The sequence below is a fragment of the Chlamydotis macqueenii genome, chromosome 1, assembly GCF_036417535.1.
Source record: "Chlamydotis macqueenii isolate bChlMac1 chromosome 1, bChlMac1.mat, whole genome shotgun sequence".
NCBI classification, from domain to species: Eukaryota; Metazoa; Chordata; class Aves; order Otidiformes; family Otididae; genus Chlamydotis; species Chlamydotis macqueenii.
Window position 1 is genome coordinate 102,943,915 of NC_141556.1, and position 72,089 is coordinate 103,016,003.

At 40.8% G+C, this 72,089-nt stretch overlaps 1 protein-coding gene across 2 annotated transcripts; it reads left to right on the forward strand.

The window, feature by feature from the left end:
* Positions 1-316: 316 nt before the first annotated feature.
* On the forward strand, positions 317-28,273 carry VGLL3 (vestigial like family member 3). Of its 2 annotated transcripts, none has more exons than XM_086763664.1 (4): positions 317-617; positions 9,933-10,188; positions 15,593-16,093; positions 22,328-28,273. In XM_086763664.1, the coding sequence occupies exons 1-4, from the start codon at positions 513-515 to the stop codon at positions 22,369-22,371; spliced, it is 906 nt and encodes a 301-aa protein (XP_086619790.1). In that variant the 5' UTR covers positions 317-512; the 3' UTR covers positions 22,372-28,273. The 2 variants fall into 2 exon arrangements, with proteins under 2 accessions (XP_086619790.1, XP_086619801.1); XM_086763675.1 differs by having other exon boundaries at positions 9,936-10,188.
* The last annotated feature ends 43,816 nt before the right edge of the window (positions 28,274-72,089 follow it).

The following is a 72,089-nucleotide window of genomic DNA, read 5'->3' on the forward strand; positions in this document are numbered from 1 at the left end:
GAGTGACACTTGGCTATGGAGAGTCCTCTCTGCTGAAGGGACCAAGCCCAGCTTCTCGTGGACCAAAACCTGGCACCGAGGGCTGTGACGACCAGATGCGATGGGGATAGAGCGGCTACCTAAATATTCGCGGGGGCTGAACCTGCCTCGAAGCGAAGGAGCAGCCGCGGGGTGAGGGCGTGCGGGGGGCAGGCGCAGGTGCTGCGCGCCCGCGGAGCCCCCATGTCGGGCGGAGGATGGGGGGGGGGGTGCGGGCGGGGCGCGGTCCCGGTCCCCGCCCCCGCGCTGCCGCCGCCGCCGGGTCGCTCCGCGCCGCCGCCGCGCTATAAGTGCGGGCGCGGGGCGCGGCGGGTGCCGAAGATGCGCTGGCAGCCGGGGCTGCGCGGCGCCCCGCCGCGGCCGCCCTGCGCGGAGGAGAGGGAGAAGAAGAAGAAGGAAGAGGAGAAAGAAGAAGACGAAGGAGAAGAAGAAGAAGAAGAGGAGGGAGGTGGTGGTGCGGGGCGGCCGCGGCCATGAGCTGCTCGGACGTGGCCATGCAGCAGCCCGCCCCGGCGGCGTGCGGGGCGCCCCGCTATCTGCCCGGCAGCGGGGCCGCCCCCGCGGCGGGCTGCCCGCAGGTGAGCTGCGGGAAGGGAAGAAGGGTTGCGCGGAAACACCTCGCAAGTGGGGGCGGACTGGGAGGTGGGGGGGGGGATTTTTGGGGAGGACACCCCCCTCCCGCCCCTCCTTAGGGGGCTGCATAGCGCATCGCTGGCTGGCCGGGGCGGAGACCTCCGGCCAGCCAGCGATGCGCTATGCAGCCCTCGGCCTGATTTGGAGATGCGGGGAGCTGGTGAGGGTGCCCTAGAGCAGCGGAGGCTGGTAAGAGCTCTTTTTTAAAAAAAAAAAAAAAAAGAGAAAACAAAACCCCCTCATTTTCCCCCAAATTCCTGTATTTGGAAGGGTGGGTGTTGGATTGCTCGGCTGGAGAAAGTTATTTCTCGCCTTCTTCCCACCCTCGCTCCGCCCGCTTTCCCTGCCTTTGCCGCCTGCCGGTGCGGTGCGGTCCGCGGGCGCGCACAGCGCTGGCGGGAGGGGAGCTGCGCTGTTCCCTGCGGATGGGGCGCGCCGCGCCGCTCACTCCGGCTCATCTCCTAGAAGATCGGCTCCGGCGAGTTTCCAGCTGAATTTGGTGATCAGATGTATTTAAAAAAAAAAAAAAAAAAAAAAAAGAATCAGGAAATTCTTATCAGGCTGACAGCATTTTTAGACTATGCAGTGCGTGGGTGAAGCGGGACTAATATTGACTTGGCCCTAATGTAGTCATCTGAGAATACATTTTTTGGTTGTTGCTGCATTCCATAAGGTTTTATCATTATTATCCATGAAGATTGTTTTCTCCGTACATGGGAAGTGACCCCTAATATCAACTTGCCTGGGAGACACGAATATGGGCTAAAACATTAAAATTCCTATCGCGTGTTACTGGTTTATTTATTTTTTTTTCTTTATTGTTGGGATAAAGAGCCCATTTGCAGAAATGATACCCCAGTGAACTTTTCCAGGTTGCTCGTGTTGTTCGCTGTAAACGCGGACTCTGGAAAACTTGTGAGTTTTTTTTCTGTTGCAGCATGCCTTCGTTATTCTTTTTTCTTTAATCTAGGTCACTGCTTGCAGCACCTTCGATCTATACAGTAATTTTACTTATGAGCTTTGAATTTGAATATCTGGAGCTCCAGTTGTTAGCCTGCATGATTTGGAGGAAAAATAAATAAATAATTTTGAATAACTTGACTTCTTGACTAAGAGACCTAGAAGCAGAAAACTCCAATTGAAACTTTGTTGAACTTTTTGACACTTAACTCCATAGGTGATCGGCTCTATTTGTTTTCCAGACCTGGACTATAAAACGCATAGTACGTGAAAATCTATTGAACGATCACTAGCAGCTGTGTCACGCTCAAGTGCCATTTCTTTTTACTTTTAAACAGAATCATGAAATTTCTCCATCAGCTGTAAGCAGCACCAGATATGAAATGTCCCAGAGGCACCCTAATGAACACCAAAGTTTCTTGAAATTTAATTTTAAATAAAGTGAGTTCTTGTGGGTTGTGCTATTTAAGAAGACAGGAGGTAGATATGCAAGGCAAGAAACATAGAATGCTCTGTTGAGCTACTACAGCTAGCGAGTCGTGGCCAGCACGATATATCCCGTTACTACCAAAAAGCATTCTAAACTTTGCTATCCTACATGTTATTGACGATTTGTTTTGGTTAATCCTGCTTGCACCAATTTTCCTGAAATATTTGGAGCTGGAGGGTCTTCACAAACGAATCAAATGTCAGACTGGAAAACCAAACTGTTGTTGCTGAACTAAGAATGTTGCACCCTCTTAATTCCAGCAGCTGCGAACTTTAGAGCATTTTATGTATTTCCAAAAGCATTTTCCGATGCTTTAAAAAAAACCCAAGCCAACAAAGTAAACATGGAATTAACTCCTCATGCATCTGTAGTCATAGTGGAAAGATTTGTTATTTGGGTAACATATGACATTTTGCAAGTCTCTGTTTCTTCAGAATTGTCCTGTCAGGGACAGTTAATCACCTGGTAAAGAGTGTAAGAAAGAAGGATGAAGAATCTGTTGCCAGCTTTTTGTTTCTTCTCACACATGTGTTCAACATGTAAAACACTCTTGCGCTCTCCGTGAGGATGATGACCAGTTTAAAGAATGTTCTTTGCCAGAATTAAAACTGTGGTTTAAAAATAACAGTGAGGGAAGATGAATTAGTGGGATATCTTAAAATTAAAGCTCTACATTGGAGCTGATAAAGTGGAACTCACCCTTAAAATATCTGAGAACTCAATTTAAGCATTTTTTGTTGGTGTTGTACTACTCTGTTGTCTTCTGGTACCCAGTAAAATGGTTTGTTTTCTGAGAGGGAAAGCTTTTCCATGCTGTGCTCTTGTTGGCTTTCCTTTCCCTGTCAGTGTGAGGAGATGTAGGTGTGTGATTCTAACTAAAGCCTGTGCATCTTCGTAGCCATTTGTCATAATTCTTTCACAAACATGTGATTCGTTATGCCAGCTTTTGGTATCAGTTCTGTATCCTTTAAAAGCAGAGCAAGCTCCTTAGCTGTGGCGCTGCTGTGGCAGATGTATAGGCTAAAGTTCTGGGCCGCAGTGTCTCTCTGGAGAGGTAACCTCATCACATTTCTATAGGTCTCATGCTGCATACGTGGATCAGGAGAAGTGTCTCCAGCAAGCGGCTGGTGTTGTTTCACTGCTCTGCAGTAGAAGGGGTTTGAATGGATGTCTCTTTTCTTTTTCTTTTTCTTTTTTTTTTTTTTTTGAATAACAGATCTTGGATTACTTTCAAATGATGGACTAGTATACCACCAGACTGTGCAGAAGTGACATTATTTTTTTTGGGTGAGGATGGTCCATCATGCCTTTTTAAAGTTGCCCCACTCTGAATTACTCCTACATTTTTGTATCTGTAGTTTTCATTCTCTTAAAAGCAGTGCAGAACCGATTTTTGCCTTGCACAGCAGTGCAGAATTTCTGGAAGTTTAGCTTTCAGTAATCCGTAGCCAAGAAAGGACTTGCTGGCAAATTAATTTAGACGGGATTTTTTTTTTTTTTAAGAGCTCAGTGGACTGAAGCCTGAATTCCTATTTAATTTTAATGACAGTGAAGGCTTAGCACCTTAGATCTTTGAGACTACTGAAGTCCAGGGTGTTTGTTGGAGGGAAGTAAGTGAAGTAGGGACATGTACATGCTCATATGATGCCAGAAGGAACTGATGAAAATGGGGTGTGGCCCTAATTCTACAGATACATCGAGGTTTCCATATTCCTTTGCCAAAAGACAAAGCGACTGTGTGCCGGTGTTACAATAAGAACATGTTCCTGTATGCGCTAAGGAGTGTGGCTGCGCAAGTGTAAAGCCCTGGAGAATGGCGAAAGTAAAACTGTCTTCAGCGTACGTTTTCCTGAGGGGCTGCACAGCTGTAGTCGTAAGTTTTGGCTTTCCTGTGGGTTGGGTGAGGAATGGGTGTAACAGAGCTGCTCATTTGAAGGGACACATAATGTGGAAACACATAATCGGTGAAGAATCCCATTGTGCTCTTGGCACACACAAAACACCATGACGTCTTGCCATGCCCTGTCAGTCTCGGTATAGCACGCTGCGGAGCTGAGGCTGAGGAAGGATTCACCCTGGCTCTCTAACAGCGGAGCCTAAGACCTTTGAAATAGGAAGTTACAGTAAATGGTCATTTTGGAATTTCTGCATTATAGATGTAGACAGCTAAGCCAACACCATCCTTGCTAAATCAAGTCTTGCATAAAGAGTTGTGATATGCTCAAGTCAGACTTTCTGCTGGCAGTGCTGTAGACAGACTTTTTCCAGATAAGGGCTTGTCTTCATCAGCAAATTAGGTCACTAACTCAGCTCTTCCTTCCAAAGTAACAACATCGCAGACAAGGACAAGTCGCGTTTAATGTTCTGTCAGCTGGCTGTAGCTAAACTCTAATTCACGTACTGCAACTTAGTTTTTCAGTGAAGTTCTTTGTATCACATGCTCACAACTTTGAGGATGGGCTTAGTACACCTCTTAAAGGGTGTTGCAGTCCGCAGCGTCTAACACAGCAGGTAACAGCAGAAGACAGCATCATGTTTAGGTTTTGTAGTTCGGATGCTTTCTCAAGGCTTGTTCTGAAGCCTAGTGGTTCCCCTGCTACTGACTTTGCTGGAAACTGAATCAGACCTATATAATTCATCTTTAAGGGCTACTTTCAGTATTATGGGTTGTAAAACCTGAATTAAATCTTGCCCTCTGTGGAAGCTTTTGTTGGTTTGTTTTGTTTAATCCCACGAGACACTGCTGGTTTAAAAAATTTGTCTTGCTTTACTTTGTCATTCTGATTGGGACCAAATTCTGTTTGATCTTCCTCTATCTGCATAAAAATAGAGCTTTAGACTTTAATGGTACACCTCTGTTTAGATGTACAGCAAAAGTTATATAAATTCATTCTTTTCCCTCCCCTTCCCTCCCTCAGCAGAGCACAGCAGGAGCTGCAGGCTGTACTGCTGCAAACCCAGTGGCTCACCTGAAAGCCAGCATGTGGCTTTGCCCTTGGCTTGCTCATTTGCGAGGGTAGAAGTTAGCATTTCATGTTTTCAGGGCATGCTGTAAATACCGCTTTCAGGCCCAGCATTCCATGCTGTGATTGCCTGAAATTGTCTTCTTCCTTGAATACTTTCTGTGTTATCAATAGGAGCCTGCTTGGCAGACAGCTCCACAAATGGAGGACTGTCCGTGATTTGCCTTGAGTTTGTTGCTGAAATTCCTTCTCAGAAGCTTATGTCAATTGACAGCCTTTTTCTCAGGATAGGGTCATATAGTGTTTCCTCAGTGCAGTTATTCTTTATTTTTGGTTCCTGTTCTTTCTCTCATAATGGAAAATCTGTAACAGGTGGCCACAGGCACAGCAGACTTTCATGCTTGGGAGCATAAAGGACCATATGCTGTATGATGGCATGTATGGAGATAATAAGTTGTAGGACTAGGCAACCAGCTTATATGTATTATAAAAGCTGGCCTGAATTTTGCATTCAAGTTTGGCTAAACTAAAACTTTCTCCCCTCTCAACTGTGCTCGATTGCTTTTCTGTTTTGCTGCCTACTAGCTGGGTTCAGCTGCAAGTGAATTTTTTTTCAGTTTGCGAAGAGGAATGTTCTGACATTTTTACCAGACACCCTGGGTGAGGTCTGGGACCCTTGAAGTCAGTTGGACTTTTGCCATTGGCTTTAATGTGGCCAGAATTTCACTGCATGAGAACAGTTTTGCTTGGTTCCGGATAGGGTACGTCAGAAAATAACCGGAATCTTCGAGACAAGGGTTTTGTGTGAGATTTTGGACCACATGTTTTCTTGGTCTACAAGTGATCAGTTTTCCTCCAGAAGACAGGATGATGTTTATGCAGTTATAAACATCTTTAATATTCCTTTATTAGAGGTGATTTGCTATTGACCTTTAGTTTCCTTTTGTTAGACAACTTGCGGTTAAGAATTTAAATTCTCTTTGAAGCACCCTGTTTGTGAATATACAGAATAATAAAAACAATATTGCTTTAAGCCGAATTCAACCCGTACTGTACAGCACTATTTACCCAGAGGTTGTACCGTTCGTCCTTTAGCCACAATCTTGGTCTATTATCTCAGCTGGTATCAGGTGCCATAGACACTGAATTTCCCTATTTCCCAGTACGCTAAGCTGACTTTTAATTCTGTATTCTGGATCTTGGCCAAGATGAGATCTTGCGTGTTTGTTTTGTTTTGTTTTTCAGTGGCTGCTTAATCTCAGTGTCTAGTTTGCAAGGAAGAGAGAGGTGGAATTCATGAATATATGAAAGTATTAGAGATCTGATCATAGGCAGGAAACATATTGTATTTGGTCAGAAAATACTCATTGTAGAGATATTACAGATGCTGTTGCCTGCTTAAATATGTGCCAGAACTGTTTGTATGAATAAAGTACAAATGAAAGTGGGCTAGCCCAGATCAGTTGCCAGAAACCTAACCTCTTTTTCGTTTCATTTCATCCCGTCCCCCCCCTCCACTGCTATGATGGTGGGACAAATTCATTTAGCCGTTGATGATCTTATGTACTTTTCCAGTCACACAAAGGCAGTCAGAAATGCTACGAGAAGATCGCTGTTAAGGTCAGAACAAGTAAGATGGAATTTGTGTGCAGGCAGGGTATTTCAAGGGAGAAAACATTCTTAAAGGATGTATACAATGAAAAGAGTGTATCTACGCTGCATACAAGGAAAACTTCTTGAGTCACTTTATCTTGCTGTAGTCTCTTATTTAAACAGTCTTGTAATTACAGGCTGATAATTTATTTCCGAAGTACAAATTAAGTAAATCTATATCTGATTGCAGGCTTGATGCAGTCTTGAAAAATGTTTTAATTTAGAACTCTCATCCTTTGCAAAAAGCTTAGCACAAAATAAGACTTTTCACTGTGAATAACTGCAGTCCGTACACAAGGCCGTGTCCTTGTCTGTCAATACTACTATCTTTTTTTCACACACACACAAAAAAAAAAAAAAAACCAACAAAAAAAACCCCAAAAAATGAGATCTGGTGTTTTCAAAACCAGCAAGTGCTTAGAATATCTTGTAATGATTGCCATGGACTGGAGGGGAGGGAGGAGAGTTGAAATGGAAAACGAATTAGATTCTTAGGCAGTGGAAGAGGGAACATTCCTGCACAGAGAAGCGACTCTGCAGATAAGTTTTAATTTCCTGAGGTTCAGTTTCTATATAGGAACATTGAAAGACTTCCTTCCTGATAACCAATTCAAGCCAGGGGCTATATTAAATGATGTGTTTCTGTATATAATTGCATGCTTGTATATGTATTTGCATACTCGCAGTATAAATACAAATAGTGATAAATACAAATATAGATCTAAATACCTATAATGATAAACGTCAACTTTTAAAGCATATTGCATGTGTTCGAGGTCTGGCATATACACTGCGGCTGAGATCTCATAATATATCAATATCTATTTAGACTTCTATAAAGGATCTTTTTAATACTGTGTCTCTACATAAAAACCACAACCCAACCAAAAACAAAAATGAAAAAAATACCCTCCCCGAGCACTTGTCTTGCATTTTTGAGAGGGTCTGGCTTATGGAGCACCTTTAAAAATGATCATGTCACTGAGGGAGATGTGTTACAGATTTCTAATGCATATATGCCCTATATCTGCAATATTATAACCATTTCTGTCCTAAGATCTCATTGTTCCATGATTACTTAGGCAAAGCCATGAAGCTCACTGTAAGTGATATCTGAGTAAGCATTTCAGGAACAAATATGAGGAGACTTTTTCTTTGTTTACAGAAGGCCCAAAGCGTTTACAAAAAAGTATATGTCACCTCAAATTCTGCATTTGCAAAAAAATTAGTTTCAGTGCTGGAGACTATGTTTCTTTTTAACAATTATTTTCTAATAAAACAGCTTTAATTTGCTATTTCCATTGTTTTTTCTTTCTTTTTAAAAAGTAAATCCTACAGTTTTTCTTTATATGCTATAAGAAGTTGGGATAAAATCGTAAGTTTAAATAAGTAATTCTGTGCTAGGCAGAGCCATGGTATAACTTGCTTTGTGAAGCACAGATTTACTCAAATTCCAGACCATTACCTAGATATCCCAAACTGTAAAATAACATTACTTATATCCCTGATTGCAGTTCAAGTAACAGCATCGGAATTAAAGGTATTACGGAACTGGTTTATGTTTATCAGTTAACCTACTGTAATGACAGATTCATCACTGAATTGCTATGAGCTTTTAGTATTATAGGTTTTAATTCCACTAGTCAATAGCTCTTTCATACAGTTAAATTTTTTAATAAGTACTCATAATTAAGAATTAGCCCCCAGAGTATCTGTATTGTATTATGATGAGAGAATTTGTATCGTCTTACACAATTTTAGAAAGCACAAAATGTAAATGTTTTGATGGTACAGAAGATCAGAAAATGACTTTAAATTATTTCTAAATTGGACAAGCATATTTATTGTACAAATGGAACTTTATAGACTGTGTAGTTGTTTAACTTTTTCTTTAGAACAACTCTGGAAAAAGGGAAAAAAGTAATAAACTTAAAGAGATTCTGATTGTGCTAAAGTGCTGCCAAGCGAACCACAAAAGATAAATCAAACTGTAATTCCATAGAAAAGCTATGAAATACTTCTACATATGTGTGCTGTAGTTGTTTTGGGGTTCTTGAAGCTGCTTGTGTGTAAAGTCAGCTGTGGAAACAGCTAGCTAACTAAAAGCTATGGCTCCTGCAGCTTGACTGTTGTGGGGAGATATTTTTTCTATGAAAACAGTTGTAAAGTGGAACATCTGAAAGATATGTTCCATGCAGAATGGATCTTCACACACGTTTATTTTGACATTTAGGTTTGATTTGAGAGAGAGAAAAGAGATTCTGAAATAGCCATTCACAGATGGCTTGTACAGTTTTTTTTTTTTGGTTTTTTTTTTTTATATGCTTCTCTATGGTTTCGATTTGGGGTGGATTTTTTTTGCATGTGTTTGCAGACTTGTCAATCCCCCTCCTCAAGTTCACATGTTTAATTTTTTATGACTTGAATTTTTGTAGTTTTTTCCAGAAGCTGGTGTTTAAAAAATAAAAAGAAAAACACCAGCCCCAAAACAACAACAAAAAAACAACCCAACCCAAACCAAGGAACGAAATAAAACCTGCAACCCACCCCCAAAACCCTACTTACCACCCTAAGATATAGCTTCCTATTATAAAATTTTTCTTGGCAGTGAGTGAGAATTTATGTATTTTGTGGACTTCGATAATACAATGGAAGATTTTACAGGAGGCACCAAATTCTTCCATCTTTACACCTTCAGCAAGGAGTAGATGTAGGGAGTCCAGAGGGCCATGTACTCTTAACTAGGGGAGCGTGGCTGGCAAAACCTGCTGCATGTCCAGCTAGATGAGTGAAATGCAATCGTTGTGTATCTGGCCACCCTTCTGTAGGGCTGTACTCAACCTCTGTAGCCTTTACGGACGCGAATATCCTTTCCAGGTGGGAGTCAGAAGTGAATTGTTAGAGTCTGTCTTTTTTCTTTTGAAGGTATTGAGTGAAAGCCAGTGCTGATAAATTGTGGTTGTGAAATTTGCCTGAGAAGCAGGCCCATCTGTGTGCGTGGAATAAAAACTCTAAGTGGCGCTGGTAATCTCTCCTTTGTGAAATGTCGATGCAAAATATCCCTTTATTCCAACTGTAATTATGACATGAATATTCAATGTATTCAGTTATTTTTCTTTACGGAAAGCAGATGTTGAGCTTACACTGAATGCCATCAGTGATACATCTCTTGTTTGTTTTGTTTTTAATCCCAGAAGAAGTTAGCTGTATACAACAAGATGCAGGAGTCTCTGGAAGTGACCCTTCCCAGCAAACAAGAGGAGGATGAGAAAGACCAGCCTGCCGAGATGGAGTACCTTAATTCTCGCTGCGTCCTTTTCACTTACTTCCAGGGAGACATTGGTTCAGTAGTGGACGAACACTTCTCAAGAGCTTTGAGTCAAGCCAGTAGCTTCAATCCAGAAACTGCCCTTACCAAGAGCAAGGCAGGGCTAAGTCCTCTGTGGAGAGGTAAGATGAGCAATAACTTGCTCTCTATGGTGTGGCTTGCTCAGTCTGTGTTGTGGTAACACATATGGCATTGCAGGTGAAATTTTGCTCCTCTGTGGTGGTGGAAAAATACCCCCAAATTTGAAAGAATCAAGGAGCTTCTTGAGATTGAGTGATCTGAAGTGTTAAACGGGGAAAGAGGCACCAAAGGCGTGGAAGAAGCTGGCGTTTCCCTCTTTTGCCATAACCCGCGGCTCTGCTGAGGCCTGGAAGGAACGGGGCAGAGCTCACGTGGCTTCACAAACGTCTGCTGCAAGGTTGGAGGCTTTTTTTTTAAGCTCCAAGTGTGAAACTTGGCCTGTGAGGCAAGAGCAAAGCTGTTTGGGTTGCTGGCCTTGGATGTGACGAGACTCATGCAGCCTTCTTGGGTGACTTTGCCAGGTGATTTAAGATTTGTCTATGGCTGCTTTCCAGGTGGGGAGGAGCCAGCAGATGCTAGAATAGCCCTGGCCCACGTGGCTGCAGCCGTGTGGCACAGTGCGTTGCAGCCTGACCAGGGGCAGAGCTCACAGGAGAGATATGGCCGTCGCTACTGGCTTCCCATGTGTGAAATAGGGGTGACGTTACTATGCTTCTAAGCAGGGAGTAGACATGTGGTAGGTGCTGCGAGGCATTTGCTGTAATGCTGTAATGCTCGTGCCTCATAATGCATACAAGCATCATCAATGTAACAAAGAGCAGATCTTGCCAGATAAACTAGGTAGACTTTCCAGATAAGATTTCAAAATTGGTGACAGAATAAATTGTGCTGGTAAGATGCTATTTCCATTTTGTTGAATGTGGCAGCCTGGGTAGTTTTTCAGATCCACAGCTGTGTTATTTTTGATCGTGTGTTTAGGTGGACTGACAAAGGGACACGAACTAAGTGTAGTGAGCAATGGCCTTGCATCGGGTTGAGTGAGAGAGATACTGTGAGGATCCTTGTAGGAGTGGTGGTGTTCATAATCAGCAATGCTGAGGTGAGAGTGTATTGATGAAAGTCACAGATAACAGAGAGAGACAGGATTTTTGGAAATCACTGTGAAGAGGAAAAATAGCACAGAAAAACTTGCTTTCCAGAAGGATGATGACAAATCCGAGGAAGTTTAAGCAAAGGTCAGCACAAGTGGCTAGGGAGCTAGAGGAATTTATGGCTTGAGCCGGGACCATTAATGTTAATGGGAAATTTTCCGTCGACTCGTCTGAGAGCAGGATTGAACCAATGCTTACTAAAAAGGAGACTGGAGCATTTATAAATGGCCCAGACAGGCTATAAATGTTCTAGAGATGGGATCAAGGCAGTCCCTAGAGACCCCATGCCTACAGCAAGCCCTTTTCATGAGCTTCAAGACATACCATAGGTAGGTTGTGTGTCTTCTCTTTGGCCTCACACATACCCCGCTGAATTTCCCTGGCTCCCCTCATTGTTGCACAGCTGTTCCCAGAGAGCTCTGCAGGGGACAGGGTGGCCTGGCATAAGGGTTATTCAGCCATACTGCCTCCTCACCCGGCATGCCCCATGCCATCAATGGGGAATGGAGGTTTGCGTGTTCTGAAAGCCTTCCTGGAATAAAGTAAGGGGATATGGCCTCGGCCGTCGCTGCACCTGCTGAAGCAGTATGAAAATCCCCGGGGAGGGCACTGGGCAGGGCTGCTTGGTTCTGCGCTGTGGATGCTGAGAAAGCTGAGGATATCTGCTTCTCCAGAGAAGATAAGCTGACGAGATTTATCAGGCCCACATGAATTTCTGAAACATGCTTACTTCAAAAAAGTGGGGAAGGAGTGATGCTACCACCTTGGTCTGGTTCATGTACAGTTGTCAGGTAGATACTCAGTTACAGCAAATGGATGTCAATTTGTAATCTATCACTTATCATTAGCTTGAACATCTTTTTATAAACAACCTTCATGGGTAGTGAGAATTTTTTTCAATAAATTACTGAAAGATAAATTAAAAGAAATTTTTCTTATGCAATAGCTGTTTTGGAAGGTACAGTTTTAAATGGAAAGTGTGTGGGCATGAACTCACTACTCGGCTCGCTGCGTTATTTCTCCTTTACCTGAAAGGAAGGATTAGTAATTTTTTCAGGTTGTTTTTTTTTTTTTTTCATCTTCTTGTGGGGTTCTTTTAGTGTCCTGATGGAAGAGCAAACTGTAATTTCATCATTAAGGTGATACTGTGGATTTTTTTGTTGCGAGGAGGGATTTTGCTTATGTACGGCAAATAGAACCTGTTGTCCTGAAAAGAGCAAGTTTTGGTATTTTGTATGTTGAAAATACTCATCAGCTTAGGCTAAAATTAAGTTCAAAACTGACCTTCAATAAGATATAGTTCCCTACAACAGGCTCCAGAAACATGGACTTTGAATATTCAATTGTGGGTATAGCTACCTGAAATCTTTTGACGGGTTAGGTTTTTTCCTTTCTTGGACTTTGGGTTTTTGTTGGTTTTATTTATTTATTTAGGTTTTTCTTTTTTTGTTACTTCTGCCTTAACTGAGAAGTAGTGTTGTACTACAGAAAATTCCATACTTTGTCTTCTTTACAGCATGTGCGCTTTGGCATGTTTTCAGTGCGTGTTGGCCAGCCACCATGAACATTTACGTTAGTCACCGCTTCGTGGTATCTGAGATGTTGCCATCTCCCTGCCTCCCTCTACTTAGAATAGGATACTTTGGTAACTGTAGTATCTTTCTTGGCAGGCAATTTTTGTTAAATGCCTCCTTCCCCTCTCCTGAAAGCCTGTGGAAGCTACTCAGATTATTATTATTTTTTCTTTCGCAAGTAAAGTACTGAAATGGTTGTTTCCCCTTTGCCACATCCCACAGAGGGCAGGTATCTGACATGATGGCATCTATAAAGATAACTGGTTGTGCTCACTATTTTAAAGGTGGGAAGGAGAGGAGGCCCTTGAAACACCTTGGAAATGTGTGGTGGTTGGGGGTTGTGGCTCAACATAGAGATGGTTCTTGTTGATGGAGTTGCTGCACCCTTAATATTTAGTAGCATCCTCTGTGAGCACTCAGGGTGGATGAAGTTTTCTTATGTGTTCATATAACCTTGCACCTCCAGTGACATGACTCGACTTTGACCAGTGAGGTTGGTCTCTGCAGTTATGCTTAATGGTGTCTTGGTGGTGGCTGATCCATGACAGTTTCTGACAGCGGCAATGGCTTTGTTGTGCGCAGGTTTGAAAAATGGAGATGACTAAACATGTTTTCTGTGGCCTAGACCTTCTATATGGGGTTTGAACTAGATGATCTTTAAGGTCCCTTCCAACCCAACCTATTCTATGACTGGTAAAGCCAAGCTAGTATGCAACCTGGGTTGAATTCATATTGGCAAATCCAGTGGTTTAAAAGTGCTCTCTCATGGTATTAAAATTGTCCTTCAGTCACTTTGTGGTTTTCTGCACTTTTTTGAAGTGAGATGGTTTGGATTTAGGGCTTTTCCATGCAGATAACAGCCAGATAGTTTCCAAAACCTCTTGATTACAGAGATTAATTTTCCAGAATACTGGCAATGGATTGTCAAGCTGTGATCCTCTGTCAAGCAGTGAGGAAAACAACAGACTGGACATGAAGAAGCTTGTTTTTCCTCTTTTTTTTTTTTTTTGTCAGCCCTGCTGCCAACACTGTAAGCCATGTGCACTCTGTATCTTAGCCTAATCCCTTATAACAAGGAACAATTTACAAACAAGGAACAATACCAATTTTGGAGGGGTGTTGAGGCTTCTGTTATATGCTTGAAGCTCTCTCCAGTCTTCTGGGATGAATTACAATAGAAATACATTGTTAAAAAAAAAGAAGCAATCTTTTGAAGAAAGCCGTGTTGGAATACAGTTTGCTAGATAAGCTTGCAGCCTCTGAAGCAGTTTGATACAAAAGGAAGTTCTCTGCATTTTTCCGTAGTGGGTTTGTAATGTTTATTCCTCATATCGGAAGTTAATCAGGCTCAATAAACTGCCTAAATCAAAGCCAATTTATAAGTCTATTATTTTTATGGATTTTTAAAACAGATACATGAGTGTCCTGGTGATGCAGTCAGAAAACACTTCTACAGTTTTTGTTTCCAAAATATTTTTGTGTAAGTGAAGTTTGGAGGCAGGAGTGTTTGAAGAATCTGTTCATTCACAGTGGTGTCTTCACCCAAGTCTCATTCCAGTTGCTTGCTAAACAAAGCAAAACAAAAGGTCATTTAAAAAAAAAATTGTAAATGTTATATGAGGAACAGAGGATTCCTTACCTCGTCAAATATTAAACTTCCCCGGCTTTATTTCTCTGTAGGATATTTTTATGATTGTTCTTTCATCAGAGGTAAAGTCCTGTATTTTTATGTTTCCATCTTTGACCAAAAAAACCCCTATTTGAGCTGAGACATATTGCATGAAGCAGTACTTTCAAACATGAGCTGGCAGGAGGATTGTGAGAATGGAGATGCCAATACTTTCCTACACATAAAAAACCACTAACTGCTCCTTCAAAAAAGGAATTTTTAGAAAGTGATTCAATAATGTAGAGGTATTGGAATCCATTTAAATATAAGTTGAGCCCTAGCAGCAAGTCTTTTACTTCTGACAAAAACTTCTTTCAGTTATGTAGCTGATTCTGCTTGTCTGATCCTAGTGGGTACAGAGCAACATGGTATATTCTGTAAGGGACCAACGTAAGATACATTAGATACAATCTTTATCCCATCAAAGCATGCAATTATTTTGAGAAGATCTGGTATTCTTCCTTTAGACAAATGTGTCGTATTATGCAGCATGACCTGGCTCCATGTCCTCTGAACCATTTACAGCCACAACAGCTGCCTTTCTAAATGATATATTCTGGTCCGGTCAGAAGTTAGCCTCTTCTTATAATTCCTGTACCAAGATCCTGAGAGAGCTGTGACTCTTCAGCCTGGAGAATTCTTCTTGGGAGGACCCTATCAATATGTGCAAATACCTGCTGGGAGGGAATGAAGATGAGGGAGCCAGGCTTTCCTCAGCAATGCGTGCTTATGTGACAAGAGGCAATAGGCATGAATTAGAAAACAGAAAATTCCAACACAACAAAACATTGGTGGTTTTTTTTTTTTTTAATTGTTGAAGGTGGCCAAACACTGGAACAGATTGCCCAGAGAGGTTGTGGAGCTTGGATGTCAGTGAAAATCTGACCGGACACAGTCCTGCACAACCTGCTTCAGGTGACTCCACTTGAGCAGGAGAGTTGGACTACATGATCTCAAGAGGGTCCCCTCCTACCTCAACTGTCCTATGATTCTGTAATTGCTGAGGAAGCTTGAGTTCAGTGTTGAAAGAGCAGAAAAATAATTGTGGGGTTTTTCTCACTGAGTTTGTTGTTCAGCTTCAGTCATACTTCATTTCTCTCCTCTCTACCAGAAAGCTCAACAATTTCAAGCCAAAGGAGCAGTTTCCCAACTTCATTTTGGACCAGCTCTTATCAGCCTCCACCTCCACCATGCTTAAGTGGAGTACACCCTGATTTCCCCGTTACTGCACCAGGCACCTTTCCAACACCAGATCCCAGCAGCTGGCCAGGACATGGCCTTCATCAGACTGCCCCGCCTCCTCCCCCTGCTGCATCTGAATCCTGGCATTATCCTTTAGCATCTCAGGTGAGCCCTTCGTATGCACACATGCATGACATGTACATGCATCGCCATCACCCTCACCCACACATGCACCATCACCACCCCAGCTCACACCGCGACCCCCGGTATGGGTCCCTGCTGATGCCTTCAGTCCGGGCAGCCAGGATTCCTGCTCCCCAGTGTGACATGACAAAGACAGATCCTGCTACTGTCACCAGCGCTACCTCAGCATGGGCTGGAGCCTTTCACGGAACAGTGGACATTGTGCCAAGCTTTGGGTTTGACACAGGTAAGATGGTTCAATTGTGTCTGTGACTTGTTTTAGCGGGAAGAATTTGAACAAAGAAGTGGACTCCCTGCAGCTGAAGCAGGGCTTGTTCTCAGAGCCTTCTCCAAATACATTTCCAGGAGGCAATCCCTCCTGAAATTACTGTCAGGGCAGATGAGCTGTGAAACATCCAGCTCTCGCTGCCTTTTGCTGAGAGACCTTTGTCTGCCTTGATCCCATTCAAGCCAAACAAGTTGTGACATTATAGGTGACTTTTTTTTTTTCTTTAAATCCTGTGGGAAACGGTTAATTAAACCTCCATGTGGAAGCTTCCAGCTTGTTCAGTTAACTCATATGTGCATTCACCAAAATATAGCTCCAATGAGGACTGAACTAATAACTTGTCAGTACATGAGGATTGCATCTTACTCATCTAAATTGGAACAGATCAGCATTTCCTTCCTGTGTAGTATCCAGGAGAGAGTAGAGGTACTGGTTGAGCGGTGCTCACCATCAAACTAAATTTCTTTCTGTAGTGTCCAGGCAGAGGTCTGTGAATCAGATTCATTTTCCTGCAGGGCCTGTAGCCATAGGACAGCATCCATAAACTACATCTGCATCTGTGAGCTTTGACTGGCAGGCTCTCATCAGCTCTCATCCTCATGTTAGGAGCAGTCTAGCAGCCCTCAGTGTTCATAGCTGCTTGTGATCAGGTGATGAGTGACTAACAGTTTCCAGCACATCCATCCTGGAGCCCATATGCACTATTGAGGTCTCCTTTTTCTGCTTGGTATTTATCTGACCAGCAGCAATCCTTGCAGATTAGTACTTCTTAAATACATTATTTGTTAAGGAAATAGTAGGTTCGTTTCTCTCTTCCTTTTTCCTTAAGGTATCTGTTTGTCTGTCTTCTTGATAGCTGTAGCTACCTGATTCAATGTGTGAGAAGCACTTCCTTGCTTTGATCAGTATGCAGGGGAAAAAGAATTGGTAGAGAAAAATATGCTATTTCTTAAATATGAAAGAATATGAACACAAAACCCAATTCTAGCTGAGCTAACCTAACACAAATCTCTCTCTCTTCACTTAATAGCAACTGGGAACCAATAGCAATTGGGAACCAATAATCTCTTCTAAACACCATGCCACTTGCTGCCTCAAGAAATTAAGAAAAAGCATAATAAGATTCTCAACACTGGTCAATTTTATATCTATTAATAACACTTCCAGCTGTGCCAATGATACAAAAGGAATTACATTTTGTGCCTTTGGGTATAAAATGATAATCTGACAAGACTAGGATCTCAGCCTTTTCTTGGTGCTGCCTGCTCCTTGTGGACATCCCTGTGTAGGGGTAGAGTTGGATGCTAATTTTATCAGGATCCTGATTTGGCAGTGCTTAGCAGTGGCTTGAATGTCTTGTAGTTGCCTACTCAGTGTGGGAGGCAGTGGAGAAGGCCTGAACTGGCCCATGCCTGATGTATGGGCCATGAGTTCCTGTGGGGGAAAAGAAAGAGGGGAAGTGATGTGTGACTAGTTTGTCAGAGCAAAGGGTCTCAGCAGAGCAGCATCTTGCTTGTTTGTGACTATTCAAAATGGTCATGTGCTGGAACACAACAGCAAAACCTTATCAGGCAGCCCCAGTTTGGGATGTAAGGCTTCAGAAAGAAGAGAGCAAGCAATGAAACACAGCAGGTAGTGGTAGCCTGTGACATTACAATTCCTTGCTCTCTTACCCTGCACACTCATCTCTCCTGTGCTCTCCAAGCAGAGGCGTGCTGGGAGCAGCAGGAAGGCTCTGAGTTCCCTTTCCAGCCTTGCCTACAGCTGGTAGATTTGAGCGACAGCTATTCAAAGCCTGATCGTGGTGAAAAGAGGGAGCTTATTTGCCCCAGTGTTTTGCATGCATCTCAAATGCTGTCATCCCACAGAAGGTGAGCTGTGCTGCTGGGGAGAGGAAGGGGTGGCTGGAGCTCCATACGGAGTCACATCCAGCACTCACCAGTGCAGGTGAAGCCTTTCTGGCTTCATCTTCACTCCAGGGGAGCATTATACTGGATAAATCTCCACGTCATGTGGAATTTCATTACATTTAACTCCCATGTGAGGCAGCAACCTTAGCAGAGGCTAAAAACTGAAGGGCCTGGAAGGATGTACTGGCTTTCTGAGGCATAGAAGTGGTTGCTGCTGAGTAGAGTAAGGTCAGAGAGGCAAGAAAACTTCAGTTCTGGAAGTCTTTGGTCATATCTCCCTGGAGAATAAAAGACATCAACCTGTGGAGCTGGCAATGTATCAGATTCCATGAGCTTCAGATGATTTATATAGAAAAGCTCATTTGGTATCTACCTAGACATTGATTTTCAGAGCTCTTCAGATGTGAAATTCTCCTCCCTCCCCTCTTGTGGGTCACATTTCTTGCATTACTGTCACACGCGATTATGGAAACATTTGCAAAATTCCTCATGCTGAATTATATGGAATGATATTGCAGGAATCTGGGCAGGCTGGCTGTAATCTTACTGTCTTCCAGCTACATTGTTGCATCTTTGCCATACTAAGCCAAATAGTCGATCTCATGAATGGATGATGCTGAATCACTTCAAAGGTTAAGAGAGGGTTACCCCTGCATGCATGGTACAGTTTGGAAATTTATGTTTCAGAACAGATTGTGTGGGACATCAGCGTATCACCACCGTTTGTAGAACTAACAAAGTATTGACCTGTCTCGCACATCTGTTTGAACTTACATGGTCCTGGTTTAGAGGATGAAGAGGGATTTAGCTACCTGATTCCTGTTAAATGTGGCTTAATCCTCACATTGTGTGCTGCAAATTAACCCTTTTAGAAGCTTCTTTATTGCTACAAGTGGGATTAAAGAAAATGCTCATCTACATCAAAATCTATCAAAACCTGTTATATTTGTGGCTGCTGGTATGCAATGTCTTTCCAAAGCTGAAGTGCCCAGGCTATAATGCTCAATATAAAAGTATGTTTTGTATCAAGCATTGGTAGAAGCACATTGATATAAGCACAGCATGTTTGTGCTTTAGGCCACAATTCCCTGCCCTGCCAATGTCAAGCAAAGCAAGGTCTGCCTCTAACAACATTGACTGCAGTTCATGGCATACTTACAAGAGAGCATTGCTGCAGCCGTAATCCGACAGTGCTGGGTCTAAATCCTCGTGTTTACATTAAGAGTACACAAGCCAAGTTGAGGACTTAAAACCAGGGGGAAGGTGGGAATTGCTGTCTTTGCAGCCACTGGAGCTGATGGTTACAGCCATCAGCATTCTCCTCAGGAGCAGGGCAGGAGGCTGCTCTCCTCACTGGACACTTCAGGTGGTCGATTGGATCCAGCTGTGCTGGCAGCTGCCAGGTCTGCTGGCAGGAGGGAGGAGAGCAGAGCAACTTGCCCTGCTACTGAAGAACCAAGGAGGATATCCTGTCCTGCTGTTGGACAGATGTGCTGAGGGAGGTTTGCTGTAGCCTCAGCACACCAAAAGCAGAGCAGGATTTTGGCATATCTAAGTGCTGTAAGTCTATCTTAAAATTGAGGTGCACATCCTTCATCGTGCAAAGTTGTGCACATTGGGGGTGCATAACTTTACATTTAGGTGAATTAATCAGCAACCTCTAGTCCTGGCTAACTATGGGAAGTCCACTTTCAGAAATGCCTATAGGGCAGTGTGTCACATTGAATACGGAATTTGAGAGGTCAGTCTCCTGCCTTTTGTAGAGCTGTCTCTGTTTACATACACCCCCTGAGTTTGTCACAACTCGTTAAGTTTGTTTAGATGTTCCCACAGAACCTGCATTCTGCTTGTGTGGCAATTAGCTATAGACATGGGGAGCTGTGCTGGTGTGGCAATACTGACTCATGCAACACAAGCGAGGATGTCTTTGTGAAGAGGAAAATGTTCTTGCAGCAGGCTGCTTGGTTAGCAGCAGGGCTGCACTTGGATGGCATATTAAGACTGTAGGTAGCCTTGCCATGAAGGAAATGGGAATATAATGAGGAAAAGGCATGGAAAGTGATCCACTTTACTGTGGAACACTTTCCTCCGCTGTAACTAAGGCAGCTTTGCTTTTTTGGATTGTTTCCTGTGACTGTTTAGACTTTGTAGCCATACCTTAAACCTCCTTATTACAGTTATTTCTGTTGTTGCAAAGGCACCTAACTCAGAAGGTGTCTGTTCAGCTGGTTATTCCACTTCTACCAGTTGCTACTTTTGGGTGGACATCCTCTTGAACAGGTGTGTGTGTAATTTTTTTTTTTTTTTCAGTTGCTAGCAGCCATATAACCTGTTTCTGTTCTCATCAGCTTTCACTGCCTCTGGTGGTGTTTAGTGCTCCACTGGTGAACTTAGATGACTTCCTTACACTCGGAAAGATTTCTGCAGTCTGAGTCTATTTTTTTTTCTTTTTATCTTCTTTGTTTTAAAAAAAAAATTGTAAACAGAAGGGAAAAAGTAACACAAAATTATCATTGCTAACTTTGAGAGAGCTTTGAAGGAGACTAACAGCAGTTTATTATTACTCTGCCTGTGACCAATGCTGCCAGGAAAACAAGTGACTCTTAAGCCAGAAGGAGACATCCTCTTTGAGTAAAGAGCCTCTGAACATGTTTTCATGGGCATGCTTTATTTGAGGGATATCCCAGTTTTTACAGTCTAAAGAAACAGGTGCAAGTGCATGTGAGATGGAACAGAGAGCCACTGAATAGAGTTTGGCATGCTATACCTGTGTACTCTGCTCTCCGTGTCTGTTCACTGCAGGACACACAAGCATTAGGATGCTGCTTGGGGGATCCTTACACAGGCAGAGCAATGTGCTGTCATCCTTAATGTGACTGTTAATGGCTTTGTAGCTCAACTCCGATGTTGACCATCATTAGAGATTTAACTGGTCTACAGTACACCTAAAACAAGGAGATGGTGGTCAGATCTGAACCCATTATGCCTGTTAAGCTTTTTGAAAACATGTGGGGTCTTCCTTTGTGTTTCACTATGTGATCAGATATGGAAATGAGAGATCCATGCTTAGCACATGGATCTGTCAATTTTCACAGGTTAACAACCAAATGAACACAGAGCTTCAATAGTTGCAACATCATTGATGTCTGGAGTTGCACCTACTTACATGAGTGGTGAAATTGGCCCTAAATTCCTAGCAGATCAGGTAGTTGATGCATTGGTCTTGGTACACTGTGTAGCAGGGCAATAGATAGTGTGTATGACTCAGAGCAGAGCATTGCTGTCTATATAGCAATGATGATTCATAGTAGGAAGTGCACCTTTCATTTCACAAAATGTGATTTTCTTGGCTGAGAACATCAAAGGACAAATTTTAAAACAGTGAGTCCTAAGCACCTTATTGCCTCTTAAACTATGTGCCTGCACCTCTCACCTTTCTATTTTCCCTATAAAGGAGCAAGAATGTATCCTCTTTGGGAAGTTTCATCCACGCCTCCTCCTCTATTGTCTGGTTTTTAGGTATGCGCCCTGTTGGGTGTAAATCTAATAAAGATTGAATCCCTCTGGAGCAGAGAAAACCCTGATTATAAGACAGGTTCCAAGTCTATAATGCTAAAGCCACAACATAGCACCACATTTATTAGATAGTCCTCACTTTTTATAAAGGAAAATGTTAGAGTAACTCATAACAAATGCAAGCTGAAAATCATTAATTTTTCCCATGTGGAAGCACTAGCCATTCTTGGCTAAAAATCTGACACTCAGTAGGTGAAATTATTCGGGTTTTTTACACGCTACGGGAACCTCTCCTTTGTAAGGTGAAATGCCACAGAAACTATGAGATCCCAAACTGTCACGCGCCCTTTCTAAAAGAGGTTGGGTCTGTGGCTGGCCCCTATCAGGAAAAATTATTCTGTTGTCTACTGGATTATCTGTGCAGACCTTGCTGGAGGATTTTATCACGCCATACCATGCTCCAAATGAGGCCAAAACAAGGAAGTGCACACAGGATTTTATCAGTATTCCTAAACCGCTTGAGCCAGTCTAAAACTTAAGTGTGGTTTAAGCTTATCCCACATAAAATATAAAATCGGGAGCAAAGAAATGTTACTAACAAGTCCACTAGGCTGGTAAATTGTGGGATTTTTTTCTTTTTTTTTTCTTTTTTTTTTTTTTAAATAAAAAAAAAAACCCTGTTTATCCTTACTTCAGTTGCTTGGGGAGGGGGAGGAAAAAACTGTATCAAATTTTAATTTTTTTTTTTTTTTTTTCTGAAATGTAGGTCTACAGCATCAGGACAAGAGCAAGGAAACTTCTTGGTTCTGAAGTTCAGATAAATTAAGACCAGCTAGAGCTGGAGTCAGTGCAGATGGGCAGGCGATACAAGTCGTTGACTCCTTCTGTATGGGACAAAGGACACACATGAAAATGAAGAGCCTACCATTCTGGTCTTGCTATTGAGCCTTGTGTTCCTAAGGCTGTTTATGGGTCCCAACAGTGTTGGAAAAACCAAAAACCTAACTTTTCTTTCTTTCCTCATCTGAGCCTGCTGCAGCTGGGCAAGCTAACTCCTTTCTGCTCCTTTAACAGTGTTTTGTTTTGTTTGGCTTGATATTTTTATGAACAGTCTCGATTGTCAGGAAAAAGACTCTCCCTTGACTACAGTGCCCCTCCTTTCAGGAATACAGTATTTTGTAGCTCTTTGTGCATCTATTTTTGTAGAAATACAGAAAGTTTGGGTAAGGATTGATGGGCTATTTTAGGATGACGTATTTTTTTAAAAAAAAAAATTGTAAAATTGTTAAGTTCTGTTTAAAGAACTTGCTCTCAGAGAAGCACTGGCAAAAAAAAATGTATAAAATGCTATTTTTAGATGTCTGTGATGTGTTTGTGCATTTTGGGTTTTTTTGTTTGTTACCTCAAATGTCTATCTTTCCTTTCTTTTTAAAGAGCTAGACCTTCCTTGTTTCCACATTACTAGATTTTGATGTTTTTGTCCTTTTGTTCTGGCTTAAGCAAGTATAATTCACACCTAAAGTTTCAGCCAAATATTTTTCCTGCTGTTGTTAGATTGTGGTAAGGGTGTTTTCATTTTCTTGCTTCTAAGGGTGGCTTTGTGCTGTGCTGATTGTCAGAAACTTGTAAACACCTTTAGCATGGAGCAAAGCCTAGTGTTACAGGAACTGCGTTTCCAACCCATCCATTCTTTCAAAATGGACCAAATATTCTTACGGATTTAAATCAGACATGAGTTTGGGCTTCATTCATGATCCATTGAAGCTGTTGAACACAGTCTCATACAGATTATGTTTCAGGCTCTCATAATGCTCATAAACATCAGTATACTCCTATGTTAACTCATGAGGCAGGGCTTTCAGCTAAGCAATTTCAGTGGCAGTAACTTACAACATCAATTTTTAGGAAAGAAATATCAGTTTTATAAAAAAGTGTGACTTGTGGAAACAAAATGTTTTCAACTGGCCTGATCTGTCTGCTGAGCACCTCAAGGAAAGTGCTGAAATTTTCAACTCTGTTGACTTAAAAATGTTTTTCTAACCTAAGATTTGCTGTAGGCCTTACTGAGACCCCAGCTGCAGATCTTGAATTTCATAATAGGTTGCACATGCTCAGCGTGCACAAATTCAGGCGTGGCTGATGTCTGGGTAAGAATTTGAACTTAGAGATGAAGTGACCACATCTAGCCACAGTGCTCTGCAAGGTCATTGGAAACCCCATTTCTGGCCTAGGCCTTGGGTCTGACTGGCATAGTAAGGACTTTAGTGGATCCAATCCTGAGTAAGAGCTGCAAGATTACCCTTGTCAGCTCCAGTCCTGCGATGGGCTGGAGCGGAGTCAGCCCCCATGCCCAACCTTAGTGACTCCAGTGTCAGCATGTGCTTACGTGGAGCTCAATGTGGAATCGGGGCCTGGATTGCCAAATCCTAGCTGTTTCTTGGAGGTGTTACCTTTCTGCTCTGTGCACACAGGGTCCCTCTGTAATATTTCCCAAGGCTCTTATAACCTATTATATTTCTATTACCACTGTTTTCAGACATCCTTGTCTGAAAGACAAGCCAGCTAAATGGAAACCAAGACATAAACACATGGCTGAGATAAGAAACAGTTTAATTTTAAGGCAACGAGCATTTTAACTGTAGATTTGTCAGGTGGAGACCACATGGATCTGCATGTGAAAGGGGAGGGGGAGTGTTGGGATGTGCATGCCACTCCAAAGTTCAGGCCTCCCTTCCTGTGCTGCTGCTTCTCTCCAGGCTTTTTGAACTTGATCCTATGAGGTATTGAGCGTTCTACCTTGCCACGTGAGAGAGCCTGACATGCTGGCAATGGAGGCATTAGGATTATGTCACAATTTGACAAAAGCCTTAAGTCTTTACCTTGCAGATTTGACGTTTGAGACAGCACAAAAATGCTGAATGGACTGTGCTTAAATATTACTTTAAAATAGTAGGGTTGTAGTTTCTGTGTTGGGATGCTGAATTAAATGTGGTGGAGTTTTTTTTCCTCATCCTTATAGTCCATCAGCATTACCTTCTCTTAATAAATTTCGCTCTCATGACATTTATGTATATTATTGCCGCTCTGGCAGAGCTAGCTCCTCAATTTGACAATGAATTTGTAATGCAATGGGAAAACTGTATGGGAGGGAACATAAGTAATAGCTGCCACAGTTCACTTTCTTATCAGGACAGTATAGTTCAGGTAATAACTCAAGAATAAGAGTTCTGACTTAAGAATTCTGACAGTATTAGAAATCCTAGGAGGAAAATACATCCAAGTTTTTTTTTTATTATTTTTTTTTTTCCTGGACTTGGCAAAGCTGGAAGCCAAAGAGGCAATGTATCCTTTTTGAACTTCAGGGCTGGAGGGTTTGGGTGGCAGGGGAAGCAAAGGAAAAGGCAACATTTCTTTTTGAGGTGTAGTGTGTTTGACTTCCTGAAATAGTTTAAAGTCTAGCAAGAGCAGTCAGTTCATTGCCTTTCTCTTTGCAAGTACAGATCATGAGGGACCTCCTCCTGTTCCCTATAGATGTCAAAACAGAATGCGACAGGAAAAAACAGGCCAACAGTTTGCACTGGAATACCTTTCTGGATTGTCTTATTGAGTTGATGGGTAGTGGGGATGAATACGTGGTGAAGGTATTGCCTCTTCCACCTCAAGGACTACTGTTATGTGCCCAGTTTCCACTGCTGAACCTGTGAGTGTGCTGAAGGAACTTCTGTTGCTCTGGGAATAAGTGGCAAGAAAAACCTGCTATCGTCTATGGCCATTCATGCACCAGTCAATGAACTTTGAAAGTCAAATAAATTCTTTTTTTTTTTCTTAGTTGCTAACCATCCCATGTACTAACAAGTGAGTTGAAAGTAAAAGTACAAGTGCGTAGCAGTAACCCTACTTCTATGTTCTAAAATTTGAAGAATGGGAAAGAAAAAATCCTTCCCTGGGACTAACTTTTAAGTTAAATTCAACAGATTTACTTCTGCGTCTCATACACGCATACTTATATACATGCACAAATGTGCTTATGAGAAGCAGATGCTGTGTCGGTTTTGCTCTTGAAAGAGGAGGGGAATGCTTGCTCATGATGTTGCAGTTATGGAGAATTGATGGCAGTGTGAAAGAAACAGAAATGTTAAGACTGCTCATGTTTCCACAGATAGGAAAAAAAGACCCTTAAAATCAGGTCACAGACAAGTTATGTATCTTAACACATTACCAAATGAGTTGTTTCATTCTTTTTGTATGTGGTGAGTTCTGATGCTGTCCCAAGAAAGTCGATGATTCATTTTGCAAGGACTTATAAAACATGATGTACTCTGTCACTATTTCTGGGAGAACATAGTGAAATTATTGGTTTATTTCAAGAACATCTACATCCTAAACTTCTTAAAGTTGTCCAGGCTTCGATTTTATTCCTATTAATGTTGAGAAATCTGCTGTCAATTTTTGTGTCTTTGAAGACTAGGTGGCTTCAAGCTGTCTACTAGTTTTTGAAAAGCAAATAAGAGTTTGTTTCCACTGGGCATTTCCATCCCAACAAGATGATGGAATAGTGCAGCTACTGACTGCCTACCGGATTTGATTTCTGGAGAGCTGAACAAGCTATGTGTGGCAATATTAAATGCAGTTTGTTCTGATGCCTCTCCTTACCAGACACACAAATTCAGTTATCAGTTCATATGATACCTCTTTCATAGTGTAAAGATCTTCACTGAATAGCAGTTTTCTCTCAATCGTCTATTTCTGCCTCAAAAGATACTTTCAAGGATGAATCTCTCATTACAGCTTTCAGAGAGAGCAGAGACTGTGGGAGGGGTGACATTTACCCCCACCTGCACTTAGGATGAATTTGTCTGTACCCAGCCTTTCTGCTTCCAGGCTATTGTGTATGTCTTGCTCTCCTTCCACAATTCTTTATGTGTATGTATGTATTTATATACATATATATATACACACAAATGTGTATCTGTACATGGTTCCCTCCATTCCACCCTCATGCTTCAAATGCACATCCTTTGGAAATTAAGTGAATGGTATCACTAAATCTCATCAGAGACTGAGAAAATGTAGGCGTTTTATTGCATTCTCTGTAACCTCAGGAGTGAATGGAAATTTTTCATACTTGTGAAAAACAAAAACAAACAACAGAAACCCAACAAAAAAAACCCCCACCTTTTGAACTCCCTGATTTGTTGTATCTGTAAAGATGACCATGGATTCAGCAGAGTTGTGTACAGAGGTGCAATATATTGCCTTTCAGTAGACATGCCTATCTTTTTGAATATGATTCTTTTAATTAATTTCAGTTACAAGCTTTTTCTCCATATCAATGGACCAGCAACATATATTTCTTATAAAAATTTAGAAATATATATATTTAAAAAAATGACTTCTTGGCTTTAATATGTCAACCTTTGAGCTTTTAAGGGGTATTTGGATGATAAATATTGTTTGTGTGTGGATTTTTAAAAAAACGTTGATGCATGTTGTTTGGAACTGAAATCTCATGTAAAGCAGGAAAATATTTAAAAATAAATATTACTTTTACATATTAGCCCTATGGGCACAATCTGACAGTTGTGATTCAGGAAGATGTCCCTTGAAAGACTAAGGGACTCTTGCCTGAGCAAGGCCAAAATCCAGCCCCTGTAACAGAAGAGGCAGATGCAGTCTTCTTGCAAAGGTTGAGCTGGTAGAGCTGTGAGCAGAGATGATCCTCTCCAGCATTGTAATGTAGATGCTTAGTCAGCCACTGCTCAACATATTAAAATTAGGCTTTGTTGGCAGGTTTACACTTGCCCCTTCTTACAGGGTGAACTGCTTGCCAAGGGAAATTCAAGATGTCCCTGGAAATCTGTGGTTTAGCTACCCTTGGTCTACACAGTGCTCATGATCCTTTTGCTGTTCTTGCTCTGCAGTCTCTGTGACACCACAATGGGACCTGTGAAAGCTGTGCTGGAGTTCCCTGCGAAACGCAGGATGTTTTTAGCTCCCAGTAAAGACAGTTTAGGAATGGGGGTAATTATCACAGTTACCTCATGTACCTGCTCAAAGGCTCAAGCCTTCAAGACGGATCAACGGTACACCATTGATGATGGCTATTTGCCTAGGGGAGCCCGAAGACTGCTTCCTCCCCTTGGTGTCTTTGGAAATCTTTGATGGCACTGAGATCATTGAGACCAGCCTTCAATGCCCAAATTGCAGTCCAGTGTTGGCTGGCACAGCATGGTGGCCTGGGATCTGGTCCAGCATTGGTGGACATCAATTAGAATCAGCATTGGTTCCGCTGAGCTTAGGCTCAGGTAACTTGTACCTATAGACAACTGATATTTGTAGCAATCAAGGTTTACAGTAATCTAGTAAAGTATCTGCAGAACTATGCTGCACTTTCCCTGCTAGCTGTTTGTAGCTGTTGTTTAAAACCATCATCAGTCAAATCAGGGTGTCTGTCCTCCCCCCTACCTGTTTTCCAACCCTGCTTCCCTCAAAGCTACATTGAACTTTTTTTGCCCCTCTCCATTGAAACTGATGGGGGGGCTTTGTATAAAGTGTCACTGTTTTAATTACTGAATAAATAATTTAATGTGAATTTTATTGTTATATTTTTATGTAGCATTTTCAGTTTGGTCTGTATTTCTCAACAATTAGCTAATGCTTTCTTTTTATTCTTATGCAACTGAAGAACTCATAAATCTCTTTGTAAATTACAGCATCTTGAGTTTCTATTTTTTTTTTCATGAAATTAATTTTTAGAGCCAAGCATTTGTCTTCTGTTGAAAACGCTGTAAAACAAGTGTTCTAAACAGGTTCTTTACTAAAACTGGACAGAGCGAAAACCCAGCATCAACAGGATTTCAAACAGGGCTCTCATGAAGGCACTAGCTTTCCATTTCAGATACTGTCAATTGCTCCTGCTACAATGTCTTCTTTTTTTTTTTTTAAAAAAAAAATCTTTTTAAGTTGCATCAACACTAGAGGCTACTTTACAGTCTGACCTAGTAGAATCACTACCTGACACTTCTTAGTGTAAGACTCCTTTTAATTTTATCATTTCCTGGCAGTTTTGACAATCACCAAGAAGAGACTTGCCATGCAAGTTATTTATCTCAAATTGGCTTTTTTTTTTTTAGCAAAGTTCAGTGGTTCCCACTAAAGAGGTAACTTTGCCCTTGCTAAAATTATTTTACAACTGTTTAATTATGAAACGTTTGCATGTCTATGTTTTGGCTCTAGGGCTGAAGGTTTGGTGTTTTGGTCAAGATACATCGTTTACTGTTCCAACAGAGGGAAAAAAAAAAAACCAACCTTCCAAAGTTTGGCCGAGCACTGAGCTTTTGAAAAATTGCCACTTGCACGCAATCAGCAGGGAGCTGTTAAGAGTTTAGTTGCAAAATACTGTGAAGATCCTGACCATATGGGATGTACTCGGTTTCACAGCATCAGATGAGCGGGATTTTCCCCATACATCCTGCTCCAGGCCCTGTTTCCAGGACCAGACAGCAAGCCGGGCACTCTTTCTCTGAGCAAAATCACCGTGTTCTTCATTCTTAGGTTGTGAGGAAGAGATGGAGAGAGCTGCCAGCCAGAAACTCAAGGAGAGGAAGGCCAGGAAAAGAGGAGACTGGGTTCAAAAGCTTCTTATAGGAGAGAATGGGGTTGGGAGCTACCAGGAGAGAAACAGTCTCCATGAACAGTGGGGATGAAGATGGGATATGGACTGCTGAAAAATAAGCAAATAATGCCTAATGATCACTTGGCTAATACACGAAAGATGTAGAAGGGAATGTGACAGCCATAAAAAAAAATACTGGAATAATGTGAGGACTTAGAAAATTGGTATAAACTAAGTGTCAAGAAAAAGAATGCAGGAAATTATTTCTTTGAAGTGACCTGCGTACACTGCAGTTTAGTCTGTGAGAAAAGATGTGGGAACCCTGTTGCTTTAAGACAATGACAATTATCCTTAGCAAAGCAAATTGTTTTAGGAAGCAAGAGTGCATTAAGCTAGGAGATGAGCTAGCCGAAGTGCTTTTTCTTCTCCCTGTAACTTCTACTGCTCTCACCACAGTAGGGCTCCAGCTGTGTTGCCCCACATCTGGGTTTCCAGGTGCTCATGGGGGCTATTGCTATGAGCTCTCACTGTGTCAAGGAATGAGAGCAGGGGAAGTGATGCTCAAGAGTAAGCATTACTTCGTGACTGATTTTATTTGTGATGATCCATGTCCTCTGTTAATGTAAATCAGTGTCACTCATTTGGCTTTAGTGACCTTAATGTCCATCAAAGATCTCATCATTTACACCTGGATAAATCTAATTTTGGATGTTATCAGCTGGAAACTGGATCCTAGCCTGGTGCCTGGGGGAGGTGCTTCCCTTGGAGCCAAGATCCAGCCATCTGACCTCAGTGGTGCTCAGCCTGCCTGGCATGGGGACAATGCCACAGAAAATGTGAGGAGTGGGGCTGGCATCCTCTGTGCTGGCAGGGGAGGTGAGTGTGGCCAGGGGCCAGCTGCTAGGGCTGGGTCTGGCTGGCCCCAGTGGGACATGGGTGCCATCAGCCCTTCATGGAGACCCCAGATGCGGTGGGGCCAGTCGTCCTGGCAGGACCTCAGGCTCCGAGGGGTTATGCTGCCTGTGTGACGTGGGAAGCTGGGTGGGGACCAAGACATCTGGTGAGAATTCCTCATGGCTGAGCTGTGTGTTGGGCTGGGATGCCAATTAATTTAGCTGATTTCTTTTTTGGGGTTGTTGGGAGGAGTGGATGGGGCTGGATCCCCCAGCCTTCCAGTAATTGTCTCTCCCTTAGAATATCACTTTTTCTTTCTTTGAAGACAAATGAGAAATGGCATAAAAAAAACCCCAAAAAACAACAAACCGACACCAGGAACTACACCAACTTCTTTGCTTTGACAATAACTGTACATCTGCAACAGTTTATCACTATGGGAAAATGAGCGGTTAATAAAGTTTTGATGTTGGCCGTTGCATCTACAGAGGTATGACAGGCTTTGAAAATGATTTGTTATGTGAATACCCATAGTAGCACCAAGGTTCAAAGGGAGGTGGTTTGTTTTTCATGCCCATTTAGTTATGAATAACACCAGCTCTAATTTCCTCCTCCCACAAGCGAGCAGAGAGTCCTACGTTGGAAGCCAAATATAGCAACAAAGATTCCTATATCTGGCCAAAACAACAAAAAAAAAATCTGTTCTCTTTTAAGAATAACACTCTATTCTTTTCTGATGGAGATGGATAAAGAGAAAATTAAACTTTAAGGAAACCAGTTTCTCAGTTTTCTCAGAGGGAAACTCCCTAGTCTCTCTCAAATGTCCAGTACAAAAGCTAGGAACTTATTTTTTTGGCATCTGTGTAGAAGCCAATGGAGAGACTTCTGTAGAATCCCATCAGTAAAGCACTTTTGGAGTGGCAGTCTGGATAAAGCTTCCCTACTTGCTAGTGTATTTTTTCTGCCCTGCTTTGTCTGTCTTTTGGGCAACGGAGCCAATGCTGAATGGGAACTCCATGAGTTGTACAACTACCCCTGCTTTTTCTTCACCCTCTTCTTTCTGGGTTACTTTTGTGGAGAGGTTAATTCCTTGGCTTTGAGGGGCAGACCCCAGCTCCACCCGCAAGTAAGCTCGATTAGGCAACATGGAGCAGCTGCATCGCCCCACGGTCTCTATCTCCTTGGCTTTCTCATCAGAGGAGTATGTGCTCTTTCCCATAGCCAGACTTTCAAGTTGTGTGGTGCCTGCAGGGTGACCAGGAACGGTGAGGCTGCCCAGTTCCCTGCCTGGCTGATTGGGCTGGAAGAGAAAGGATTCTACAAAGGGAAAACAGAAATGTTCATGGTGAAACACTTCATTGGGTGATCATTTGATCTTTTCTGAATGGGAGTTAATGTTCATTGAAGATGAGCGTGTACACGGATGTCACCACCTGTGTTTAAACTTGAATATGCTTTTAGGAGGAGGTGCGCACTCACCTCTCACACCCTCCTCCCCCTCACTTTCTGATCTTGAGCAGTTTTTTTGACTGCTCTGCACCATCTGAGGAAGGCTATTCAGCCTTTCCTTCGAAGGATTTATTCGCATTCCAGCCCACCCCCACCACTCACCCATAAGCAACTGGCATCTGTGACATGTGAGTAAAAATATCTCTTTCTCTAATGTACCGGCTGTCCTTGTTTTAGAAGTGTTGCCTCATTCATTTTCAGACTGTTTGGATGAAGGCCTTTGCTGTAAGGTGAATACTTCAGGATTATAGAGTTAGCTCTTCCTCCTTTGGAAATTTTTTTGTTGACTTCAGTAGAAGCAGCCTTGGACCCCTTATGCATTTTAAAACCAGTGCAGGGAAGTGTGATCCAGTGAATATATTTGCACTGGATCTGTTTTGCTAGACATGTTACTGATGGAGTTTTAAATAAACACAGGAATGTTTGGAAATATTTTGTGTCTGTAAATATGTAAAATATGCAAAACAAAGCTAACAGCTGTGGGGTGTACTCATTGCTCACGTGAGGAGGCTTTGTGTAATGGTTTTTTTCCATCATCCCCTATTTTTTTAAGCATCTGTGTCTGTTCCAAGATACTCACTTCTCTGCGATTCCCACTGGACAAAGAGGGAGGAGGCTGGATGGGCCTATGTGGTGCCCTAAAGTCTGCCTGAACTTCTGAGAAGAATGTCCTACTGTATGGTGAAACCTACTTTCCACAGAGCACAGGAGCATGTGCCTTGAAGGCAGCACAGGGATGCCTCATTAGAGGTGGGATGGCACCTAAGCCTGAACTTGACCTTTTAAGAGTGGTAATGCAAGACATAGCACGTAGAAGTCTGTGACTGTCCTCGGGTGCTTAGTAACTAGCCCAACAAAAGCATTAGTCACCAGCGTATGAGTCTTATTTTCCTGAATTGAATCTGTTGCTTAGGACAGGGCGACAGTTTTGCAGCTTGAAGTCCATTATTTAGCCAGGGAGAGCTGAAACCTACGTACACAGGTCGTCCTACTGAAGACTTTGGGAATACTGCAATAAGAAGAAAAGAAAGTTACCCAGACTCAGCCCATAGCACCACTAGACTTGTCATGTTATTTTTTGTTTTAATTAAACAGTGTACTGCTTTTTAGGCAACCTTTCAGAGAGGGTAATTCATCTTCTATGCACAGTAAGTCTCTGCACTGCTTCTGAATTTTACAAGATATTTTGTGTGACTTAGCCACCTGTTGTTTTTAATGATTTTTTTCCACTCTTATCCTTCCTCTTGTTTTCCAGTTCTACTGCTTTAAGGGCAGTCTTCCACACTCCTGGCTGTCCATCAATGTAGCTGTTCAGGGGCATGGCACAGTGACCCTGTGTCACACACTTAGTGTCTATGTCCATGGCAAATTTGACCGGTCCATAAGCCGTGATACTTGGACTGGTGGATGTTAGGAGGTGCAATACAAATGCAAGCTCCTTTTGTTTGTTCAAGATTTCAGTCACAGCAAATGGAAGTGCTTGGCATGAACAACAGCCCTGGGTAAAGGGCAAAGTGGAAGTGGAGCATCATTCAGCAGGATCCCAAAAGATATTCTGGCTCCCTCAGAAAAAGTTATATTTGCTCTGGCAAGGGAAATACCTTAAGTGCATCCCACAGAGATTTGCTACTGTTTATTCTCCCTGCTCCCAGTTAGTCTAGCAGACCTTTTTGCCTTGATGTCAATGACATTTCTGTGTAAATAGGCTTGAGGGATTCTTTGTGAGATCTAGTACTGTTAGGAACCTTATCCTCACCTAACCTGTGTCCTAATGCAAAAAAAACCCAGACACCACGGGAACTGGACACTCTAGCAATCCATAACATTTTACAATGCCCTAATGCTATATTCTCCTAGTTTAAAGAGTGGCAGGTTCCTTAATTCATGTTTCCTTAGCTCTTGCCCTACATGACATCTTCCAGTGACTGCGTATATTCTACCACTAGTTTTGCCTTCCAGTGACTGGAAATGTCAGTAAAGTGCCAGTAAAGTGTCCGTGACTTGAAAAAAACCCTATTTTATGGCTCATATATGGCCTGGTTGATTTTCTGTTGCTTTCTGTGATGGAGAAATAGTCGCTTTTTGTATGAAAGTAGATATCAAAAGACCAGAATACCCTACTTGTGCAGAGGGTCCCAGACTTAGGTGAGCCAACCAGTGAGCCAGAGGCAGAAACAACTCAAGAATGGGACACTGAACTCGCTTTCCCCTTCAATGCAATGTCTGCGTGTTGTCCTGAAGAGACCAGCACAAGAGATGGCATTTCATTCTTCACCCCCAGATCACTGGGGATAAAGAAATTTATTTTAGTTGCTTTGTGTTTATGATACTTTGCAGTATGTGCTGGTCTTATCAAGCATACGGAGAGCAAGCACTGAAACCATTTGGCTAGTGATTTACCTACAATAGCCTTGTGTATCATTCACAATGTGCACTTGCAAAGCAGCGTTTGCAATGCAAGGGGTTGGTAATAAACAGGGAATGACATCAATTTTGTTGTTTGGATTTAAACATAGAGAAGCTTAGGGGAACACTGAAACTCAGTAGGATGCTCAAGATTCACATCTGGCCCTTCAGAAATTATTCCCTTCTAATATTTTGGACTGTATTTCCATGATTCTTAACGAAGGTTCCCCTTAGCAAAGGAGAAAAAGTATCTGTCATCCATGACAGACATAGCTGATTTTTTTTTCATATGACTGTTTGCTAATTTGAAGAGGTCTGAGTGGAAGCATAGAGAGCCCAGATCAGCTGGTAAAACCTCCAGTTCTTCCATGCACACTTTAATTCATCGTTGTAAAGACTCTTCTGCAAATCTCAAACCTGTTATTTTCTTTATATGAAATCAGCAATCATTATAATTTAATCTCAGCTGGAATATTATTTTTCCCTTTTTTTTTTTTTCCTTTGCCTTTTGGTGGGTCAGATTTAAACCATCTGCAGGCAGATGCAAAGGAAAAGTGGAATTATTGTTTTCACCAAAAAATTTTGCAGCTGTCAGGGTGTGTTTGACACAAGCCTGATGGCTGAAAACAAAGACAGGACACATTGTCCCTGCTGGATATCAGAGCGAGTAAGAACTCTTCATGGCCAGCTCTCACTTGGAGAACTTGGGGCTAAATGAGGTAAACAAGATCATTACTTAGCCATACTCAAGGGCTTTTCAGAGACAATTATTCACTGAATTATGTACTGCTTTTGCCTGGCCTCAGTGAGACCCTGTTGATTTCGGTACGAGAGGGTTGACTCTTAGTCACTATATGTCATATAGACCACTGCTTTGTGACTGACATACCACATGGCAGAGCCTGCAGCCATCGCTTCCAGTACCTGTCATGACGTATTGCTTTTATAATTTGGTTTAATTTATGGCCCCATCATTAACAACTGTAGCCAATGAAAAAGGGCTTAAAGCAGAGCTCTCAAGGAGGGACACCAGGAGCTATGACTCAAACCCTTCCAGCGTGGACTAGAAGATTACTTCACCATTTTGTGTCCGAACATTAGTAGCTCCTCGGTGATACCAGCACTACTTCTTTTCAAAGCAGGCCTTTCCACAGGAGCATAGTCTGCATGAAAGCCAGATCGACCACTGGGAGCTCATGCATCTCGCTGCTGGCGTTTTTGTTGTTAGTATTCATAAGAGTCACTGTTTCCTTCTTCTTGCACCAAGCTAGGCATCTTCAAGAAACACAAATGAGTTTCCAAACTGGACTAAAATTCAAATCTATTTATGGACTTGTAGGTGTCTTTGCTTGTAGAAGTGTGATTCTTCCTCAGTGATGTGAAGTTTGTAACTGAAAGGCCTTCCTGATATCAATTTTTTTTTTCAGTTTAATGGCAAACTTTTCCTGTGGTGTTGTGTGTTGGTTTGTCGGGTTTTTTTAAACTACTTCAGTACTAACACCAGCAACATGGGCTAAGACAGTTAACAATAAAGTTTTTGTCCTTTTCATTATGAGTTTTGAGAGTGATAATACTATGAAGTCGTTGGGAGGTATATTTTTCTGCTCTGAAGTGACAACCATGTATCATTTCCATCTCTCAGGGCTGACACTATCACATTGGTATTTATTCACGTTGTGTTTATTCCCCCAAATAATTTAACTGTATACATCTGTAGAGAGAATGTGCTTGAGCTAATATAAAACTAAGAGAATAAGACATTCATGAACTGTGAGCTATTATCTATCATTAAGTCATCTGTACCCTTGCAGTGCCAAGTTTTGAGTTGCACTCTTGTTATTCTGTGGTTACTGAATATGTTGTACAACAGCTCAAAAAATTCAAAACAATTTTGGAAATAGTTCATCAGATAACTGGTCTTCTGAAATAGCTCAGAAGATCCAGCTTCACACTGATTTTGAATCAAGGTAAGATGGGAATGTGCTGCTCCAGCTGTCATAACTTGGCTAGTGTGAGAGGAAGGAAAAGCCCTGAAGATGTTTCAGTTCTTTTTTTTAATCCATTTTGGGGACCAGAATTCTAAGTTCAACAAGAAAACCAAGAAATCAGAGATCTATTGGCAATATCATCACAGGGAGCCTGGAAAAGATAGATCACATAGACTAGAGGCCAAATCCTACTCATGTCGCACTCATTAATCCAGAAAATATAAACCTGTTGGAAAGAGTAATGAGATTTACCTTTAAGAGCATCAAAACTGACTTTCACAAAGGGAATGTTTTCTCTTTCCGTGCTTGTTATACAGTGCTTGGACATGTACAGCCTTAGCAGGAGGATGTAAGAGGCCATGTTCCAGGCTATGTACTTTGCATAGTTATTTACACCTGCACAAAATGGGTGTGAAATATTCCCCCTCAGCACTGGTTACGCTCATTCACACCCACTTAACATTGATATCAAGGAGCACAGAAGTGGCCAAACAGCGGAAAACCACCCCCAGCATCCTACTGTCCCTGGCTCAACCAGACTCCACAGGACAAGCCCTTCTATTGCTGTGGGTCCGATTTCCGCCACCTCCCACAGCAAGCAGTGCGAAAGGAGGTGAAGGAGCCAGATCCAGTCTACACATCTCTGCTTCCCTGGGAGCCGTGCGCCTGCAGGAGATCTGATTTCTACATTGCTGTCTTTGAAGGTCTGGAAAAAGAAGCCAATGTTCACTTATATGTTAATTCCTTTGCTGCCCATTTCTATCTTTGTAAATGGAAAAGAGAGAGGATAGAAAATGTTCTCAAGGAACAGAGGCTGTCCTGGTCTCTCAGAGCCATTCATTTTCATGTGGTTTTCTGCTGACTGTAGATTTAAGACATTAATTCCCATATGGCAGATCCAGTTGCAAGTGCCTCACTGTGACCTCTGAGCAGGTGCATCTGTAGCAATCCCTGTCCCTCCTTGAGAGGAGGAGGGTAACAGGCTCAAATAACAAGAGAACCTGAAATAAACTGAGAAAGAAAGTGGCATAAGAGATGCTAACTTACTGAGCTCTGAGCTGATCTGTGGGATGTTTTATGGAGAGAAAAAAAAATGAGGCCATCCAAAAGAAGTTTGGATGTAGTAGAGAAAGCCTTGTGGACTATAAATGAGACTTGTAGATGCTACAAACAGCACTCAGCCTCCGCCTTTTAGGAAAAAGACACATATTTACCCAACCCCTGCAACTGCCAGATGTAGAGGTATGCAGTTCTGTCAGTGGTGCAGCTCTGCTCCTTAGCAATATACACTTACCTCCATACTGCTACCCTAGCCATGGTCTCTAAAAATTCAAATGGGAACAAAAAAATAGTTTTCATATTATGTTTTTTCCCCTCTGCCCACAAGCTGACTTACTAGGGGGAAGCACAGAATTATAGAATAGTTTGGGTTGGAAGGGACCTTTAAAGGTCTTCTAGTCCAACCACACCTGCAAGGAGCAGGGACATCTCCAACCAGGTCAGGTTGCTCAGAGCCCCCTCCAACCTGGCCTTGAATGTTTCCAGGGATGGGGCGTCTACCACCTCTCTGGCCAACCTGTTCGAGTGTTCCACCACCCACAGTGTAAAAAATTTTTTGCTTATATCCAGGCCAAATTTGCCTCCTTCTATTTTAAAACTATTATCCCTTGTCCTATCAAAACAGGCCCTGCTAAAGAGCTTCTCCCCATCTTTCCTATAAGCCCCCTTTAGGTACTGGAAGGCTGCTTTAAGGTCTTCCCGGAACCTTCTCTTCTCCAGGCTGAACAGCCCCAACTCTCTGAGCCTGTGTTCATAGTAGAGGTGCTTCAGCCCTCCGATCATCTTCGTGGCCCTCCTCTGGACTCGCTCCAGCTGGTCCACATCTTTCTTATGTTGGGGACTCCAGAACTGGACGCAGTACTCCATGTGGGGTCTCATGAGAGCAGAGTAGAGAGGCAGGATCACCTCCCTCAACCTGCTGGCCGTGCTTCTTTTGACGAGGCCCAGGATGCTGTTGGCTTTCTGGGCTGCAAGTGCACATTGCCTGCTCATGTGGACCTTCTCATGCACCAACACTCCCAAGTCCTTCTCCTCAGGGCTGGTCTTGATCCATTCTCTGCCCAGCCTGTATCTGTGCCTGGGATTGCCCCGACCCACGTGCAGGACTTTGCACTTGGCCTGGTTGAACTTTATGAAGTTTGCATGGGCCCACCTCTCCAGCCTGTCCAGGTCCCTCTGGATGGCATCCCTTCCCTTCAGTGTGTCGATGGCACCACACAGCTTGGTGTCATTGGCGAATTTGCTGTGGGTGCACTCTATTCCACTGTCCATGTTGCCAACAAAGATGTTGAACAGGGCTCGTCCCAATACTGACCCCTGAGGAATGCCACTTGTCACCATTCTCCACTTGGACATCAAGCCATTGACTGCAACTCTGAGTGCAGTCATTGGGCCAGTTCCTTATCCACTGAGTGGTTTGTCTGTCAAATCCATATCTCTCCAGTTTAATGACAAGGATTTTGTGTGAGACAGTGTCAAATGCTTTTGTCCAGGTAGCAGTCTATGACAATTTCCCAAAAGTTCAGCAAAAAGGTTCCTCCTCTTTATTCTTTCTGATCTATTATAGAAGTGTTTTAGTACCAAGATGTTATCCAAAAGCAGTACAACCATGAATTCTGGCTATTTTGTACACATTAGAGTCCTATAACAGGTGTTACCTTGTTCAGTACACAGCTGAATATGGCCTGACTTCTTAGCAGTAGTGATATGATGTCTAGACATCTATACAACAAGTTGGTGCTCCTGTTTTACAGGTGTTGGTTCAGTGAATGGGCATCATTAAAGGAGACTTCACTTCCAGGATGGTGACAAACATTATACTTTGTGATCAGTATATCCCAATATATTTTTATACTGAAAAGTATCTTGATTAACTAATTAACGGACAGAGTAATAGCATAGAAATTCACAGCTGAGCTGAGCAAACTGCTGACCAAGCTGAAGGAAGAGATAAGAGGTTTTGTAGTATTTTATCAGACCATTGCTGACAAAGATGAAACCTCAGTTAGGCTATAATCTGTTTTCCAGCAGTAAAATTGTCTTCTCTGCTTTCTGTAGGGACTGATCTGGAGCACTGAAATCAGCTAAGCAAACGATTCGGATCTGAGTGGTTCTTATATTTCCTACCATCCTATTTCTGAAGTCCAGAAGTAACTTGGTTTCTCAGTAACTATCCTACAACTGTTCACTGAGTAAAACATACAGAAGCTGACTGAGATTCTAAAGTAGGAGGAAGCTTAGGGGCACAGCACGATACTACTGTCCAGGTGTTTCCTGTGTTTTGAGGTATGGTTATTACTTATGTATTTAGTTTCCCTTACTGAGGGAACCACACAGTCCTCTAGATTTGAGGGTCTCTCCCTCTCCCTTCTTTTTATTTTTAATTTTTTTTTCCTCTGGGGATTTTTTTTTTTTTGAGAAGCTTGCAACTGGAATTGAACTCTTTAAGGGGTGCAGTCTTTTATTGTGCTAGTTGCACAATAATAGGTGTGCTTCTGGGAATGTGTGACAGCACAAAATCTCCTGCTGTCAGAGTCTTTGAGTAAAAGGATGGAGGTAGATGTTTTTTTGATATTGACTTTGGTAAGGTCCCTTTTTTCTTCTTTATCTACTTTCCCAAACTGCTTTTATCTAATTGTGAGAAGTACAGGCATTGTGTCCACCCGTTCAGAAAAAAGAAAAAAAAAAAAAACCCAAAGAAACCACAAATAATTTAAGACTTTAAGGTTGTCATGAGGATAAATATCTATTTTCTGAGGACAGCATGTATCGGTTGCTTAGTTGTCTATTTAGCCTATTCATATAGAGATTTTCCAGGCAAAAGGAGGTTTAAATATGTTAGTGGACAATATTATTAATATTCTCACATTATTGTCACATTGTAGTTTTCCATTAAGTATTCTAGTATGACCAGAGGCTCATTCTGTGTTAACTGCTGCATGTAAATACAGCTCTGTATGTTGGAAAAATTGCCTTCTGCCTGTAAGTGTAGCTGAGAGGATCTCAGAGAACAGGGAGGTCCCCCTGGTGTCAGGAGGCAGGTGAATGCAGACGAGGATGGGATTGAGGAATAGCACATTATAGTACCTTGTGAAACAAATGGCTCGTTGACAGATAATGAAGGATAACATTAATTATGAAGACAGGAGACTTAAGCAAAACAACCTGATAGAAATCCTGAGAAAGCATTATTCAGAATTTACCTCCATCAATTTTTGTGTGTATGGTTATAATTGTTATCACCAGGCATGGCCTGTGCAACAGCTTGGCTGTTACCATTTACAAGCAGTTATTAATAACACTGCTTAATTGCAAGTTAATTTCCTCTAAGGCGGTTTATGCTTGAAGCTTCTGTGGTTTAAATGTGAAATGACCCCATTATTCCTTTATTTAATTGATATTAATTGAGACTAATTAACATACAGAAGTTAAATCAGCTTTAATTAGAAAACCATTACTGACACCTCTCTAATTAGTATTGGTGGCAGTAGCATTTTCAGTGGCACTGAACTGTTATCACAAAAAGTAGCTGTGTGAAGCACATTGAAAGCAAATGGCTTCAGACTGAATATACCTGTAGAAGTTTTGTCTTCCTTTTTTTTTTTTAAGAGATAGAGATTTAAATGGAAATGTACACTTAAAAACTATGTACAGGTTCTCATATTTATAAACCACTTTGAAGACAGCTGCATATGTATTTAGCTTTCATGGTGCACTATTACAGTAGGCTGCTTTTCTGTCCCTAACAGAGAAGTTAAGACTGAGCTAATTTTCCCCCGTTATACAAACAAAGTCTCATTCACAGCAGGGCAAATTTCTCCAGCTGTTTATGGACTGGATATGAACAGCTGATCTCATCTAAAGAAGTCAAGCTGGGAAACAAGGGGGAAAAAATGCTGTTGAGCAGGAGGTGAAATGAGTAATGTAACTTACTATGAAACTAGTCATTCAAGAAAACTGTATACTTTACCTGTACCTGCTTTTACATTACTGTTTTGTTCATTTGTTTGTTTTAACATTGTGATTTTACCACTCTAGATTAAATCTGTGCCCTTATAACCACCTTGATATGCTAATAAAAGCACACAGCATGGTCTTAGATGTGGCCTTAAATAAGAAAGTTTTCACGTTGGTTAAAAATTAAGTGCACATGCAGGAAGAGAAATGCAACAGGAAAAAGAATGGAAGTTGTATAGCTTTTGAAGTGAGAAAAGAGCTTAGTATTCGGGAGAGCTTCTCTAAGCTGTACCCATAGCACCAGGAAGGGTTACGTCTGTAAGCAGCCTGCCCACAGCTGTTCACCAAAAACCTCCAGCTCTGCTGTCCAGCCAGCAGAGGCTGAGGACAAAGGCTAAAGCACAGCCTCATGTTGCCATCGGTACCATCATTTTGGGGCTGTGGATTACAGATGCCATCTCCTCCTGCTAGCATTCACTGAGATGTCAACCTTTTCTGGTGATGGTTTCACTGAATACATTCAAACCCTCCCTAAACTGTCATTTTTGTGAGCAGCATTGTTCATCACTGTGGAGTTTTTCTGTATAGAAGTTTTTTTTTTGATACTGGAAAGATCCTGGTTGAACCTGTTTTGAATGGCTGCAGCACTATTAGAGAAAGCCAGTAGACCAGATTCACTCTCTGACACTGATATTTTTTTTTTTTTTTGTAACTCCATCTGCATGAAACAGATAGAAAACATGATTTAACTAGTTGCAGGGAAATCTCTGATGCATCGATCCATCTCTAGAAGGTATAGTGGAAAGATATAGTCCTACAGATGTGTATGAACAGAGGAAACAGTATCTTTGGCATATTTGTCTGGTTTTGTCCCTTGTATTTTGTCTATGTTAGAGAGTAAGCTCTTACACAAGGGTTGAATCTGAAGCTTAAAAAAGGTTGTATGTCATTAGAAAGGTGAGTTGCTCTAGATTAATATTTGTTAGTAAATAAGCACAGTTAAACTGACGGGCATGGCTCAGCAGGTACGCTGGGCTGAGGCACAGAGGCGTCTCTGGTGACAGCCAGGCAGACAGTGGCAAGTGGCAACTTGTTAAGCTGCAGGATCTGGGTGGCCATAAGGCTCTGCCCTGGGACTCCCAGTGGCCTTATGTAAGTTTGGCTTGTAGCTGTTGTGGCTTTACCTTTTTCTGTTTACACTCTGTCACTTTTAAATTGAAATTATATGTATTGTGAATGTCAACTTCAGAAGCCAACTCAGTGCAGCTCCCTTTTCAACCAAGGCCCCAATAAAACTAAGATATCTTTTGGTAAAAAAAAAGAGTTTTGCGCTTGAGCCCTGCAAACCATGTGATGTGAATCACTGTTGTCATGCTACATGAGAGCAGAAAAGAAGCTGAAGACTATGGAAGAGTACAATATTAGTTTCTGAGAGTGATTCCAGTCTGCTTCAATGAAAACATTAGTGGAAAAACTACAATAACTAGTTAACTACACTCACAAACTAGGCTTGCAAAAGAAGATAGGCTTAGACTTCACATCAAAAACTGGGAAGAATGTTATAGTATAGGAACATATAAGCTTGATAAGCTTTAAAATTCTTAAAAAGATTTCCAAATTGCTGTTACAAAAATTGGAAATACCTATTAGAGCAATTTCAAAGATGCATCCTCCAAATGCCTGCTATTAGAATATTAATAAAATATTCTGAATCATTAAAAATCAATATTGTATACCTGTTTTAAATTTCTGTGTCACCTCTCAGTGAATGTCGTCCATCACTATAGCTGCAGAAATAAATAGAAGAATTTTGGTGACCAAAGGCATGCCATGAAAAGAAATGGAGCAACTGAACATATTTCATGCTAATAACTGATGGGCAAATGAGACAATCTGACTGATACTGCAACTAATGTAACTTTTATAGCATATTATAAATTGTAGCATCTCTTGTATACATTCTCTCTTTTAATAGATGTATTGAAAGTACTTACAACAATTTTGTATACCTCTAAAAGGACATTACTTTCAATCTTCATTACAAGGCATTCACAGATACGTGATTTTTATATTGTCTAGACAAAATTGAGAAGAAAATTTAGAGGAAAGTGAGAGCACTAAAGAACCAGTGGGTAGAAAACGTTAATGGAAAAATCAGTTCAGTTACTCCTGTAAGCTGTGTTTTTCAAAATGTATTTCAGTATAAACTGTAAGTGTAATCTTATTTTTCAAGTTCACATCTTCTCAGCCTATCATCTAAACTTAGGGGAAGTGTAGCGGTAATATAAGTGGTTGTATTTAAGCTGAATCCTTGACTGAATCAGAATCTTTTCTCTTAAGGTAGGGTTAAGCTACTGAACAACCAACTAAAAAAAAAAAGCCAAAAAAAAAGGAACCTCCCCTATCAACACTCAAGTTTGTAAATGCTAAATTAAAAAAAGTCCTTTGGATATGGAACCAAAATTACTTGTATGCCACGTGTGAACATAGATAAATGGTTCTTGCTTGAACCATCTCACTTTGAAATGACAATCTTGTAATATCAAGCACAACCCTTCCTCCAGCTGAGGCTCCAGTTGTTCAGCTCTCATTAAGCAGAGCTTCTGGGTACAAATAACCTCAATATAGGGATTTAAAAATTAAAAATGCCTGTGCAAACTTGACTTTCTTTGAGTTTGAACTGAAATACTTAGGCAAGTCTTGTCTGTGGAAAAACATTCTGTACAAATTCAAACCAGAAAATTGAATTGCCATCTACTGTGGAATAGACTCAGACAAGTACCAAAACTGAGATTTGAAAACATTTGAAAAGCTTTATTTACCCTCACCTAAATAAGATTTGAATTCACATACTACTATGCTTATACAGCGGAAATGTAGTTCTATTTTAAAATGTGAACAAAAGAGTGGTGGAAAAGACAAGGTATGGATGCTACAGTGCAGTGGTAAAAAGAAAAAAGTAGCAGAGGCAAAATGCTCATTTCTTTTCGTTACAGAGAAAATCATTTAGGCCAAATTCAATTGCACTGGAGTGAGGGAAAAGATCTGCATTAACCTCTGTGCAGCTGGATTAAGCCTTCAACCGGTGTAACTGACTTCCTTAGTGGATCATATTCTACATTTCATCCTGTATGTTGTTAAGCTTTTTCAGCTGCATGCTGCTTTAAATAACATTGGTAGTGCTCAGCATTTTGTCTAATTTCTTTTTCTTAAGCATGGAAGATGTCACTAAGTCTGAGAAAGAAGAAATCTGTCACCAGTGGATAGAGCTTGGATCAGTGCATTGAAAACCTGTTCTGTGAATGCTGTGGGAAAAAGATACTTTTGTACAAATGTATGTAAAGCCACTGACTTAAACCCCTCAAATTGATCATGAACTTCTGGAAATCAGAATATCTGCATTCATCATCAGGAATTCACGTGAAAATTCATGACAGAATTAATGTTTATAGAAACTCTTATATATTATAAGAGATATAATAGAAACAACAGAAAATAAGCACTGACTGATAAAAAGATCTTTGATTTTGTTTACATTTCATGAATGTGACCTAAAGAAAGTTGCTTTCGCTAAAGGAAGCTAGATTTCTTGTAGAAATAAAAGCACTTTTATGACAGAAATAGGTCTATATCCCATTGCTGAGCAGTCATTAGTTTTTACAAGTTACTTCCTTCTTTTTCCAGGTTCTAATTGGTGGCCTGTTGGGAGCCCTGAGCACAGAGCTGTCAAAGCAACTCCCTTTTTTGCTTTTTTTTTGTCACATTCCAATATAATTAGATAGATGATTATAGTAACAAACACAGTACCAGCTGTTTGAAGCTTTATACTATTTAAGTATTACCATGCCTTATTGTAAAGGTACCGAAACATATGGGAATCATAAGCCATTTCTCTCTCTCCTTTCTCTGATAAGTTAGACTTTTGTATTCAGATGCTAAGCCTCTGTTTGAAGACAGGGGGAAAAGAAATAATATTTTTGAAATACCCTGTAATAACTCCAACTCATCTGTCTCATTCATGCAAGTATTATTCTGCTTTCTACTCCATCTCTTTATTGACATTATTTTTCTGGGCACGGAAGAGTGACCATAATACAGAAAAAGGTTGGTGCAGCTTTAGCAGGCTGTGACTCAATTAATGGCAATAAAAAAAAAAAGGGTGACAATGGTAATAAAGATTTTTGGAATGCTCTTTTCCTTGAAACACTCCTTGAGGCAGTAGATGTATCCTTTCTAGATGGGGCTACATCACTGCTTGGGCAGCTACTGGAACTAATTTCTCTCCCAGAATTCAAATTTTCTACAGTGGAAATTGCTGTCTGTTTTCAGACAGATACTTATTTTTCTCACTTCTCCTGTACATTTTTAAAGGCAAGCTTATATAAAAGATCGAAAAGACAAGAAAGGAAAATACAGCAGTAAGCAATTTAAAGATATAAAAAAAAATTACAGCCAAACTCACCCTATGTAATATTACTCAGAAATCTGCAGAGCTATTCCAGGGATTAAACTAACCACAGAGCTTGCATTCTTGGTTATACACAGCTAGCTTTCTGCCAAAGTACTTTAAGACTTTAGCATCTTTTGCTTTCATGTAACAGGGAATTAGGTCCTATAGCTTTATCCCCTCCACTCTGAGCTCTGTTCAGTGAAACCCCTGGACTTTGCTTTCCGTGTTTATGACGGGCGGGAGGAATGTGCAGTGGGAGGCTTGAAGGAAGAGTGAAGCCAAGGATAATAGCGGGCTTGGTATTGCAGTATACAATCAGGTTCCTATGCTGTGCCTGTCGCTGAGGCATCTCGGTCTCACGGTAGTGTAACCAAGGTTGCCTGTCAGGTGCAAGTCCTACTATTCCCATCCTTCATAGCAATACGTTTTCTGCTGCATAAAAAGATTGTGGGTCTTGGTGATTTATTCTCTAAATACTGTGTATGTTCACATACGCACATTCACAAGCCAGCAAAATGTCTCTGCGCTTGGAATCGAAAGTCCAGGGTTGTCAGCAGAGGTTTTATGGTGCAGGTTTGGCTGGACCCCCGGGAAAGCTGAACCCCTGCCCGGCGTGGGTGGCAGCATGGGGCTGCCCGTGCTGGGAACACGCAGCAGGTGCAGTCGCTCCATGTCAGCTGGGCGTCTTGCAGGGTCTCCGCAAGAGTTTATGGGTTTGCTTGAACGTAAGATTAAAATGTCATTGAATGAGCTCTGTGTTTTGGTTCCTTATAAAGGATTGTGAGGCTGTGGCCAGTTTCCTTTTAAATATGGAATGAAAGTAAGCATAAAAACTACTGCTACCCTAGCCAGCCACAGAAAGTAGCAGCCACTTGTTCTCAGAGGTACCTGAATTCAGATTGTATGATGGGGATTACTTCATGTAAATTCTAATTAAGGATGATTGTATCAATAAATGCTTTATGAATATTCGTAACAAATCTGAAAGGAAAGAGAAATTTAATATAGCAGAAAAATTCACTGGCTAATTTTGAGGGAATAAAAAAGAGTTTATCATGTGTGTCAGTGTTTTCAACAGAGCATTATGAATGGATACTCGGCTTCATAAAATATGAAGTGCCTTTTTCTTTTCTTTTTTTTTTGTTTTTCTTCCTTTTTTTTTTTCCTCTCCTCACCTCCTTACTACTTTAAATTTTGAAAATGAACTCTTTCCAAGAGACTGATCCTTTTTTTGATGTTGAGTCAGTGGACAACTGAGCTATTTCACACTTAGGCAGCCAAATTTTGTCTTCTATTGCACATGTTTAAGCCTAAATTTGGGCTTCAGATGTTTCAACAGAGACAAGATTACTCTAGGCACACAGCGTAGAAATTTACACTGAAGCTCATGTAGATATGCTGGGGATATAATACTTTCCAGGATGGGAAATCATTTCATCTTCAGTGAATGGTGCTGGAGAAATAAATCAGCTTAAAAAAAACCCCAAACAAACAGTATTAGAGAACAGAAGATGTGGTTTAGTTGCTCAAGGGAAAGCTGAAGGGAACCTTAAAATAATCCTCTTCCTTTTGCAATGCCAACCACACGTCTGGCATAAATCAGAGGAGCTTAAAGAGTGCTCGAGTGAGTGTTGTAGGTCACCACTGTCTTGACTCCCTTTGCTCTGGTGTGACCCTCCCTTCCTTCCATAAGAGGGTGACGCAGTGATCTTAGTACCTTTTCAGGATGAAAAGTCTGACTCTTGCTCCACTGAGACAGAAGTGAGGGAAGACGGTGGGTTGACTGTGGCCAGAACCAGGGCAGTATAGCCCTGTGAGATTAAGATAACTCTCTGAAAAATGTGTATTTATTATATATCTATATATGTGGTATTGAATTTTAGCTGTGAACTGAATGCCTTTAACCTGTGATTTGGTGCAAAATGATCTCTTTAATGGTGATACTGCAGTGAGACCCTGTAGACAAACACAGCTGTCACTTCATGCTTAACAGTTGCTTGTGCACAACCCTAAGCAAGCAAAATCATACTCCTGAGATGCTGGGAAGGAGGCTGAGGTGACCCTTGTTCTCTCTCTGCATAAGCTTCAGCTCCCACAAAACAGCATTCAGCAATGGATGAATAGATGGACTTCAGTGTAAAATTTTATCTGAATAATGGTGTTTTTGCCAGCTCAGTGTTCCTCTTATTTTTTTTTTTTCTTTTTTCTTTGTGAAGCTTCCCTACTAGGAATAAGTTGGTTTCCAACTGGGATGATTAAAACCAGTTGACTGACTCTGAACTGAGCACACTATATAGTATATAGCACAAGACATGAAATGCTCTGAGAAGGCTTTTTCTCATTCTCTACTCTACTATTGCACCAATTAAAAAGCAAGCAAACAAACTGAAAAGAAGTAGTTCCCCCTCCCCAACCATGTTTGTCTTGAGAAAGCCCTATTGAATATTGAAGCATTTGAATTATTTTGACACCAGTCTTAAAGCTGAGCTGTGGTCATTTTGGTTTGGCTTCTTTTAATTGTGCTAAAGGATACACTGGAAATGGAGTTTTGCTATTAAGGGTTAAAAATCTAAAGCAAAACATGTCGATTGCTGAGAAAGAGTTTTTCTCCAAGTAGACTAGAAGAATGACAGTACCAGACAAGTACAAGATTTGATTTTCAAGACTTTTACTTTTTTAAAGAAAAAAAAATCCTTATTCTGAGGATATGCAAACACAGTACTGCACAGCTCCACGAAAGACGGTACTTGGAGTGTGTACTATCTGCCTATTAAAAATAAGCAGACTGTATTTTCTTCCTAGTGCTTCCTTCTAGAGTTGCATTCTGGCACCTTTTAGTGTGAAGCTCAGTGAAAATCATAACCAGCTATTCAACATTATGAACGCAAGGAGATGAGATGCCAAGACAGAAGCATAAGTCCATATAATATGTGCAACTACTTTAATTAAGCTGCCCAATGACTTTTTGTGAGGAAGCTTACAAAACAAGACCTGTATATACGAGAATTATGAAGCAAGTGACCTGTGGCATACTTGACCCTCAGGGGAAACAAATTGTTTCCAGCTTGGTGCATGATCCAAGTTATTCATACTTGCTGAGCACTTAGCTGCATTTAGATGGCACAGATTATCTTACAGAAGATACCTGAAACTTAATAGTATCCAGGCAATTTTCATAACAGAAGTTACTATTTACCAATATTAATTACTTAACATTTCTCTTAATGGAAGATAGCCACTTTTATGTCTGGATGATAAACCAGACAGTCTGAGTTTAGATCACAAAGATGCACCTAAGACGTTAAAATGTCCCTGTCTGGAGGCTGATCACAACATAGCCACGGCGCTGCAGGACCCGACACACAAGCTGGCATTACTGGGGCCAGGTGAAAAATACGAGTGGGTTTTGGCATGCACTGAGTGCTGTCTGTTTAAATATTTGTACCTGAAATAATCTGTTTGGGTTCAGTACCAAAGCAACTTGCAGCTGCATCTGTTTTTTTGGTGGGTAACAGTTGGTTTGAGAGTAAAACTTGAACTTTTAATTTTGCTTGGAATGTATGGTCAGCATTCAGAGAAGTTGTTTTCCCATCTCCCTGGTTCTGAATGCTATTGAAATGCTGTTATGATCTCAATGATAAAATGTAGTATGAGGCCATTGTCAGACTTCTGAAGAGAGGCAGCAACGTAACTCTTCAATTTCAAATGTATTTGGAATTTTCTGTGGGTTAGCTTTGGTTGGTATATATACTGTCTATGTAAAAGACCAGTATGATTTCTTCTCTGTGCTTCTTAGCAAGAGACCAGCGCATACCCCATATATTTTAACCATGAGAGGAAAGTAAAAGACCACTTCTGCTAAGCCACAAGCATTTTTTACACAGATATGCTTTGATTCATCTTTCTTCATCCACCCCAGACTATAATTCTGCAAGCTCTGTAGGACAACATGTGTATATTTCTGGCTAGTTATTTCAAAACAATCCTTAAAGCTTATAGAAGGCAGCTTTGAATTTTAGTGGGGGAGAGAGGAGGAGAAAATGACTTTACTTAGAAATAATTACAGTACATACCGAGTTAATGTTTCTGTTGAGAATATTAGGGATGGTTAAATTGAGCTCTGAAGACCCATGTAGACTTTGTGTGTGTATGTGGAGCCTTGCTACTCCAGTATTTCACAGAATGATTGAGGTTGGAAGGGACGTCTCAATGTCATTTGGTCCAACCCTCCTGGTCAAACAGCATCACCTAGGCCTGATTGCCCAGGATTATGTTCGGACAGCTTTTGGATATCTCCAAGGTGGGAGATTCCACAGCCTCTCTGCGTCACCTGTGCCAGTGCTCAGCCATCCTCACAGTAAAAAAAAAAATTGTTTCCTGATTCATATCCTTTTTGACTTGCAATTATTCCATGAGGCATCAGTAAAAATTTTGATTGACTTTAGTGGCATCTAAAGTGGTGGACAGTAGGAGGGAGGCTGTCAAGTCCTCGCAGCCCAAGGATGCCAAGGGTGAGTGCTCAACATCTTGAATTACTTGCCATTTTCCTTAGGCTGCTGCATGGACTGTGAGCCAGCAGTGACCTCCTTGATCAGGAAGGCTGTCTTGGCAATCCTGGCTCCCTGTTTTTTTCCCCACCTGTCTTTTTCTCTTGTTACCAGGAAACAATGCTGACACTTCTGCATGTGGATATGGTTATCCACCTTGCTTAATCATCATGTATATCCAGTAATTATTATTCATTTCCAAAACTTCCCTTAGTTTGAAAATAAATTTGACAAAAATCATGTGATGTGAGAGGAGTGATGTGTGTGTTTGACCGCTTTGGCAGGTAGAGAGCAGAGGTAATTAGTGTCTTTCCTCCTTGTACTCAGAGCATTCGTTTCTTTCTATATAGAAGGGGTATGGGGAAGTAATTTATACTGTAGTTTCACAGGCATAGGTAGTTAGACAGAGGGCTCAAACCTTATTAAAATGCGTCCACTGTTGCAAAGCAAGGGGAGCACCTGTAAGAGTGGGTCACTTTACATTTACACCCGCTTTAAGTCTCTGTGCAACTAAAAAGAGTGAAATGCTTAGTGTCAGAATGGGGCTGGAGGTGGTAAGCAGCAGGGAATCAAGGTTTGATCAGAAGCCAGCTGGCCAAGGTTTTTTTCATTGGTTGTTTTCGGTTTTTAAAATATGTCCTTCTGTTATGAACTCAAACACTTCCTCACTTTTAGGGAATCTGACTGAGATGCCCATTGCAAAGCATGCAGTGCATATCCAGAAGCAGCATCAGCAGTTCAAGTCTATGTGAAATACTTTGGCTACGAGCCATTTTTTTTCTCATGTATTTAATAGCTTTCTTAATGTCCTAGCATTCTGGATTAGCAGAGAGACCTAGCAAGTGGACGCCAGAGAGCTCTGTGTGCATGCTCACGGGTGATAGGCACAAATTAGAAGGGCTGTGGGAAAGAAGCTCCCTGACGAACAGCTGTTGTGCCATGTGCATGATTGTGTTGGGGAGGGGGAAGGCAGGTGGTGTTCTGATCAATAATGTTATACTGGTCAGAGCTATCTTGTGGATACAGTTATGGATTATGTCCCTTTCACATAATATGAATTTATGCCTCTCTCCCCATAGGAGGATTGGACTGCAGTGAATTATACTCACATAGCTACAGTATGGTTCAAATTATGTGAATAGACAAGACTTATTTCCAATTTTTAATGAAACAATAGGGACAGATCCAAAGACTGTCAAAATTAACGGCAGGATTCCTGTGGGCTGCTTTCCATTTATTCAAGATCCACCTAAGAGGCCACTTTACCCTCTAGAAAGAATTTTAAATATAATTTTCTATGACTCGTGGGCTTATTTTTCCCTCTCAGGCTGGTAGAGGGGACCCTTATTATTGCTTTTGGGAGGTGGCTCAGACTCTGGTATTGAATGTGAATTCTTTGAGAATGTAATTAGGAAATATATCACTTTAGCATTTTTTTTTTTATTGTAAACATACATCATTGTGTTAGACCAGTGTTATGAAATAAATATCTGATATTCTGGAAATACAGAACAACCCCATTTGTTTTAAGAAAAGAAGGAAGACAACTTTTCTTCAAGATCACAAAAATATGCCTTTTGCTGCTGAAAGCATGCTTTGCATTAAATTCTAGAGTCAGTGGGTCTAGGCCCATGTATGTGTTGGCAAGAGTGTGCCTGGCTGTTGGACGTGTAGCGTGTGGAGACAGCAGCAATTCTGTGATATTGATTAGCGAAGACGGGCACAACTTCTGGCTCTCCTTAGGAAATAAACTCATTCTTTTTCCTTCTAATCTTGTAGATTTTTGAAAGGTATCTGTGGAGCTTGCCTATATGCAATGTTTTGTGTTGCTTGTGTGCCCCTTTAGAAATGTCCTTCCTTGTTGTGTCCCAGTGGAAACAAGTGTTTGATGCTGTGGCTAGTGCACTATTTTCCTTCCATAATCTGTTTTTCTGTTTTAAACCCTTTCAGTGCAAAAGAAATCATTGCCCCAGTCAGAAATCAGTGGCACTTTGCATAAAGGCTTACTTACGTGAATCTCTCCGTACTTATGTGAGTTAGATGTTTAAACTACTACTTGCCTGATCCAAGACACAGACTACTTGAACCTGTGTGTTTGTAGTGGTTTTACTTGACCCAGTGTTTCCTCTTTAAATTTTTGCCACCTTTGATTTCCTGCTTTTTGCTTATTTCAGTGCTAGCTACTGATGTATCCATTATTTTTCAGCAGTGGGTGCCATGAACACGGTTGTGCCTTGTGCTGGCATAGCTGGTGGCTGACCTTCCCCTAGAAAGTAAAAGCATTTAGTGGAGATGAGTTTGAGGCGTTGTTGCTTTTTATTGCATTTTTAAAGTAAAATACACTATTTCTTTGATCAAAATACATTTTCATGGTTTCTTCTTTCCTTCTACCTCTTATAAATCCGTCTCTGCTTGAAAAAAATAGTCACAAATCAGGCAAAAGTGGACCATGTTTTGTCCAACCAGATATTTAAGCTGAGGCCAGAGGAATTATTTTCAAAATTTCCTTTTATGAGAAATCAGATCTCTTTCAGTCTAAATCCACACAAATGACCAATGTCAAAATGGTTGAATTGACACGCATGCCAACTTCTAGACACTTTTCTCTGAAAGTTATTTGTCTGGTGCCATGGTGATCTAGCTTTAACTGAGGCAACAGTCTAGCTCAGATTATGCAGAGCCCAATGTGTGAGATAAGTGGTACCCTCCACCTGCAGGTGTTGCCATGACAATAGTTGGCTCCTGCAGCTTTGACAAGGAGCATTCAAAAGATGCACCTCTGTCCAGCCTGGAGCACAGGTGAACTTAAGGATGGCTATGGTCCTGGAAAGGTAATGTTTCAGGCCATCCTACAAAAATTACTATACTTCTTTCTGATCTCCTGTATCTTGCTTGTTGGGAAGGCTGTGCTGCAAAACTGCATTGTCAAGGGAGTGCAAGACCCAGCTACAAAAACCATGTGGTATCTTGTGATAAAGCTACCTGGTCTTAGTTTCCTGCAGTGCAATAGCAGATTGCAGCAAAAAAAAAAATGGACCTGTCCTGTCCTGGCCTGTACCCCAACTGACTGTAGCCTTGGCTCCTGCATAACGCCCAAGTACCAGCATTTGTGGTTTGACCCTGGGTCTGCCACCATTAGTCCCTCTGTGTTTTATCTTACATGGCTCTATTTGAGGAGTAGGATGAGGCTCAAAAATGAGGAAAAATGCAAATTTATCCCTGCTTAATATTGACTCCAGATGCAGCCCCTTGGGGAATGGCATATATGGTGGCAGTGGCCTTTGGCCAAGAAAAGGGTTTAACTTTAACCATGCCCTTTCCCATGCACTTCAAAATCACATTTGAAGTGAAGGTTATCACTAACAGCGTAAGCAACTTACAGGCCCTCATGCTGCCCTGTGAATCACAAACAAGCTCTGTAGCCCATCTCTTCCTCTGGTCCTCCTTGCCGTGCAAACGTGGGAGGATCGCAGTGAACAGAAGCAAGAACTAAATGTTAAAAATGCTTCTTCCTTGGAGGGGTCATGTACTGAGGAGAGGTGCCACACTGAGATTTTTTTGGAGCAGGAGGAGTTCATCTGCACCTTATCAGGAAGCCATTGTACTTCTTGGTCTGTGGCAGATTCCATCCTTACCCAGAAACCTCACAAAGAGAAAGGCCCTCCTGCTGTCCCACTGCTTCCAGAAAGCAAGATTTTAAAAATACCTAAGAAAATGCCCCCTCTCAAGTGACATCTCAGGAATGAGCTGTACTATGATACAGCTACACATGCACCTCAACATGTTATTTGGTTGTAGCAGGAGTGGTTTATTTTTAGATCAGTCAGTTCGTCAGTTCATCTAGCTATATGTCTGCTAGTTAGCTCAGCTTTTACAGGAAAAAGTAGTGCATAATTAATTGTTTGCAATTAATTTTGGATATAATTTTCATATTGAATTTACCAGTTCACAGTTAAGTTTCTTGAAGTGTAGACTTGGAGCTTGTTGCTTTTTGTTGTTGTTTCCTTAGCAATCATGTTTATTAAAGCAGTCCATTGGGAATGGGATATTCATCTTTCAAATGTACAAACAAAAACTCTTGGGATAACAAGGAAACTCTTTCCTGGAAGCATCCGGAGTATGTGGTTAATATGCATTCTGATCTTCCTGAGGCCTGTGCTTTAGAGTGGGAGAAAAACCTATGTTAAGATTATGTATTATTTTCTTATTTCACACACATTATAAAAATATACATGCACCTTTACTGCTTACAACATTCACCGCCTTGTCTGGCAAATCTGACTTTCCTTAGCAGTTCTTTTGCGCTCTTAAGTGTCAAAAGTGAGTATGCATCAAGACAAGCATAGGAGTCTGAGCTTCCTCCTCCACTTGATAAGGGCTTTAACTTCTTCAGAAAAACTACTTGGTGTTTAACAAAAAAAATGTAATTCAGCCTGACAGCCGAGCACCTGGAGGTGTTAATAATCCTATTCTGTGCAGCATCTTATCTTTACCATGGTAGCATCTGAGTACTCTCCACAGATAGAAATGAACCAGAAGACTTCTGTTAGTCAATATAAAGTCAATATAGCCAATAAAGTTTTGTTACCATCTCCTTCCAGGGAAAAGTTACTGAGGTAGCTATTTACCTGATTGGTTTTTTTTAAAGATCTGAGCGTGTATCTGTAACAACACCGGAAGTCTGAGTGCCTTAGGGTTGTTGGCAATCTGGGTTCAGCTGATACTGAATTGCATGGATTTTGGCTTGAACCTGAGAAAGATGAAGCACCTGTATTCGAAAGGTATCAGTGCTGAACAAAGCTAATGATGAAAAATGTGAACACAGTGCAAGACTCAAATGAATTGGTAAACCCAAGCCTAACCTTGAAGGCTGTCACTGAGGGGCAGACTTAAACCTCAAGATTCCTGGAAAAGCAACTTCAGAGAATCTCAAGTTTTGCAGTTTTTGTTGAGATTGCCTATTTCTAATTCTGATTAATTCAAGATCTGTAATTTTGTATGGAAAGGATAAGAACTGATGTAATTGGAGTCAGATCATCTGCAGTGAGGGAGTGATGGAGTCTCAACCTGCCATGGTCTATTACAGGAAATGCTGCCTGTGAGTCAGTGAGGAATGCAGATCTTGAACTTGTGGTCTCTCCTTGAGGATCTCTTGGTGCATGCCCTTAACCATTGGAGACAGCTCTGTGGCAACTGCCTCCCAGAAATGGTATTCTCTTTTACTTGCAAATGTAACTGTTCTTGCGTTGGTTCAATTCTGGCCAACTTTTTCTGCACCATGTGATGAGCTCAACCTGGCACCTGTGGGTAATGGTGATTAAACTCTGACCCAAGTTACTGAAGAATTCCAGTAATATCCTTGAATCACCATTCAAACTCTTTTCCCATTTCCCCCAAGAGAGCAGTAAAGTAGTTGAGGAAGCCAAGCATCCTAGCTTCAGCTGGTATGGAGCTAATTTTCTTCCCAGTAGCTGCTGTGTTCTGGATTTAGTATGGGATTTGGTACGTGAAAAATGTTGATAATACATTAATGTTATTGGTTGTTGCTAAGAGATCAAGAACTTTTTTCCAACTTCCCAGATTTTGCTATGCAAGTGCAAAAAGCTGGGAGGCATATAGCTGGTACGGTTGACCCAAACTGGCTGAAGGAAGTATTCCATACCGTAGAAGTCATTCTCAGTATATAAGTGGAGTTGACCAGTGGGTAGCTCTCTTGGTGCTTGGGATCATTCTAGGATTGCTCTCAGTTCCGTTTCAGGATCGCTGCTTGGGATGGCCTGTGTCAGTTGTTGAGTGGTGAGAAATTGTGCATTGTGCTTTCTATATTTTCTTATCCTTACACTTCATTAGTATTACTATCATTATTTCTATATATTTTTTTATCTCTTCCTTTGCTGTCCAAGTAAACTGTCTTTATCTCAACCTACAAGTTTTCCTGTTCTTTCTGTCTCCCTCATTCCCTTGGGGAAGGGAAGGGTGAGTGAGTGGCTGTATGGTATTTGGTTGCCAAGTGGAGTTAAACCATGACACTAAGAAGAGCTCGAGGTTTCATTCCCATCTCTCTTTTGTGATGCTGAACCAGAGTAAGGTGAGCATACAACAGACTGTCTCCTCCTCCTGCCAAGAGACCAACCTTGTCTATGCAATACTCAGCCACCCTCAGTGGTGCAGGTATGATGTAGCGTAGGGACAGCAGAGTAGCCTAAAACTGCCACTTGGTTTAAATATTTTAGTGACAGTCACTATCATCATCCTTGGCAGTTTGTTCCAGTGATTAATTACTCTGTTGGCTGTCCAAATGCTAGTTCAAATTTAGATGGCAACCCTGCTGCTGCAGAGATAAAGCCAGCACTAGAAGCCGGTCTCTGCCACCTTCACTCATGTTGACTCATACTTCGTAATACACAGGAACTACTCAGGATGAGGAAATTAATCAAAACCAGACCTGTCTGTATATTCACAGTAATCTGCATAAGAGATTTGGCTTCTGACATTCTCTGTATCCTGGAAAAGTGAAGAAAATACTTGCTTTCATTAAAATGAAAAGTATGTTTATCAATTACTGCAGTTTAAAGCAAGTCATTAATTTTCCCTGGGATCACTGAGGACTAGCAGCTTTCTCTGGACTGGTTTGATGGGGATTAAGAAAATTATATCCAAAAAGCAGGAGGCAAAAGGCAGGAGGTGATTCTGCCTTTACTGGGTTAGCTCCTGGATGCTGATTTTATACTGATATTCTTGGATGACATTGTTTCTTATTGAGGGATGTGTAAAATAATCATAAAATATTCATATTTCAATGGTCATGAATCCCCTGTAAATTTTGAGATTTCTAGGCTGAAGCACCTGGTAAAACTCACAAATCCTGCTTAACAGAAAAAAACTTGTTTTACTAGCAGCCAGTCTTGGTAGGTTTATCAAAGAATAAGTTCTTTTTCTTTCTCTGAGTCACTGTAACCACACAGAGAGAAAGATGGTTCAAGGTTCTGATAGTGCCATCTTGAACAAATTACTGAACTTTCCCTACTCCATAAGAAAAGACCACAGTGGTATTAGTGATACACCACATGAACTAAAAGCTACTTTGACTAGATCTGAAGTTTGATACATTTTGGCAAACCACACATCTCTCCAAAGGAACTGCAGAGTTTATCTGTGTATCAACTCCACTGGATAAGTGAAAAAGACTTATTGCAATGACTTTTCCTTTTTTTTTTTTTTGAGTGATTATAGATAACTAAGATAAATACACTCTGGGGAATATTTGTTAATATTGGAAAGAGTGTCTGAAAGTCTTCAGGATATACTATACACTTGAACTTTGATAATAGATTCTTCCTCAGCTGCATAGAAATAGTATGAACTAAAAAAAAAGTTATTCTGAGTTTTGAGACCAGTAAAGCTCATTACACCACTTCAAAAAACCAAAAGGTTTGCCTGGAAACCATTCATATTATTCCAGACCACAAATTTACCAAATTAATGTAGGATTTATTATATAATGTAAAATGTAGGGTTTTTCAGAAAAAAAAAAAGAAAGGCTTACTGCATGGAATTATAAAGCAAAGAATTTGCTAGCACTTTAACATTCTGTGTAAATCAAGATTTACAGCAGACTAAAAGTTAAGTATTACTTTTGTTTATAAAATGCCTGCAGATATATGAAGGAAATGGAGAAATTGATGTCTGGAGTTTTTTAGTCAATGAATGCATGGTTATGAGTAATGTTGGATGGGTATATATGTGTGTATATATATTGTGATATATATATTTCAAAAATTATTATCCTGAAAAGCATTTTTGAATCACATTGATTTATTAACAACTGGTTTTCCGACTTCAGGATTGGTTTTGATTACATCACTGCTGAGAGTTACAGAAGTCAGAAGTTATGGAAACTTCTCTGAAAGGCAGCTAAAGACATATAAGGAATTCATAGTTCTTTAATGCCACCAAATTGTATATACAGGAAGCTTAGAGATAGAACAGTAGTATAATATATAGTATTACTGTATACAAGGACCTTCTTACAATAATCTAATTCAGTATGATTTGATATATTGTTTCTTGACAAATGGGAACTCTGTAGTTTTTATTCACCTACACTTTACACACACTATTATTTAATTATCTTACTTGCAACAAATTTAACCTTTAGAATGTTTTAAGATAAACATTCACATATCTAAGTTACTCTCAGATCAGAAGAATTATTAAAACACCATATATATTCAGTCAATTGAAGCATTTTAAGAAATGTCTTACGCACCCTCACTGTGTTCAAGAGGATTTTTCTTTTTCCTTCCATCAGTAGGCCCACATCATGCAGTGACATTGTTCTTGAACAACTTCTTCAGTACTTGCAAGAGTTTCCCTGAGTACAAGAGCTCCTTGATAACAGCTCTTATCTGCTTGCTAGGTTTAGACACCCGTCGTGAAAGTCCCTAGTAGTCCAGTGCAGTGAATGGGTGCTGTGGACTGGAATGGCTCTTAGAATAAAAACAATTGGTTTATTGTTAGTTTTGTCCATACAATGGAAGTATCTTGCAGAGTCCAGCAAATATTCTCTCATTCGTAACCTACGGGGATTTATTTTTCATTTCTCCTTTATACTTGTCACCTCTTTGATCATCTACTTAAAAAGGACAGCAGGTTCCGTAACACTTTTGGTTAAAATGATTCAAACCAGAAGATAAATAAAAAAATAACAATTTGGAGTGGCTTCTTTTGTGCTTATGAGGATTTGGGACTCATATACATGGATGCTTGTGTGACTCAGAATAGGCCATTTCATGCTACCAGATGTGTTAAAATAACAATCTGAAAGATGTTTATTTAAGAATCAAAGTTAGTTCATTATTTTAGGTTTACTTTCGTAAGTAAGTAGGCCTTTAAGCAAGCCAGTCTGCTTATTTTGACTGAAGTATCTAACTTTCCCCTCTCCTTGTGAGAGAACGTTGGGTAATCATGCTGCAGCAATGCCAAGCAAGGTCACTGATATGCTTTCAGAAGGACTTTTCTGTATAGACTGTTTTGGAATATGAGTTGAGCCAATGTTTACTTTCTACTTTAAAAGTGCCTGTCCTCAAACACCAGATACTTACACAGATAATTATAAATACAGGAAAAATATAAATAATGACAAAGCCTTTCAGATTAAGCCAGATTCCAAAACGTAAGTAACCAGCAAGAAGACTAATTTCTTCCAGCAGTTCTATGATTTGCCTTTTTTTCCATGCAATTTTCTCCTTACCAAGAATTTCAACAGGTAAAGCTGTTTTATTGGGCTCCTTGTAAGTTAACAATTTTTAGTGTGGACTTGAAATGCCTGAGGAGCGGATGAGTAGTGAGTGACTTTGAATGGAAACATCACCACCACCAGTCCCCTTTCTGCAACTGGGAACCTGATAGCATTAGTAGTCCTGCAGGTTCGAACTGTAGAAGTAACAACTCAAAGATAATTTCTCAGGCTGCTAAGTTTCAGACCACACAGTAAGCAGAACTGGCAAATCATGTGTTCAGAGTATGCTTTTATTCCTTAGAATTGCTCTCTGCATCTCTCATCTCTCATCTGCTCTCTGCCTTCCTGCGTGTTTAGGAGAGAAAAGAGCCCTCCAGATGTGACTTGCAGCATCTCTACTGGGAGGTTGCTTCTTACGGTTGTCACAGGAGAGACCAATGCTTAGGTAACAAAGTTAAAAGGTGCGCCAACAGCCTTCACTCTGATGCACCAACCCCAGTGTGCACAACTTGATGCAAGTTGTATGAAATATATCCTTCAGCACTGACTTTTTCCTCCCAGTTTCCAAGACGATGGATGATCTGGCTTCTAATTTTTAACCACAACTCTTCTGGAGAGGGAGGAACACAAACGAAAATGCACAATAACTTTGATCAATACATTTCTTACTTAATAAAATACATATGCCCTGTTCTTAAGACAAAGTCAAGAGATTATGTTGATGATAAGCCAATTCTGGCAATGTTTGTTTTTTGTAATTCTGAAGTTGCAGCAAAGGGGTAACTTTATATATCTTTTTTTTTTTTTTTAATGAAATAAAGTTACAAATTATGTTTGGCTCTATTGAAATCAATTACATTGCCCACAATGGAGTGGGCAGGCTCAACTGCCATCAGACCAGCCAGTTCTTGCCCAAACTGCGACCATGGGGAACCCTTACAATGAATTGGAGGATGAAAATAAACATTGCCCTAGTGTGCCTTAGACCTCAAGCAAACAATAATAAAATATATTTGAGCTAAGTTGGATAAGGGACTGTGAAATCCCTCTCAGTTGTAGAAGCACTGAAATCATAGAAAGCTTCTCACTCAGCAATTGACTTGTTATGTATTAATGCACATATTGTTGCTATTCAGTAATAAGGTGTAACAAAAAGATCCTTTATGATTGTCAGCTGCATTAAATGAAGGTGTGCATTATAGTTAGTCTTTCGATTCTGGATTTCTTATTCCTTCTTAGTAAGTGACCTCTACCTTTCTGAACCAGTTAAGTCACGAAGAGTTTTTATCACTGCATTCGGAGTGGGCATCATTATAAACAGTGATGAGTGCATAATGTAAGTCATCTCATACCACTGCTAGTAAGACAGTCTTAGTATTTTTTGTGTCACTTTTGACCATCAAAATGGGTTTATTGAACTCAGGGTTTTAGGATATAATTTTTTAAATTGTTTTTCTGTTTCTCTAAAATCTGATACTCTGTTACCACAAGCCTACTGGAGTCTGCAGAAATGGAAGCATACATGCTCCTGGCTTTTCTCAGTACCCTGACAAAGTTGAGAAGCTTTGTTGAAATGGTGGTTTTCTGATGCATATTCCTCGTCTTGGAATACAATAATTAGACACGCAGAAAATTGATTAACTGGCTAAATCCATGGAGAAAGCTAACACAAAATGAGATTTCCTTTTTTTTTTTTTATAAAATAAAGCACAACTAAAGCAAACTTGGGACAAAATGTGCATTTAATTTTTGCCAAAATTTATCTAAATGACAAACTAGTCAATTTGACTTGTGAAATCTGGAGGAAAGCCAAGACTCTGCAACCTTATTACACACTACTAAAACTTTTTCACCCTGCCATCACCTATAACAATGTGAGATGAACATTCCTGCAAGGTAGGCAGAAGACTTTGTCTATTTTTATAGTTATGTAATATTAACCTGGACTTAAGCATCTTCAGCTAACTTTTTTTTTCTTTCTTGGTTCATTCTGTGTGTGAATGTGGGACTGTTTCTTGAGGTGGACGGAGATTAAAAGGGAGGAAAGGCAAGGGTGTTTTCAACTGCATCAGGAAGATGAGTTGGAGGTGGGGAAAAAAAAGTCACTATCCTGGGACAGAGACAGAAAGATTTTCTTTGCCAGTCAGTGAGATCATTTGTCTGTTGTGAGCCTGTGTCCGCTTGGAGACATGCACCTTGCTCTGTTCCTATGAGGTCCAGGAAAAAAAAAAACAACAAACTGATTGCATACTTAATTTTCACTATTTGTGGCACACTGTTCCTATGTCCTGTAAAATCAGAATTTTTCAACTCGGGCAAGGCATGAGTTCAGCATTCAGGAGTAGGTACTTGCCAAATCTGAAGCCTTAAAAAGGACAGAGAGGAGGAAAGAAGAGGAGCTGATTTATTCCAGCTCAATAAAGAATTTGACCATATGTAACAGCTGGACAACCTATTATTTTTCACACGTGGCCAGCCTCAAAAGTGTCCAGAAATAATAATGCAGCTTAGGCATTTAATGAGTATGAGAAATTTTTACCTAAAACAGTAAAGACAGAAGGGAAGATAAAAGTCTGTTTAAATGACATTTTAGATGAAAATACTGTCATAAACAGCAGTCATAGACTAATGCTAGGGGACAGAAATTATGAACATCACAGTAACCTCTGACAGGTGCCAAATGAAATTTCTAAATCAACATCTGCATTCAGAGGCTGCATATTCCTAAAAGGAATATTCCTTCTTTTGCTCTCTCTCTCTTGTTCTAGGCGAGCTGCCTAGAAGGCTCTGCACAGTCTAAATTAAAGAGGCATGTTAATTTGGGAAGACTTCTTCAGACCTCTAGTAGGTGGTGGATATGCCATAATTCTGCCTCATTCACACTCTTCTTGTGAAGAGATCTTCTTCCAAAATATATGTATATTTAGACACATCTGATGGGCCAAGGTTGATTTTTCAGTTCCCCAGGCTAATGCGAAATTCTCTGCTCAGATGCTGGCAATACAGCACCCAGGATTGTACCCATGCACTGATTTTACTTTAGTTATTTTCTTGGCACACAAGTCCATTGGCAGTACTGGTATGAAGTAGTTTTACAAAGGCAGGGATAGCTGCTATCCTTTGGCAGAATATATCTGGAGCCAGAGAAGGTGCAGCCAGGATGGGAATGACAGTCCTCAGTGAGCAAGAAGTCCACTGGGCACAATTTAGAGCAGCCTTGACACTACTCTAACCTATAGTATGGGAAGGTAAAATGTCTTCCAGCTGCCTGCTGGATCTGGAAGCAAGAAACATCAGCAGCCTTCCCCTGTGAGGCCCTGCAGAAACTATGTGCAGTAGCAGAGAGAGCTGCTTAATTTTAAAGGAATAAAATCTGTGAATTTTTAGAAAAGTTTCAGAAATTAATTGCCTTTGGGTTTTGAGGTTCAGAAGAAAGCAAGAGATGGCAACTCTTTGAAAAAAAAGGAAAAGGAGTTGTGCGAGCCTCAGTTTTGCTTTCCAGAGTTTCAGTGTCTGCCAGGGAGGTCTATGCAGGATTGCAGACCCAAGGGAACAACAAACCCAGTTGGCTTAAACTGGCTTTCCTGCCAGCTCACTAAGACAAGTGGGAAGTTCGAGGTTTGTAACCTCCTTTTAAGTTTTCTCTGGACTTAAGTTGCTTGGAGTTTGTTTGCTTGTTCCCTTCCCCCCACCTCCCCACCATTTAATAGGAAAACCAAGGATAACATGTTAAGTCTCTCCTCTCTTATTAAAATACCCCAAAACAAGTATAGGACAGAGTGGAGAGAAATAACCCCAGTGACCACTAGCCAAAACTCACAAGTAGTATGTGCATATCTGAAATAGTTGGTGCACTCGCATAGGAAATCGCTGGATATTTTACACCTCTTGCAGCGGTTTAGTAACTGGCTGTGGAAGCTCATTCCCCACTTGAGAAAGTCATGAATTATACAGTTTTTACATCTGTTGAGCATGTTGTGCTTCTCAATCATCCAACTATACTGAGCCCTAAGTTTTCAGCCTTCACAATGAGATCACTGTTTTCAAGCACGTTCTAGTGGCATTTTGTCAAGCCATGTGTGTTTTCAGGATGGGGGCAGGGAGGGAGGAACAAAAGTATGCTGCAGTTTCACGGGATTACAGTCTACTTTTCAGCCTACATAAAACTGCGACTGACCCATCAACAAGAAATATTATTTGTTTACTACTACTTCTCCCCCTTGAAATGGACTAAATCATGTTGGGAAGAAGAGGGTAAAAGGGAGGAATACATGTTTTCACTTTGGATTTCAATTCCTCCCAAGACAACAAAACATAAGCCATAAAACTTCAGTCATCCTTAATCTTCCTCTTAATATATTTATTTCACTGCATGAAGACTCATTTTTGCTTCAGCTGTATGGATTTTTTTGAGTGAAACTTGGCTGTTAAACAAGGGCTGACCATGAGAACCCTATCACAGAGATGAAGGGAGATACAGCATTTTAATTTTGCTTAGGCACAGGCATCAGGTAATTGCATACACTAGTAAGCAGATTTTAAATCAAAGTACTCCAGGTTCAAAATAGCATAAGGTAGATTCCATAGAACAAAGAACAACGGACTTGGAAAAGGGCAAAGAGGGAAAATCTTTGCAGAAATTATTTGTGGGTAATCTGCTGCAGTGGAGACAAGCAGAAAAATTAATACGTTTATCTTGAGTCACATAGGACTCACTGAGATCCCTCCAGGCTGAACAATTCACTAGCCGATAATAATTCCTTGCACGGAATGGGTTTGATCATTGCCATATAAAGATTATTTTCTGGAGACAGTCACTCATCATTTAAACAATGGTCAGCCATGGTAACCCTTCCACTGGCCAAAATTCAGATGCAGAGAACACAAAAGCAATATATGTGATGAATGTTGACTATTCGATGTACAGGGGCAGCTTAAGGTTTTATGCATTTTTTGGTACTAGCTTTTTGATTTTGAACTGCAATCCACTTATTTGTATAGTTTACATTGTTTGAAAGGAGGAACGGGCATTCCCATGTAAATAGATAACAAGCATGGCACTGATGGAAAGGCACGGAAAATTATAGCCTCATGTAAAATAAGCTAGACTAGCAGTTGGATCAAAAACATTTCTGTATTCTTACTGAGAAATAAAGCATGCAAAGAAAACCTCTCTAAAGGCAAAATTCTTCTAAAGTACTTAGACCCTCAGTGCTTAATTCAGGTAGTCTAAGTGACTGCGATTCATATAATTTCCCAGTCCTGTGAGTGTGTAGGGCCAGCTGGGCCCAGCTGGGCTGTGGGTGTGTGAGGAGGGGAAAGCTACACCGCTCCCTCCCGTGTTCCGGGACAGATGTCAGACCTGGCTGCAGCATGTGTTTTCCCCATAGTCCAAGGCCATGCAGAGGAATGGGCAGGGAAGAAAGCAGGTCAAGCAGGAGCTACGGACACTGCCATGTGGCCCCTGCTTACATGCTGAGCTGTGGTGTCACTGTCTGCCTGGCTAGTGCAAGCAGTGGCAGCGTGCAGTGCCCACCACTTCTCGCTGGTCCCTGAGCCTGCCCTAAGCCCCCTCCTGAAGTGCCCAGATTGGCTGCGGCTGTCGTTTTGTGATTGTGTTGGCATGCCCAGAGAAGTGTCTTGGCTTGAGGACTAATCTCAACAGGGAGACCTAGCTTAAGTCAGGTTGAGCTGAGTTCATAGGCACCAGTTAAACCTGACCAATTTCATCAGTTTTCTCCATTAAGCTCAGGATAAGCCATGCTGTGCGTGGACTGGAGAAACTGAACTGCCATCTCTTAGCTCATGTTTATAATACTCTTCCACATGTTCTAGCTAAACTCAGCAACATCTCAGAAAAATTTTTAAGAGGATCAAAGACAAGTTGTTCTTACCCTACTCTGGGACGTGATTGTAGCACTTCTGGTGGTAATCAACACTATATAGCTGGCAAACCCCTTCAGCAGGCTGGGCATTAGGTTTTGTCACTGCAACTGCCAGCCTCTAGCAGGGGCTCTGGCCTGCACGGCTCCAACATGGCCCAGACATGGGGTTGGCTCTAACAGTAAGGATATGTTGCTAGTAACCACGCTATCGATCCATGGCTACTGCAAATGATCTCTGTCTACAGAGTGAAAGAGCCCACACCAATGGTTTCCACAGATGCGCTGGAGAGTGGTGACTTGTAACCACCTAAAAATGTGACTGTGGAAGCAAGAGCTAGGCCAGGATGTAGGACAAATCTCTCTTTGGGCACAATACAATTGTGGTGAAAGTTGATAAAAATGCTTGCCTACCTGCAGCTAAAGGCAAGCTGTATGTTGTTTATATTTTAATTAAATAAGCAAATTCCTTTCCATATAGAACAAGACAAGGCTGAGGTCTCTGCTGGTTCTAACTGCTATCGCTAAGTGTCCTCATACTGTATTTAAGTTTTGGCTACATAAGGTCGCTATGGGATTCTGAGTAAACTTTAACATCTGTGGTGCCTCTGCCTTTTCTATTTTGATCCTAACATTCAGTGTTTTCATTATACATATGGACAATACTCTAACCCTGGTATGATTTCTTTATCCTGTCACAAAACATCCTATCTACCCAGTTTTGCCAGAATGAATAAATACTATTAAATATACGGAAAGAATAGTCTGTGAATGGTATTCTACTTGGCACATAACAACTGAATGTAAACTGATGCGTAAAAATCACAGCTAGCTGGAAAAAATATCTGAAACGGGATGAAGCTCATCAAGGAAATTTTTCACTGTAAATAACCAAACTACATTTTGATTTTATGGTGTTTACATTGAGCTCAGTCACGACAGGAGTTAAGAAAAGGGATGAAGACTTGAGGTGGAGGGGGAGCCTGTGGGCTAATCTTAGCTGCACTGTTTTGTTTCAGGATGCTGTCAAAAGAAGATGAGAAGCTAAAGCATCTTTGGTATTACCACTTGCATGTTAAATGGGATTCCCTCCTTGAAGATATTTTTTGCATTGTCAGAGGAAGGAAACGGCAGCTGCGAAGTTGGGCTCCTCTCATGCCGACCGCAGAGCCCACCCCACCCCCCTGGAAATTTATGCCAGATGCAGGAAAGAATGAGCAAGGTTTTCAAAGTGGACACTCAGCATATGTGAGGGAATATTTTACCAACTAGAAAGCCTTGGATAATGTCAACAACTCTCAGTTCTTGAAGCGATTCTTTAAGAAAATCCGCTCCGAGGCTCTCAATGGTGTAAAATAAAGAGCTGTATGTCTTCTTGCTATCTATGTGGAAACTGAGTTTAAAGCTGGCCTGCTGAAAGCCTCTTTTTATGTGTTGTCCATATGCTTGCTGTGAAGCAGAAGTAGTAGACACTGGGTCTGGAGGAACAGTAAGCTGAGGTGATGAGGTATCTACCAGAAAGCAAAGGCCTTTGACCAGCCTCTGAGACAACTAGGCCTTTTCTAGCTGTCTGCCTCCAGAAGGTATCTCGACGACTCAGCCCAAAGCCATAGCTATTATAACTGGGGCTGATTAGAAAATGGTAAACGTTTTCCATATAACAGAAAAACTCAAGAAATGTTTTGTTTAAAAATACTAATGAAAGGTTCAACTAAAACAGCTGAGCACCCAGAAGTCCAGCTTTATTTTCCATTTAAAAAAAAATCTTTTGATAAAATCTTGGCTTTTAGAAACACAGATGAAATATTTTGGGCTCACATAGCTATAGACAAAAAAAAGAAAAACCTGAACAGAACACAATGTCTCTGAAAGTATCAATTTCAGGAGAGGCCTTTTCCTTAAAAATGTTTTGATTGAAAAAATGTGACCATCTACATTTATTGTGCTAAGTATAGAAAGTTACTACAGGATATCTCGACCCTGCCATGAGCCCTCCTAGTGAATGAACTCACTCTGTCCCTCACTTGGCAACAAAACCACCAAGTGAACATAGCTTTTGGTGTGCTGTACAGCCAGAAGTAGATACAAGCTGAAGAGGAAGAAATGAAATAGGTATATAAGGAGCAGAAGAAAGAAGAATGAGGGCAGACACTGGGATAAGGTTAGATTTGCTGAGAAAAAAAAAAAAAGATTATTCTTCAGCTTGTAAGTAAATTGAAGGTAGAAAGGAGAAAGAGGAAACAAGGTCACATGCTTAAAGGAAAATGTGTGCTTGCTGGTTCCTGAGCTTCAGTAATAGACTTGTGCTCTCTGGTCCTCCACCACAGCCATCTTTTTAGTCCCCTAATTTCTTGACTCACTTACTGATAAACAATTTTAATGACATGGTACTAGGGATGTTTTCTGAAGGGCTTTTCATATTTTCTATCTTCCAATGTTGTAGAAAATTGCAGTTATTTGAGCACAGCTGCTGCCTGCTCCAAGCATGCTCATGGTGTCAAGGTAGGCTGCATCTTCAAATCTGAAGGTCAGGTCACAGAGCTCCTGCCATCAGTAATACACTTGTTTTTCTCTTGTACAATGTGCACCTTAATCTTCTTCATGAACAATGGATTGAACCTATACCCTTATTCCAATTTACGTCAGCATTGGATGTAAGTGGAAATATTATATCTCACTGTAAATGGGGATATTTATTCTTACATTGGAGTTATCTGTCTATCGTGGGTATACTTAATATCTGAGCTGCACACAATATAGAAAATTATATCAGGAATAATTACTTTCTTGGGTTTCCCAGTTGGAAGCAATAAATCTTTTTCTAGAAGCCAAACCCAGGTGTTCCTGGGCACTCAGCATCAGGAGGGTGCTGCAGCTCTCTGGTAGCAAAATGGGTCTTAGTAGAAAAGTTCTCTTTTGCCTTCCGTATTGAGAAAGGACAAGGACTGCCTTTTAGAAAACTACCCAGGCTAAAGTCTGTTAGAAAGTCTTGCTCAAATAGTTCATAGCAGAGTTCAAATGCAGTGCTCAACAAACATTAAGCCTGTGTTTAAATGACTGTTGGAAATATAATTTTCAGACAGCAGGCTACAGCACCAAAGCTAAATAGACGTATTCTTTTAGTCCAATACAAAGACACTCAGACCATTATCATAATGATTAAAAATGATGTGCAGTCTGGGAAAAATTGTTATGGTCATCTTTGATTAGAATATATACTTAAATGCATTAGTGACCTTTAAGCATCCAAACTAGTTTGCTAAGTCATATCCTTCTCCCTGTTGTTATAGGTAATCTCTCATTTGGGTTGTACTCAGTAAAAAACTTTTCAGCACCTTCTGGGAGCTGGGTCATACCTTGTCTTCATTAGGAAAGGCTTAATTCCATGATGTCAGTACAATAGTACTGGAAATTAATCTGTAAACAGTATATTTCTTAAAGGATGAACTTTAAGGACATCACATGCAGGATTCCGCTTTTAGCAATGTCTGCTTTGAGTTGATCCTGTTATTTTTAACTCCTGTTACTTTTATATCTTTTGAAATCCCCTGTTGGTTGCCATAGAGTCATAAATGTGGTGGAACACAGAATTAGAGGATACATTTTTCCTGAAGGATTTTCAGCCTGCAAAGTCTGGATACTGGAAGTAAAACTGGCAAATCTCTTCTAGATAGTGGAAATAGTGCAGTAGCATAACAGTACAGTTTGTTATGTCTTAATGCTGTATTTTATTAAGTCTTACTTACTTGACCCTCAGATTCAGAGGACAAGGCACTTAATGGCATTAAAATTTAAGCTAGGTAAGGTCTAGAAATAAAGAGTGTATTTTGAACAATCGCATCTAAATATAGACAATTCCATTAGAAAAGAAAAACAAACCCAGAGAAAAAAAAAAGCTGCTTCTCTTTTTCTTTAGTTCTTTGAATTTTCTCTTTTTTTTTTTCCCCTTATTAGTTTTAAGTTCAAAAACTTAATACCTTTTGCAGAAAAAACACCACAGTATTACAATAGCAAAACCACCATGTCCTTTATAATGGAACACCTATTCAGGTTATCACTGTGTTAGATGAGCCTTTCATAAAAGCATAACCAAAAATAAAAAAAAAGGAGAACTGTGCTTATCATTTATAGGAACACTTCCTAGATAAATTACAAATAAGGGCAGCTGTGATTCTGCCTTCCATTTCAGTAACTTATACAAAATATATAGGAAAGGATGTTGGGCATGTTCATGATCTGGATTAAATCAGGAAGGTCATCTAAAGGCAGATTTAGATCTAAGGAGAACTAGGACTTAGTAAATTCACTTTAATCTGGCCTGTGATACAGTAACAGCTTTATGAAAAATGTAATTTGAGAGACTTCTGAATGCTGTCACTCAGAAAATAAAGTTCTTTGGGGTTTCTTTTCTTGCTGAGAGGGGTATCCCCTTTCTTTTCATCAGAGGGTTTAAAAGAAAAGTTGTGTTGCAAACTACGTAAGAGTAGACTATTCCCATTAAAACTATTCATGGAAAGACTAACATACCCATAGCCTTCTTACATTCTCTTCAGCCTTCAAAACAAAAAGAATATCCCATTTACACAACATGACTAAAGCAATTTTCCAGGAAGAAAAAAGATTCCGTATGAAATACGGCCTTGCGTTGCTTTTAATATGAAATTGCATGGAGTCATGGCAGTGATAGGGAAGAGACAGTGAATTCAGCAGAATTTATCCTTGGCCTGTAGTGACATTTGCCATAAAGTGAAAGGGGTGGAAGTTCTTGTGTATGGCACTACAAAACTGAGAACAACATATTCAAGTCAAAACATATTAGAACCAAATTCTAAACTCCAGAACAAACAAAAAAGCTTATTTAGTCATTGATTGGATGAAAGCAGCACACCATCATCTGTTTGGAGATTTTACACAATTTATGCCTAATGTCTCCCCTCTGCACTTCCCCCCAAGTGTTTCTTCCCAGGATACTTGAAGAATACGATGAATCAGGCCAGGTGGAAGGCAGATAATTTCTTCACACTCTTCATACAGAGTTACTCCTTTGTGTAACTCCTTTTTGTGTTACAAAATTAACCTTCAGGTGGTGAGCCAAGCTATCTCTGTGATCCCTTCATGGCACTGGACCTGTCTTGTAAGTAAAACTGAAGTTCTGCATACAAATATGTAGGAAGTTTGGAGCACAAACTGGATTGAGCTTGCTTACTTGGATTTAGGTTTTCTTTTCTTCCTATTCTTTTGGACTCACACATGTTCTTACGTATGCCATATGAGTACGGTAAAGTAGAGCCAAAAATTAAAGTGGTAGTTATTGTGCCATTTTTTTTTCTGCCAAAATTAAAACTGTTCAGTCATACACATGCTTACACAAGATGTTACTGCTTTTAGTTTAGGCCTCCATTGTAGTAATAACTTATCTCTGATAGATAATTCATCTTTGTGGGTACTGAAATTAAGGCTTGCCTACAGAGATGGTCTCAGTCAATGAAAAGTTAGAGTTGATTTAGGAGTGAGGTGACGCAAACCTATATCCTCTGTTTTTCAAAGCATGTGATGACTTGCTCGCTTTTGTCCTTTCTCACTTAAGCAGTAGTGAATCTATGAACAGTAATAATATTAAGAATTCAGTCTGGCTTTAATTGTGTTTCCAACTTTGTCTGCAAGCAAACACATTTACACTTATGTTTTAGATGTGTCAGTCTTTGCATTTTCCCTGCCTAAGAGCTGTAGCCATCTGCACAACTAAATGCTAACATTCTGTTGTTAGAAATGAAACATCATCAATCTGCTGGTATACTTTGGTGTCACGTTTTGCTTGTAATCACACTGAGGAAGATCCCTCCAGTGAGAAAAATGGAACATCAATACCTCACAGAGCATACTCACATCCTCTCTGTTTAAATTCTGCAGGAAGAGCATCCAGTACTGAGAAGTAATGATGCTAAACCAAGCCCATAGATCTACCCACTACCCAAAACCTTTTGAGGCTACCAGAGGGTTCCCACAGGTTTCATCATGCACGCCTAAGTAGGCTGTGGTGCAAAAAAAGATTAATACTAGTAAAAATAGTGCCACCCAGCTACTGTTCAGCTAGCTATAGCAATACCCTTGTCAGATGAGCGTTGGTGGGCAAGGAGAGGGACATTGTAGCTGTCTGCTTCTTAGGCCAACTGAAAGCTATAGTAGGATTACTTTCTGGAATATACTAAAAAGATGTGCTTCTTAATACACTTGTTGACTGCACTGTATCTAATATACTTTAATTAGGCAACAAATAGGTTGCTGTTTGCTCCCAGTGTATTTGTCTGTCAACAATATCTCCACAGCAGCAACTGCATCAAATTTATTTTATTTTCATGGCAAACGTGTATTGAAAAGGAGGAAAAAAAACCAAACAAAAAGCCCACACCAAAAACCAGTCCTACCTTTGCTAAGACTGGATTTACTCAGAAAACAGAACAGAAAACACCGGGTGGGGGAAAAGTATGACACATATCCTGAGAGCAATACTAAAATATGCCCAGCGTATATGGTTAATCTTCCCTGTAGGCTTGCTCTGCAAATTTAAGGAAGATTAAATTTCAGATATGCTGTTTCTTGTTTTTTCTGGCAACAATAAACTTCGATTTGGGGGAGGTGAGTGAGGGAGAGGCTGAGTGGGGAGAAACAGCCACAGTAAAGTGTCTGCTGTCCATGTAGTTTTGCCAGATTGCTGTCTCAATTGAGAGCTGTGATCGAGATTTATAGGGCTTAAAATATGAAACAGACCTTTCATGTTGGAATTCTAAATATCTTCTTAAGCAGTAGTGAGTACCACCAAATGCTTAAAGGCAACACACCAGAGTTCAAACCCACACAATAGTTTCTTCACTCTTGTGAACCAGCAGATTGTAGAAATCTTGTTCCATCTTCTCATTTTTGAACTGAGGAAAGAGTATGTTGAACGTTATCATCATCATCTGAAAATCACTTTGTTTTTT

Excerpts from the sequence above, each read along its gene's own strand:
- VGLL3 (XM_086763664.1), top strand. The coding sequence starts at position 513 with ATGAGCTGCTCGGACGTGGCCATGCAGCAGCCCGCCCCGGCGGCGTGC. Across the intron at positions 618-9,932 it reads CCGCGGCGGGCTGCCCGCAG|AAGAAGTTAGCTGTATACAA; the intron begins GTGAGCTGCGGG and ends TTTTAATCCCAG. Across the intron at positions 16,094-22,327 it reads AAGCTTTGGGTTTGACACAG|GTCTACAGCATCAGGACAAG; the intron begins GTAAGATGGTTC and ends TCTGAAATGTAG.